Consider the following 72,089-nt stretch of genomic DNA (forward strand, 5'->3'; position numbering starts at 1 on the left):
GTCAGGGGTGTATTTGCCTTTTATGTAGGTGGGAAAACCATTAGGTGTTAGGTAATGCCCCCTTCCAAAAGGGTGGGAATGAAAAGGGGTTTCACAAAAATGGCAGGGTTTAAAAATTTTATGGAATTAATCAAAAGGAGCAACCTGAACCCGATATGGTTTAAAAAAAATTAAAAACTTCATGGATATGTAAATACATATTTTTGGTTTAAAGGGGCTGTTTTGAATTGGGACCCACTAACTTAGTCTAACAGGGGGGACTTTTTCATCTCCCCTACTAAACAGGAAGAAAAGTAAACCCCCAGTATGTAGAAGAGATCCAAACAACAGGGGGATGGGGTGGTGGAGGGGGAGCAGTTTTTAGCAGCAGTGAAGCGGCAAAAAAATCGTAGGCAAAGCAGCACTGGAGGCTGATTGGGGGTTTTAAAAAAATTTGTTGGTGATGTGTGCCTGTGATTGGAAAGAGAAGAGTTTTGGGATGCAATTGGGGGATTGGGAAAGCAAAGAGTATGAGGTTTTGGCCCACCATTGGTCAGCTGAATTTTGGGGGTTTTCCGACAGAACTTGCTTTGATTCCCCGGGGAAGCCTTCTGTTCAAACTGATGTGTTACAAGGAGGAAACCGCAAATGGTTGTTAAAGGAAACAGATTTCTTCTGGATAGGACTCGTGGGGTTTACGGAATAAGTTTGTCTCCCCTGTGCGAGTTAGAGCTGCAGTAAGAGGGATGAGTTTATTTGAATCTGTCTCCAACGTGAGTTAGAGATGCATAAGAGGATGAATTTAATAGCTCTGCTCCATGTTGGTGAGTTAGAGCTACAAGAGAATGCATTTAAAGGAAGCCCTCCTTTTGATGAGAGTAGGCGTAAGAGGGGATGGTTTAACTTTGGGAAATCTGTTCCATTGCTGTGAGGAGCTGCAGTAGGAGGGGTGAATTACCTGGAAGGTCTGTTTCCATGTGGTGTGAGTTGAGCCAGGAAGGGGTGTGTTTTAATGGAAGCTTTTTCTCCATGTTTGGGAGTTAGAGCGCAAAGACTATGAGTTATATGAAGCTCTGTTTCCTTTGCTGTGATTAAGTTTTCAGTAAGAGGAGATTTAATTGAAACTTTCCATGTGATGTGAATTAGAGCCAAAAAGAGGATGAGTTTATCTGGATGCTCTGTCTCCATGTTTGATGAAATTAGAGCTGCAGTGGAGGATGAGTTTAACTGGAAGTCTGTCTCCATGTCTGGGAGAGAGCTGCAGTAAGAGGATGATTTTTAAATGGGGTTTGTCTCTTGGGTTGAGTCAGAGCGCAAAAAGAGATGAGTTTAACTGGCTCTGCCCAAAAGTGCTGTGAGTCAGAGCTGCAGTAAGAGGATGAGTTTAACTGAAGCCTGTTTCCCCCTGAAATCACAGGGTCCAGGAGGAAAACAGGGTCACCTGTACCCAGCTGAAGTCTATGAAGAAATGATCTTTATGGATTATCCAATTCCTTCAAAGGGGAATTCGCGGATTCAAGGTAATTAAAAGGGTTTATACTGACACTACTGTTTAATCTTTATTTTAATCTGGCTTTATCCCTTCACGGTAGGTGGGGTATTATGCCTTTCAGATGTGCACTGAGTTAGAGCTGCAGTAAGAGGATGAGTTTAATAGTTTACATTGGCCTTTCCATGTGCTTTGAGTTAGAGGGCAGTAAGAGGATGAGTTTACATTGAAACTGTCTCCAGGCTGTGAGTTGGCCGCAGTGGGGAGAGTTTAATGAAGCCTTTCTAGGGTGGAGTCAGAGCTGCAGTAAGAGGATGAGTTTAACTGGAAGCTCTTTTCCCATGAGACCAGGTAAGGGAAAAGCAGGGTCACCTTACCCAGCTGTATGTCCATAAATGATCGTTTGGGGATTTCCAACCCACCCAAAGGGAATTCGCTGGATTCAAGGTAATTACACAGGTTCATACTGACACTAATGTTTAATTCCCTTAAAGTGGCTGGTATCGTTCACGTGTAGGTGGGGTGTATTATGGGCACTTTCTTGCAGTGAGTTAGAGCTGCAGTAAGGGATGAGAATTGGGAAGCCTGCCTTATTTGATCCGGGTCCAGGAGGAAAGGGGCAGGGTCACCTGTACCCAGCTGTATGTCTATGAAGTGATCGTTTTATGGATTATCCAATTCACTTCAAAGGGAATTGGGTGATTCAAGGTAACACGGTTCATACTGACACTACTTTCAAATTCTACTTAATTGGGTGGTATCGCCACCTGTAGGTGGGGTATTATGTCACTTCAGATGTGACTGGAAAATTGAGCCAGAAGAGGGAAAGAGTTATATAGTTTACATTGAAGTTTTGTCTCCATTCTTGGAGAGAGTAAAGGATGAGTTTACATTGAAATGGTTTCCCCCTGGGGGGTTGCCGCAGTGAGAGGATGAGTTTAACTAAGCCGTCTCCATGTGCTGTGAGTCGAGCTTCATAAGAGGATGAGTTTAAAAAGGAAAAATCTGTCTCCATTTTGCTGTAGATTAGAGCTGCAGTAAGAGGATTTTTAACTGGGAAATTTTTTCTCCATCTGCAGGAGTTAGAGCTGGGGAAAAAGGGGGTTTTAAATTGGGAAACCTGTCTCCATGTGCCGAGTTAGAGCTGCAGGGGGAAAAAGGGGGAGTTTAACTGGGGGAACTTGGTATCCATTGCTTTAGTTAGGGGTGCAGTAAAAAGGGTTAAATTTAACTGGAAGCTCTGTCTCCATCTGCCATGGGGGTTTGAGGGCAGTAAGAGAATGAGTTTACATTGCTTTCCAAGGGTGAGAAAGCTTGGGAAAAAGTTTCCAACTTTTCCATGTGCTGTGAGGTTTTAGTGAGAGGATGAGTTTTTAATGGAATTTTTTCTCCATTTGGGGATTAGAGCGGTAAGAGGGGGAGTTTAACTGGGGCTTGTTCTTGGCTGTGAGTCAGAGCTGAGAGGATGAGTTTAACTGGGGGAACTCTGCTCCATTGGGGAGGCCAAAAAGGAGGTTTAACTGGAAGCTCTGTCTCTATGTTTATCCGGGCCGGAGGAAAGGGGTACCTGAAACCCCCTGTCTGTCCTAAGAGTGATCGTTATGGATTAAATTCACTTGGGGAATTCCGGGGTTTAAGGGGAAAAATTCACAGGTTCAAAAGACACTACTGTTTAAATTTTGCTTCCCCCTGGCTTTTTCCCTGGGTAAAAAGTCCTTTCGGGGGTGCAGTGAGTTTTAGTTTTTAAAAAAGGGTTATTTTAGTTTAATTAAAAATCTGGCTCCATGTGGGGGTTAGTTGAGCTGCAGGAAGAGGGTGGTTTAACTGGGCCCTTTTCCCTGTGCTGTGAGTTGAGCTGCAGTAAGAGGATGAGTTTAACTGGAACCCGCCCTATGTGTGGGAGAAAAATTTAAGGGGGGTGATTTTTTTAATGGGCTCTGTTTCCCTGTTCTTTTCGGGGTTTAGAGAAAGGCAGGGTCACCACCCCCCCTGTGTGGCTATAAGAAATTTTGATTCAATTTTTGGGGGATACTCAACTGAAAATTTTTTCCTATTCCCCAAAGGGAAAAAAACAGGTTCATATTGACACCACTATTTAATTAAACCTTAATCTGACTGGCTAATTTCTGGTGTAGGTTGGGTGCTTCATGTCATATTCATGTGTATGTGGGTGTGTCATGTCACATTCATGTGTAGATAGTATGGTACACTATGTGCAGGTATACGTGGGTGTATTATGTCACATTCGGGTGCAGGTTTGGTTTATGATGTCATTTTCAGGTGCTGATGGGTGTAATTTGTCATATTCAGGTATTGTTAGTGTATGATATCACTTTCAGGTGTAGTTGGGTGTTTTATGCCACATCCAGGTGTAGATGGGTGTATTATTTCACATTCAGGTGTCGATGGATGTGTTATGTCATATTCAGGTGTAGGTGGGTGTTTTATGCCACATTCAGGTGTCGATGGATGTATTATGTCATTTTCAGGTGTAGATAAGCATATTACGTCACATTCATCTGCAGGTTGGTGTATAATGTCACATTTTGATGTAGGTGGGTGTGTTATGTCATATTCAGGGGTTGATGGTTTATTATATCATATTCAGGTGTAGGTTGGTGTTGTTTGTCATCTTCAGGTGTGGGTGAGTGTATTATGTCACATTCAGTTGTTTATGGTGTGTTATTATATTCCGGTGTCGATGGTTGCTTTACGTTATTATCAGGTGTAGATGGGTATATTGTTCAATTCAGTGTAGGTGGGTGCATTATATCTGTTCAGTTGTAGAAGGTGTTTAGTCATTATCGGTTAGATGGGTTATTGTTCACATTCAAGTGTAGGTGGGTGTTGCTGAGCAGAGTAAATTCTCCCCCTAGAATAACCAGGCACAACGAGGTATATCCATCTAAGAAATAGGATATATTTCTGCAGAACGTGTTTGGCACTTACACACAACAAGATGGAAACGCTCAAACTGAATACAACTGGGGCACTCCCTCCTTTTTAATAGCTCAAAGTGTTTTACCTATGATTTGTACAGTTCTGTTTCTTATTGATGTATGGCTAATACATATGCATATGGTAAGATTGAACAAAGTAAATGATTGGCTGTGTCTAGTAATATAGCAATGAATACTGAATAAGCACATGGTGACCTTTTAGTCTTCAGTGTTACATAAACAAGCTTTAAATCAGATATAATAGTTTGGTATTTTATCGATCGGTTGCTTTCAGAGTCCTGGGCATCATGGCATCACAGCCGGTTCCTCCCTGGCAGGATGGCAGGGGGAGGATAAGGAGGAAAGCCAAGCTCACCAGTTTGGACTTCTAGAAGTGTATAAGACAGAGAGAAAGAAAACACATACACACAGAACACACACACAAACACACGTACATGCATTATTTTTAACTTCAGGTGTAGTGTGGGTGTATTATGTCACAGTCCGATGTAGGTGGGTGTATTATGTCACATTCAGGTGTAGGTGGGTGTATTATGTCACATTCTGGTCTTGGTGGGTGTATTATGGCATGTTCAGAGGTAGGTGAGTGTATTATGTCACATTCAGATGTAGGTGAGTGTATTTTGTCACATTCCGATGTAGGTGGGTGTATTATGTCACATTCAGGTGTCGGCAGGTGCATTATGTCACATTAAGGTGTAGGTGAGTGTATTATGGTGTGTTCAGGTGTAGGTGTGGTTTACCATGTTGGCTCACATCTGTTTAGATGGTCTTTTTTCTTGTTAAATTTCTGCAATAAATGACCCTGGATCCATTTCCTGCAGTATCAGAGTTAAACTTCCCCTCCCTCCATTCCTCACTCTGTCCCTATATTCTAGCTGTTAACACAGCTCAGACAGGAGTGGCTTCATATTTCATGTGAATTAATCATCATGGAGCGAACTGCAACCACATTTTATGCAGTTATGGACAATAGACGTATTAAAATACTTACATGGATATGTAAATACATATTTTTGGTTTGGTGGTGAATGGATCTGCTTTAGATATTAGTGCACGCACTAACTTTGTCTAACAGGGAGTACTATACATCTCCCCTACTAAACAGGAAGAATACCAGTTAACCCCCCAGTATGTAGAAGCAAATCCAAACAACAGGTGATGATGGGGTGGTGGAGGGTGAGTGCAGTTGTGAGCAGCAGCAGTGAAGCAGGCAAAAGCAGCGCAGGCAAGCAGCAGCACTGAGAGGTCTGATTGGTGGTTTAAAAAGGCGCTCCATTGGTGATGTGTGCCTGTGATTGGATGGGTAAGAGAAGAGTGTTGTGTGTATGCAATTGGATGATTGTGGAAACGCGTGAGTATGAGGTTAATGGAGCCGACCGATTGGTCAGCTGCAATTTTTGAGTTTCCTGACAGAACTTGCTTTGCGCATTCTGTGCGCAACGCTCATTCGTTTCTAACTCTGATGTGTGTTCAAGAGAGAAACTGCGCAAATGGTTCAGTACACAATGTGTAAAACAGATTCTTCTGGATAGAGCTGCTGTAAGAGGATGAGTTTAACTGGAAGCCCTGTCTCTATGTGCTGTGAGTTAGAGCTGCAGTAAGAGGATGAGTTTAACTGGAAGCTCTGTCTCCATGTGCTGTGAGTTAGAGCTGCAGTAAGAGGATGAGTTTAACTGGAAGCTCTGTCTCCATGTTCTGTTCACAGGGTTCAGGTAGAAAGAGCAGGGTCACCTGTACCCAGCTGTGTGTCTATGAAGAGTGATCATTCAATGAGGAGGATACTCAACTTCAGAGAAGAGTTTCCAGGTGATTCAAGGTAAATGAACAGGTTCATATTGACACTACTATTTAATTAAACCTAAATCTGACTGGCTAATTTCTGGTGTACGTTGGGTGCTCCATGTCATATTCATGTGTATGTGGGTGTGTCATGTCACATTCAGGTGTAGATAGTATGGTACACTATGTGCATGTGTATGTGGGTGTATTATGTCACATTCAGGTGCAGGTTTGGTTTATGATGTCATTTTCAGGTGCTGGTGGGTGTATTTTGTCTTATTTAGGTATTGTTAGTGTATGATATCACTTTCAGGTGTGGGTGAGTGTATTATGTCACATTCAGTTGTTTATGGTGTGTTGTTATATTCCGGTGTCGGTGGTTGCTTTACGTCATTATCAGGTGTAGATGGGTATATTGTTTCACATTCAAGTGTAGGTGGGTGCCTTATATCGTGTTCAGTTGTAGACAGGTGTGTTATGTCGTTATCAGGTGTAGATGGGTATGTTGTGCCACATTGAAGTGTAGGTGGGTGTTGCTGAGCAGCGTAAATTCTCCGCTTAGAATAACCAGGCACAACGAGGTATATCCATCTAAGAAATAGGATATATTTCTGCAGAACGTGTTTGGCACTTACACACAACAAGATGGAAACGCTCAATCTGAAGAAAACTGGGGCACTCCCTCATTTTTAATAGCGCAAAGTGTTTTACCTATGATTTGTACAGTTCTATTTTTTATTGATGCATGGCTATTTCATAATCATATAGTAAAATTGAACAAAGTAAATTATTGGCTGTGTCTAGTAATATAGCATGAATATTGAATAAGCTCATGGTGACCTTTTAGTCTTCAGTGTTACATAAACAAGCTTTAAATCAGATATAATAGTTTGGTCTTTTATCGATCGGTTGCTTTCAGAGTCCTGGGCATCTTGGCATCACAGCCAGTTCCTCCCTGGCAGGATGGCAGGGGGAGGATAAGGAGGAAAGCCAAGCTCACCAGTTTGGATTTCTAGAAGTGTATAAGACAAAGAGAATGAAAGCACATATACACACAGACACACACAAACACACGTACATGCATTATTTTTAACTTCAGATGTAGGTGGGTGTATTATGTCACATTCCGGTGTAGGTGGGTGTATTATGTCACATTCCGGTGTAGGTGGGTGTATTATGTCACATTCCGATGTAGGTGGGTGTATTATGTCACATTCAGGTGTAGGTAGGTGTATTATGTCACATTCAGGTGTAGGTAGGTGTATTATGTCACATTCAGGTGTAGGTGAGTGTATTATGGTGTGTTCAGGTGTAGGTGTGGTATACCGTGTTGGCTCACTACTGTTTAGATGGTGTTTTTTCTTGTTAAATTTCTGCAATAAATGACCCTGGATCCATTTCCTGCAGTATCAGAGTTAAAACTCCCCTCCCTCCCTCTATTCCTCACTCTGTCCCTATATTCTAGCTGTTAACACTGCTCAGACAGGAGTGGCTTCATATTTTATGTGAATTAATCAACAAGGAGCAAACTGCAACCACATTTTATGCAGTTATGGACAATAGACGTATTAAAATACTTAGATGGATATGTAAATACATATTTTTGGTTTGGTGGTGAATGGATCTGCTTTAGATATTAGTGCACGCACTAACTTTGTCTAACAGGGAGTACTATACATCTCCCCTACTAAACAGGAAGAATACCAGTAAACCCCCCAGTATGTAGAAGCAGATCCAAACAGCAGGTGATGATGGGGTGGTGGAGGGTGAGTGCAGTTCTGAGCAGCAGCAGTGAAGCAGGCAAAAGCAGCGCAGGCAAGCAGCAGCACTGAGAGGTCTGATTGGTGGTTTAAAAAGGCACTCCGTTGTTGATGTGTGCCTGTGATTGGATGGGTAAGAGAAGAGTGTTGTTTGTATGCAATTGGATGATTGCGGAAACGCGTGAGTATGAGGTTAATGGAGCCGACCGATTGGTAAGCTGCAATTTTTGAGTTTCCTGACAGAACGTGCTTTGCGCATTCTGTGCACAACGCTCATTCGTTTCTAACTCTGATGTGTGTACAAGAGAGAAACTGCACAAATGGTTCAGTACACAATGTGTAAAACAGATTCTTCTGGATAGAGCTGCAGTAAGAGGATGAGTTTAACTGGATGCCCTGTCTCTATGTGCTGTGATTTAGAGCTGCAGTAAGAGGATGAGTTTAACTGGAAGTTCTGTTTCCATGCGCTGTGAGTTAGAGCTTCAGTAAGATGATTCGTTTAACTGGAAGCTCTGTCTCCATGTTCTGTTCACAGGGTTCAGGTAGAAAGAGCAGGGTCACCTGTACCCAGCTGTGTGTCTATGAAGAATGATGATTCAATATGGAGGATACTCAACTTCAGAGAAGAGTTTCCAGGTGATTCAAGGTAAATGAACAGGTTCATATTGACACTACTATTTAATTAAACCTTAATCTGACTGGCTAATTTCTGGTGTAGGTTGGGTGCTCCATGTCATATTCATGTGTATGTGGGTGTGTCATGTCTCATTCAGGTGTAGATAGTATGGTACACTATGTGCATGTGTATGTGGGTGTATTATGTCACATTCAGGTGCAGGTTTGGTTTATGATGTCATTTTCAGGTGCTGGTGGGTGTATTATGTCACATTCAGGTGTAGGTAGGTGTATTATGTCACATTCAGGTGTAGGTGGGTGTATTATGTCACATTCAGATCTAGGTGGGTGTATTATGTCACATTCCGATGTAGGTGGGTGTATTATGTCACATTCCGATGTAGGTAGGTGTATTATGTCACATTCAAGTGTCAGTGAGTGTATTATGTCACATTCCGATGTAGGTGGGTGTATTATGTCACATTCATGTGTCAGTGAGTGTATTATGTCACATTGCGATGTAGGTGGGTGTATTATGTCACATTCAGGTGTCGGCAGGTGCATTATGTCACATTAAGGTGTAGGTGAGTGTATTATGGTCTGTTCAGGTGTAGGTGTGGTATACCATGTTGGCTCACAGCTGTTTAGATTGTCTTTTTTCTTGTTAAATTTCTGCAATAAATGACCCTGGATCCATTTCCTGCAGTATCAGAGTTAAACTTCCCCTCCCTCCATTCCTCACTCTGTCCCTATATTCTAGCTGTTAACACAGCTCAGACAGGAGTGGCTTCATATTTCATGTGAATTAATCATCATGGAGCGAACTGCAACCACATTTTGTGCAGTTATGGACAATAGACGTATTAAAATACTTACATGGATATGTAAATACATATTTTTGGTTTGGTGGTGAATGGATCTGCTTTAGATATTAGTGCACGCACTAACTTTGTCTAACAGGGAGTACTATACATCTCCCCTACTAAACAGAAAGAATACCAGTAAACCCCCCAGTATGTAGAAGCAGATCCAAACAGCAGGTGATGATGGGGTGGTGGAGGGTGAGTGCAGTTCTGAGCAGCAGCTTTGAAGCAGGCAATAGCAGCGCAGGCAAGCAGCAGCACTGAGAGGTCTGATTGGTGGTTTAAAAAGGCACTCCATTGGTGATGTGTGCCTGTGATTGGATGTGTAAGAGAAGAGTGTTGTGTGTATGCAATTGGATGATTGTGGAAACGCGTGAGTATGAGGTTAATGGAGCCGACCGATTGGTCAGCTGCAATTTTTGAGTTTCCTTACGGAACTTGCTTTGCGTATTCTGTGCGCAACTCTCATTCGTTTCTAACTCTGATGTGTGTTCAAGAGAGAATCTGCGCAAATGGTTCAGTACACAATGTGTAAACTGGTTCTTCTGGATAGAGCTGCAGTAAGAGGATGAGTTTAACTGGAAGCCCTGTCTCCATGTGCTGTGAGTTAGAGCTGCAGTAAGAGGATGAGTTTAACTGGAAGTTCTGTCTCCATGTGCTGTGAGTTAGAGCTTCAGTAAGAGGATTTGTTTAACTGGAAGCTCTGTCTCCATGTTCTGTTCACAGGGTTCAGGTAGAAAGAGCAGGGTCACCTGTACCCAGCTGTGTGTCTATGAAGAATGATGATTCAATATGGAGGATACTCAACTTCAGAGAAGAGTTTCCAGGTGATTCAAGGTAAATGAACAGGTTCATATTGACACTACTATTTAATTAAACTTAATCTGACTGGCTAATTTCTGGTGTAGGTTGGGTGCTCCATGTCATATTCCTGTGTATGTGGGTGTGTCAAGTCTCATTCAGGTGTAGATAGTATGGTACACTATGTGCATGTGTACGCGGGTGTATTATGTCACATTCAGGTGCAGGTTTGGTTTATGATGTCATTTTCAGGTTCTGGTGGGTGTATTTTGTCATATTCAGGTATTGTTAGTGTATGATATCACTTTCAGGTGTGGGTGAGTGTATTATGTCACATTCAGTTGTTTATGGTGTGTTGTTATATTCCGGTGTCGGTGGTTGCTTTACGTCATTATCAGGTGTAGATGGGTATGTTGAGCCACATTCAAGTGTAGGTGGGTGTTGCTGAGCAGAGTAAATTCTCCCCCTAGAATAACCAGGCACAACGAGGTATATCCATCTAAGAAATAGGATATATTTCTGCAGAACGTGTTTGGCACTTACACACAACAAGATGGAAACGCTCAAACTGAAGACAACTGGGGCACTCCCTCCTTTTTAATAGCTCAAAGTGTTTTACCTATGATTTGTACAGTTCTATTTCTTATTGATGCATGGCTAATAGATAAGCATATAGTAAGACTGAACAAAGTAAATGATTGGCTGTGTTAAGTAATATAGCATGAATATTGAATAAGCACATGGTGACCTTTTAGTCTTCAGTGTTACATAAACAAGCTTTTAATCAGATATAATAGTTTGGTCTTAACTCTGATGTGTGTTTAAGAGAGAATCTGCGCAAATGGTTCAGTACACAATGTGTAAAACGGATTCTTCTGGATGGAGCTGCTGTAATAGGATGAGTTTAACTGGAAGCCCTGTCTCTATGTGCTGTGAGTTAGAGCTGCAGTAAGAGGATGAGTTTAACTGGACGCTCTGTCTCCATGTTTTGTTCACAGGATCCAGCAGTCACTGGAGTACAGCTCTTTTGAAGAGAAGAGCTCGGATAAATTATCTTCCGCAAAACAGGTATGAGATCTTTTTTTCTTCTGATTGTCTTAAGACCTTATGTTTTCCTCCACACTAGACATTTGAACACATTAAATTGCTGATCACCGCTTTCATTGAATTTTGAGTGGTTTAGTCAACTTTGTCACTCCTGAGGTGTTCCAGGTCTAAAATGACCGCTATAGGAAATGAATGGGTAAGACTATATTATGTTCATCCAGCAGATGGAAAACATCCCCATACATACACCCACTCACCCACACATCCACAAACACAACCCCCTCACCCCCCACCCATCCATGTTAACCACTAGTTGAAGACACTGTTTCACAGCTTAAAAAGGTGTTAAACACAATTTGGTGATGATTTATGATTTTTGTGTTAATATAAAAGCAGTTAAAGCAGACCGGCCAAATTTGGCCGCGAACACCATAATAAGGGAGGGGGAGCAACGACCACTGGAGGATGGATAATATAGTGCAAGGGTAATGTTTACAAGTGCCTAACATTGCCCTTAACATTAATAACATATTGCAGCTTTTTTATATTATTCATGACCATCCAAAGTGGAATATCATATGAACACAATAAACCAGCTTTTTACTTAAACATTTAAAAAATGTAATAAATTTTAATGATTTTAATTTCTATTTTAATGATCTTAGTGCATAGTAAAGCACATGGCACACATATATTTAGGTTGTGTCCAAACCCACTTAAGGCTACTCGTTTGACAGTGGATTATTTGAGTGCAATGTAAGGCACAGGGTTCCGATGGGCTGAACTTACTGCCTTAATTTATAGGTGTGTCTTGGGCATAAACATGTTATAAACCAGTCAGCATATCATCTCCCATTCCCTCTAATAGCCACCTGCACTTGCACCTTGGTGGATTGATAATATAATGGTGGATTTAAAAAGACAGATTTACCTCTGTCATTAAAGACCTGTGTCTGCGTGAGTCCATTAAAATTCTGAGATCTAAAAAAACAACCATCATGCACAATGAATCCCGCAGACCATATTTGAAAATAAATCAATAAAGGTGATTTAAAATGTTGAAATAAATGCAGTATTCGCTGGGCAATGTTGTGGATTTTTTCAATCAAATAAACCATTCTGTCTGCTTGGCTGGCTATAGATGAAGCTGCTCTTCTGCCAGCTGATTCCTCCTCGCCCGTGCTGCCGGGGTTTCTCACTTCATTAACATGCATCAGCACATTCAGTTCACCATCACGCCTTCTAAAGTCCTGTAATGTGTCCTTGTTTATGTCTGACATATCCATGACTTTGGCAACGTTATGCAACACGCCACAAAGAATATTCAGGCCTTCTGAGGGCTGTATTGTAATGTTCCACCTGACTTATGCTAACATCTGAAGTGTATTTTCAGCATTCCAAACGTCCTCTCTATTGGGCTACAGTACATGTTTTTGTGAGTTTTCGACTGAATGACTGTTCACATGCTCTATTATATTATCTTCATCTGTGTCTTTATCGGACAGCCATTGCCCCCTAACAGCCACCCCTCCAGGAGGGGGATTCCCCTAGAAGACTGCAGGAGTGACAGAGTTGGCCAATATAAAGGAGTCATGTCTTTATCCAGGATAATTTACGGATGCATTTGTAACCTTACACATAGCATCGTACAAATTCACTGTTATGGTTCATGAATTATGGCCCATTTTATTTTTCGTGTTTATTTATTATTGTGATACAGCACACCTCTTCCTGTGTTTATTTTACACTGATACAGCACACCTCTATGTGTATATTTCACACTGATACAGCACACCTGTTCGTGTTTTTCACACTGATACAGCACACCTCTTCATGTGTTTATTTCACACTGATACAGCACACCTCTTCATTTGTTTATTTCAGTCTCTCCTGCGCACTCTGATGAAGCTGAAGAAGGATGAGAAGTTGAAACTGTTTCAGAGCCATCTGAGTCAGGTTTGCCCAGAATGCTGTCTTGAAGAGCCTACTTGGCTGGCTAAGATTATGAAGTTCATTTATGAATTGTTCATCAGACGTGAAGTTGATGATTACCCAGAATGCATTGAGAGAGAGCAGGAGGATCCTGAGGCTGTGTGCATAGTTGAGAAGATGCTGGAGACCTGTGGCAGTGAGGGGTCTCTGAAGATCACACTCCACATCCTCAGGAAGATGAAGCAGATGGATCTCGCTGATTCACTGGAAAGAGATGAGCACAGTAAGAGCTTTCTCTCATTGCTACTGTGTGTCAACTAGAATTTTGATATGAGTTTAGATAGCAAATCTAACAGTGATCAATGTTCTGATTTACAGCATCTACACTTTCATAATACTGTTTTACATTGACAATATTACATACTCTAAATAAAAGGCCAAAAATAACATTTATTCATTTTACATTTAAATTTATTAACATATTGCCTCAAGCAGTTATTACAGGGACAAGGAAATGGACAAGATTAAATGTCCCTGAGGGGGTTTAAAGGCAGAATCTTGTGCTCAAAAACCAGTAACTAGACCACTGTCCCATCAGACATACTGCCCTGAGTTTGTATCCCAGAATCAATCTCAGCAATCAGTATAAAAGTATCACATTATAAGGGCCTCTTGGTGTCTCATGCTGTAAAGAAGCTCGTTCCAAAAGCAAAAGCATGACCCTGCAACGGGGTGTCCTTGTTGGAGGCAGTTGGTTGGGAACTCGGAATCGAAAAAGCGCTCCTTTTCATCATAATGAAAAAAATACCCATTAGTGTTAATTCGGTCGAAAACGATTATAGCGAGAGTGACAGTGACACTGATGCTGCTGTCAGCAAGAAATTCTATTTCAATGATGGAAGGTATGTAATACTGTGAGAGAGGTGTGTAATGCTGTGTGAGAGGTGTGTAACACACTGTGAGAGAGGTGTGTAATGCTGTGTTAGGTGTGTAACATACTGTTATAAGCATATAACACTGTGTGAAATATTGTGAAGACAGAATGCACTAATACTTTTATTGGCTGTTTTTTCTTGAGTGGGAAATGTTTATCACATTTTTTAAATGATTATTTCTCGTATTTCCTCTCTTCAGATGAGTCCATAAAAAGAGCCCAGCAGGCACTGAAAACTCATCTGAAGAAGAAGTTTGAATGCATATTTGAAGGTTTAGCAAAGCAGAGCCAGCCAACCGTCCTCAATGAGATCTATACAGAGCTCTACATCACAGAGGGGGGAAGTGGGGAGGTCAGTGATGAACACGAAGTCAGACAGATTGAGACAGCATTCAAGAGACAAACCACACAGGAGACTGCAATCCTCTGCAATGACATCTTTATGCCTTTACCTAGACAAGCGAAACCTGTCAGAACTGTGCTTACAAAGGGCATCTCTGGCATTGGGAAAACTGTCTCTGTGCAGAAGTTCATTCTGGACTGGGCAGAAGGAAAAGCCAATCAGGACGTTGATTTCATCTTCACTCTTCCTTTCCGAGATCTGAATCTGCAGGAGAAAAGAGAATTCAGTCTGATGCAGCTTCTGCAGCACTACTTTCCACAGCTGGAAGAGATCAAAAGTGTTGAAGGTGATGAAGTCAAAGTTGTATTTATCTTTGATGGACTGGATGAGTGTCGACTTCCTCTAAATTTCCAAAGTAATAAGTACTGCTCCGATATAACAGAGTCATCATCAGTGGATGTGCTGCTGACAAACCTCATTAAGGGGAATCTGCTTCCCTCTGCTCTCCTCTGGATCACCTCCCGACCAGCTGCAGCCAATCAGATCCCTCCTGAGTGCGTCCACCAGGTGACAGAGGTACGAGGGTTCAATGACCCGCAGAAAGAGGAGTACTTCAGGAAGAAAATCAGAGATGAGAACCAGGCCAGCAGAATTATCTCACACATGAAGTCATCCAGGAGCCTCTACATCATGTGTCACATACCAGTCTTCTGCTGGATTTCTGCTACTGTTCTGGAGACAATGTTGGCTGAAACAGAGAGTGGAGATCTGCCCAAAACTCTGACTGAAATGTACACACACTTTCTGCTCATTCAGACTAATGTGAAGAATCAGAAATATCATGGCACTGATGAGACAGACACAAAGAAGATGTCAGCATCAGATACAGAAATCATCCTGAAACTGGGACAGCTGGCTTTTCTACAGCTGGAAAAGGGCAATCTGATATTCTATGAAGAGGACCTGAAAGAGAGTGGCATTGATGTCAGTGAAGCTTCAGTGTACTCTGGGGTGTGCACAAAGATCTTTAAAGAGGAGTGTGGGTTGCACCAGGAGAAGGTCTACTGCTTTGTGCATCTGAGCATTCAGGAGTATCTGGCTGCCTTGTTTGTGTTTCATTCATGTGTAAATGAGAACAGAAATGTACTCAGAGCAGAAGAATCAAAACCTCACAGTGACAGAGTGCAGCTGTCTGAGTTACACAGGAGTGCAGTGGATCAGGCCTTAGAGAGTAAGAATGGACACCTGGACTTTTTCCTCCGATTCCTTCTTGGCCTCTCACTGGACTCCATTCAGACTCTCTTAGGAGGACTACTGACACTGACAGAAAGCAGATCTGATGAAGGAAGACAAAAAAAAACTCCATGTTTACCTTCTTTCAAAGACTACTGCCACAGACAGAAAGCAGATCAGAGACCATTGAGAAAACAGTCCAGTACATTAAGGAGAGGATCAGAAAGGAGTCTTCAGCAGAGAGGACCATCAATCTGTTCCACTGTCTCAATGAACTGAATAACAACTACCTAATGCAGGAAATCCAGAATTCCCTGAGATCAGGAAAACTTTCTGATAAAGAGCTGGAACCAAAGCCCTTTGCGTTACTGATGTCAGAGGGGGTCCTGGATGAGTTTGATTTGAAGACCTACAACACATCAGCAGCAGGTCATCAGAGACTGGTACCTGTAGTGAGGAACTCCAGGAAGGCCATGTGAGTATTATGTCATTAATAATGTAGATGATTGACCACATATTTTCCCACTTTCAATTTCTAGTAAGAATAAAAGGCAAGTGAAAATTTGGTTTAAAAAAAAAGATTTCTGAATCAAGATGTTTTAACTAGTGCCCTCATTTGATATGTTATATCCAGAACATAAGCATCAAATGCAAAACCTGATCACTTATCATATATTTAATTTAATTTACTATTACTATTTACTAATTTAATACATTTACTAATTATTTGCAAAGATAGCAATTGTGAAATAAATAAGGAGTTTATTGATATCAGAGTAATCTGATAATCAACCTTTATCAGAACATACAATTCAAGCAGATTAAAATGAAGAGATGCTATATTAAGTTACAGAATTAAGAAAAGGTGCCCTATTTTGTGACAGCACAGGCTCAAACACACCTGGAATTGCTTGTGTCATATTTTTCACTTTCACCAGAGTTATTAGTTTTATGGTCTGTGGCTAATTGTTGTACGTCGCTCTGGATAAGAGCGTCTGCTAAATGCCTGTAATGTAATGTAATGTTAATCTGGTTGTGTCAACATGGGTTTTTTTGGCGCAATCGGGGTTGTGCCAATAGAAACATTCGGCACTGTGTTAGTTTGGTGTTGAATAATGCGTTTGCAGTCAAACCAACCCATACCAGGTTTTAACTCGTGCTATTTTGGCTTATAACTGTGCCACACATGTGAGTCCATAAACACATAACACAGATACAAGAAATATTTTGTTTATTTCAGTTGAACTATTTTAAAGGAAAGCTGCATTCAGTTATGCAGTCCAATGCCAGCTATTTGGGCAGTGGAGTTAATTGTGTAAGCTACTTGAATGAGACAGGTGGGAGACTGGCTTTACACCCCTCAGATTGGGATGGCAGGTATGCCATCCCACCAAGTTACGCCTTGGCAGGGGCATGCCCCATACCTATACAGCACCGAGAGTTTGGTACTTTTCAGGGTTCCCCACAGAAATAACCACAACAGCCACAGACACTCAGCCCTTAAAAACATTAAATTCTGTACATTTTGACCCCATTTCAACAGACAGATTTCATAAACAACTTCACATGTCCCCGCAATAAAGCCCCAAACTAAGGGATTTTGCTTTTTCTTCTTCTTCTTCTTCTCTTTCTTCTTCTTTTCTCATTCTTATTTTCCCTGCCGCCTATCCCACTAACAACATGTCTCCCCTTTGGACATTTTACCGACACAAGCCAAATCCTCACCCTCACGACCCAATCAAAACTCGCATACACACGCAAAATACCCATACCTTTTTATTCTGAAACATTTCCAGCTTAAACAACTAATCTGCCTGTGGCCTAGTGGGTAAGGTTACAGTCTTGGGAACATGGGGTAGTAGGTTCAAGCCCAGCTAGAGACACGTTTCTTTAACCTGCTTTTACCCTCACTAATAATTGTCTACTACTTCTCAATTATTGCTTTTGCACCATATCTACCCGCTGTTCACCGAACGTATACACTGCATTATGACGTACCGTCTGCACGTTCAGTTATTAACCGGCTACAATATTGCAAAGCCATATGGATTCAACGGGAGCTCTTCTGTCCTTACTGTGTTCTTCTTTAAAACCACGGACAGGTTTGCTAATGATATTTCACGCATTGCATAGCTATGTCATGGTGCTGCACTAACAAAGTCACAGACTGGTAAACCTCCGGTTGAAGGATTGAATCCCGCCTCGCCCTCAGGCAGATAATTTCCTCTTTTACACTAACGTTTTCTTACGCTTTTATATTTTCTTTCCCAAAACTCACTCACGGCCACCCATATGCATTTCATGACGGCAAATGTATTCATTTTATTAAAAAGTTACACCGGTTCACCACTGTGCCATTTCTACTAACTCTATTTCTTCACTTGGCTACCGTACAAAACCTTATCAGCAAATGCCACGTTTCTACATTCATGTTACCTCGCCCTGTTCTCTATCTAGCCACATACAAACAATTACTACGTATGTACGTTCTGCAACTCCCCATTAAAACATTACATTTAAAATCATGACTCACTCATAAGTATAACTACTACGACTGAACATGAGAAAAGCACATCAGTGCAATAGACTTCATGTTACTTAACCCTCCACATTAATGACTAATGCTTTATACAGACTGTTATATATACGATTTGACAGGGATACTAAGCTCGCTCATGGTCACTTCATTTACTTCGCACTATAGTCTGTGATCATGTCAACCTTCACCTACATGCCCATTCTGCTAAAAACACATTGTTTCAACTACGAAATTTCATCATTTCATCCTAATTTCTCTCACACTCTTGTTATTTTCTCATATGCAAAGCCTGCTGGGACATATGCGTCTGCTCCTATTCTCCACTATCAAGTTTTCCGGTTCTAGCTTAGCAAAACAGCGAACAGGGTTCCCACCTGCAGATAAGCCTATCAAAATGCCTTATAAACCTTACAAACACTAAAAGTGCATCTCCTCGAAATAACAGACAACGGAGTGGGACAGCAGGGTACACAACTTGCGACCTAGGCAGCTCTAATTCTACGGGCTTGCTGATTCTTTTCTCAATCAAAGCTCATTGGATGGCCGTCAAATTCGTGAGTACATACACTGGCCATATTTCACCTGCGTTTCTGTTGCGTTTACACTTACGCCACCGCACCCTTTGTCACAGCCACTGTTTTACATATATAGCAAACTGAAACTGCTAAACAGTACACGCTCATCAGACTGTACAAATTCACACAAGGATAGCCATAATCCACAACCGTTTCTTACAGGGTCACTTCGCATTTCTCATTCTCATAATAAAACGCTTTGCAAAAAGAAATGATATCTCATAAAAAACACGTTTTCAACGTACAAAAATGCCAAGTTACTCAAAAGTATTGATATCAAAATGATGCCAAGTTACGGTACTACAAACAATATAGGCTATCTTGCCTCACCAAAATTACATAAGATGTATTTCAAAGCAATGCTACCCAATATTTCCTCAATTCTTTCAAGTCACTTGGCCCTGTGTTTTGTAATCTTACCATTTTACAATGTCATGCAAACTTTGTGTCAGATCAAAGAGTCAAATATTTCGAATTACCTCATGGAACACATTGAAATTCATGTACAAAACTGCTGCTGAGTAACTACAGGAAGCATATTTCTCCAGAAAACATTTTATACTTATAGTTTATACTTGCTTCTGAACTGAATTTGAGTACATGTACAAGTTATTGTATATTTGCTACGTACAATATTACATTACATTATAGGCATTTAGCAGACGCTCTTATCCAGAGCGACGTACAACAAATGCATAGGTTCATGATGTAGAGGTGCAAAAGAAACACTAGAGTGAAGTAAGGATCGTAGTGCCAGAAGTGACCACATCAATCAGGACTCCAACCCTGTAGAGTAAGCTTGTTCAGCAAGCAAGAATCCTACCAAGTACAAACTAGCACTGGAATCACATCTAATCACACCTAATCAGACAAAAACAATCCTGCCAGATAGGATAATATGATTATGTTAGTGTAACTAGGTACAGTGAGCTAAACTATAGGCTAGGGAGGGGTGGGGAGAGGTGCAGCCTGAAGAGATGAGTCTTCAGTCTGCGTTTGAAGGTGGTGAGATTCTCTGCTGTTCTGACCGTCACGGGGAGGTCATTCCATCAGCGAGGGGCCAGGACAGACAGCAGACGGGAGCGGGAAGTACAGACGCGAAGAGGGGGAGGTGCCAAGCGTCCAGAGGTGGCAGAACGGAGAGGTCTGGCTGGTGTGTAGGGTCTGATGATCCTCTGAATGTACCCTGGTGCTGACCCCTTAGCTGCCTGGTATGCAAGCACCAAGGTCTTAAATTTGATGCGAGCCATAACAGGCAGCCAGTGGAGGTCAGTGAGCAGGGGGGTGACATGGGAATGTCTGGGGAGGTTGTAGACCAGACGTGCTGCAGCATTCTGGATGAGCTGCAGGGGTCTGATGGTGGATGTTGGCAGACCAGCCAGTAGTGAGTTGCAGTAGTCCAGGCGGGACAGGACCATCGCTTGAACCAGGAGCTGGGTTGCGTAGGTGGTGAGGAAGGGGCGGATTCTCCAGATGTTGTACAGGAAGAACCTGCATGTTCGACTCACCGCCGTGATGTTCTGGGAGAGGGACAGTCTGTTGTCCATCACCACTCCAAGGTTTTTTGCAGTGGGTGATGACACCACAGTGTCCCCTAGGGAAATAGAAAAGTCGAGAAGGTTAGAGGATGGAGCAGGGATGAAGATCATCTCCGTCTTACCTGGGTTCAGCTTAAGATGGTGGTTATCCATCCAGCTCTGGATGTCCCTCAGGCAAGCAGAGACCTGAGTGTCAGAGGGCGGGAAGGAGAGAAAGAGTTGGGTGTCATCGGCATAACAATGATAGGACAACCCATGGGCAGAGATTACAGGACCAAGAGATTGGGTGTACAGGGAGAATAGGAGGGGACCAAGGACAGAGCCCTGGGGAACTCCTGTGGCAAGGGGGCGAGGTGCTGATACTGCACCAGCCCAGGTGACTTGGAAGGAGCGACCGGAGAGGTAGGACTCAATCCAGTCTAGTGCTGTGCCACAGATCCCCATAGCTGCCAGGGAGGACAGGAGGATGGGGTGGTTGATGGTGTCAAAGGCAGCAGAAAGGTCTAGGAGGATCAGGACAGATGAATGGGAGGCTGCTTGTGCGGCGTGAAGCGACTCATTGACTGAGAGGAGTGCGGTCTCTGTCGAGTGGCCAGGTCTGAAGCCAGACTGGTAAGGGTCTAGGAGGTTGTTCAGGGAGAGAAAAGTGGAGAGTTGATTAGAAGCAGCTCGTTCAATTGTTTGGGATAGGAAAGGGAGATGGGAGACAGGGCGGTAGTTCTGGATAACAGAGGGATCCAGAGTGGGCTTTTTCAGCAGTGGGGTGATGTGGGCCAGCTTGAAAGAAGAGGGGAAACATCCAGAAGACAAGGAGGAGTTCACGAGGGAGGTGACATATGGGAGGATGTCAGGTGTGATAGTCTGAAGGAGAGAGGAAGGGATGGGGTCAAGAGCACAGGTGGTAGGGCGGTGGGACAGTAGGAGCTGGGAAACAGTCAGTGAGGGGAGAGAAAGTGGAGAAACAAGGGGAGGGAACAGAGATGGGGGAGTGGGGAAGGGTGGTGGTGGACGTGAAGGAGCTGCGGATGTCTGCAATTTTCTCATCGAAGAAAACTGCAAAGTCATCTGCAGCGAGGGAGGACTGAGGTGGGGAAGGAGTGCTGAGGAGAGAGGAGAAAATGGAGAACAGCAGAAAGCTCTAACAGCTGGGTTAGAGGCAGATTTATGAATTTTTGTTTGATAATAATTAATTTTGGCAGAGGTTACAGCGGTAGAAATGTAGCTAGCATAGACTGGTAGGCAGACAGGTCGGATTGAGCCATGGATTTCCTCCACTTCCTCTCCGCTGCACGTAGGCTGGCCCGGTTGGTTCGGAGGGGGTCAGACATCCACGGACTGGGAGGGGACGAGCGTGCCTGCCTGGAGACTAGAGGACAGAGAGAGTCAAGTGCTGAGGAGAGCGAGGAAGACAGAGTGGAGGATGCAGAGTCAGTGGGAAGGTTGGAGAAGGATTCAAGAGTGGGGAGTGAAGCAGTGACACTGGAAGCGAGAGAGGAGGGAGAGAGGGAGCGGAGATTACGGCGGACCATGACAGTAGGAGTGGATGGAGGGGAGGGAGGAGGAAATTAAGTGGTGGTCAGACTGGTGCAGAGGGGTCACTGTGGGATTGGAAGAGGAGCAATTCCTCAGGATGACCAGGTCTAGGAGATTGCCAGCTTTGTGTGTTGGTGGGGAGTGCATTAGGGAGAGATCGAATGAGTGAAGTAGAGGCAGGAAGGCTGCGGAGTGGGAGGCATCAAGGTGGATGTTGAAGTCTCCCAGGAGGATCAGTGGGGTGCCATCCTCTGGGAAGGAGCTCAGCAGGGTGTCGAGCTCATCAAGGAAGCTTCCCAGGGGCCCTGGAGGGCGATAGATAACTACAATATACAAGTTAACAGGATAGGTGATTGAGACAGAGTGGTATTCAAAGGTAGAGATGGAGAGGTGAGAGAGGGGGAGAACAGAGAATTTCCAGGAGGGAGAGATCAGCAAACCTGTGCCCCCACCACGGCCAGATGGGCGGGGGGTGTGAGAGAAGGAGAAGGAGGAGGAGAGGGCTGCAGGGGTTGCAGTGTTGCCTGGTGTGATCCAGGTCTCTGTGAGGGCAAGGAAATGTAAAGAGAGGAGGGACGCGTAGGCTGAAATGAAGTCAGCCTTCCGCGTAGCAGACTGGCAGTTCCATAGCCCTCCTGCGACCGTGAAGTTGTCACAGGGGGTCAATGAGGGATAGCGAAGGTTGGAGAGGTTCCGTCGCCGCGGGGGGCCTCGCCTGCAGAAGCGAGTTCTGTAGGGTAGAGAACAGGTTGGGATGGGATGGACACATAGCATAGCAGTGAGGACAGGGAGTAGAGAGAGGAAGGGTGATGGTAGAAGATAGAGATGCAATGACACAAACTGGGAGGGAGCGATGCTAGTGTCGCTCCAAGCCACACTACAAGCCCTAATTAGCAAATGAAAAGCAGCTGGTGACTAAGCAATTGCCCCACAAACCAGCAGCTAACTAGCTCCACACAATACCTGCTTGATGCAGTCAGTTAGAGCAAATGAGGCTAATAAGATACTACACTTCAAACTACACTTCACAGACAAACACCAAAACTAATGCTGGGCAAACTACAAAACAGGTAGAAGTCTAATCTAGCTACACTAATGGCAAAAAACAGATACTTAGCCCGCTCTAGGAGAACTTCTGCGGGTCCTGCACAGCTGAATCCTAATTGCACTTACAATACATACTGCATGTAAAATACATATTGTACATACATACATAGAGAACTTCTTTATCCCAATGGGGACATTTCCCTCCCAGCATGTTACATTCACATTAACGAACACACACTTATACCAAGAAACATACTATCATTCACACAACAGAAAGCCTGGGCAGCGAAATACATACATACCAATACAAATTGGACATATACACGCCTATTCAATCAATCTTGACTGTGAGAGAGCCATCCACACATATGTTTGGCCTGTCCATGTAGTGCATGCTTATACACACAGGGCCAAGTGACTTGAAAGAATTGAGGAAATATTGGGTAGCATTGCTTTGAAATATGTAAATGAAATATCTTATGTAATTTCGGTGAGGCAAGATAGCCTATATTGTTTGTAGTACCATAACTTGGCGTCATTTTGATATCAATACTTTTGAGTTACTTGGCATTTTTGTATGTTGAAAACGTGTTTTTTATGAGATAGAAAGAACTTCACTGGACTTAAAGGTTTTGTTACATAACTAACACCCAATGAACCCTGCCCATTGATAACCTGGCGTTTAGCCAAGGGGGAGAGCAAGCCAATTTCAGCACAGGCTTTTATTTGTTTTTTCTTTTTTTGTTTTCTGCAATAATCCTTTGAAAGTATTTCTGGGCCATTCGTGAATGTAAAACAGTAATAAAATGACATATCCGCAAAGGATTCACAGATTGTTGTGCAGATAACTAAAAGCAGTGAATTGTTGCAATGGATTATCCAAGACATCCCAAAACCTTTCCAAATTGCACATTTTAGATAACGTTTTGAACAGGTTATCTACACTACAAAAGAAGTGTAGGAGGAGTAGCGTACAGGATGTTGACTTGATGTGGAATAAGAAGAAATAATAAGGAGAAGACTAAATTCACTTCAGTAAACTTACATGCCCACCAGTAGGGCTCTCACATGGTCTAGAGCACACTCTCCAAACCAATCGGAATTTTCTAAATATGGAAATAATGCCTCTAATTGAGATTTGCTTTTTCAAGCTCTTCAATTACTGTTATCACAGGGCAAAAGCCTTTTCTTCAAATCACCATAATTATGAATTCTTTTCATAGTACAATGCTAAGCTGTTTTGAGAGCGAGCTCGGTTCAGTCTGCATGCACTCTCTGCTTGTCAGCACAATCTGCATTACACACAGGGAGTGGAGGCAGAAACGCACTTAGGTTACTAGCAAATGGCAGGACCCACAGACAGCAACGAGGGCTCATTTGACAGGTCAATCACTTCATTTTTATTTGTATAGCGCTTTTAACAATGGAGCTTCGTCACAAATCAGCTTTACAGAGATCCGGCCCCCAAAGAATAAGCCTAGGGCAACAGTGGCAAGGATAAATTCCCTGACTGATAACAGGAAGAAACCTTGAGCAGAACCGGACTCAGAGGGGGAACCCATCTGCCGCCGGCAGGCACCGGTTTGTTATGGGAATGGCTTACATGAAAACAGATAAATTATAACATATATAATTTATCTGTTTTATAATATAATAACAGCCAATCCAGTATTAATTAAGTCCAAGCAAAGGTGACTCCGGTCACATAGAGAGATGGGCAGGAACACCGATGGGTGGCAGGGTCAGACAGGGGGACAGGCTTGGTGCCACAGCTGAATCAACAGTGGCAGGAGGCGGGGGTGCCCAGCTGGTCTAGCTGGTATAGGGCTAGAGCTGCGGGCAGGTGCCCAGAGCCGAGGAAGACGAAAAGAAAATTTTTTAGGGGGTTCAAATGATAGATTTGCAAGCAGAGCAGAAGAGACAGAGGTGCCGTCGTGCGATAAAGAAAACCCCAGCAGAATAAGGCTATGGCAGCATAGCTAAGGGAAACAGTGGCAGGGGCCAACACAGCCATGAGGGCAGGCTTGAGACAGTCCTCACCAGACCATGACCGGTTCAGCTTAACACAGCACTACCAATGATGATCCAGTGACAGCACTAACCGCTCAGTCCACCAGAGACTCTATAGCTATGCCCATCACCCACTCCTGCCCCTCAAATATAGGAGAGACTAAAAAGGTACATTTTGGGCCTAGCTTTAAATAAGGTGATAGTGTCTGCGCCCCGAACATGGGCAGGTGACAGTCTTGTTTAATTCATTCTGTAACTTGACTGACTTATAAGTAAAATCGCTGTTCAGATAACCAAATGCCTGCTGAACAAAATAGTATACGTAAAGACAGCATCGGGTGGTCAGATATGCCGGCCAAGTTTCAGGTGGATGCTTGACAGATTGAGTTGAAAATGGCACCTGAACTGGCTAACAGTCTTAGCTTGAATATGAGCAAGGGCATTTGGGATTACAGAAACTCTTACATTGACAAAAGAGCCATAAAGATGCAAGTATTGGATATACCAAAAGTGACTGCAGTGTAAGTACATTACATATGGAATTTAAAACGTTTTTCTGAATGATTGTTTTGGTGATCTGAGGTGCTGTTCTGACAGCTTAAATGGAATACATTTTTCATGCAAAAATAAGAAAGGCAAAGTAATTATGGAAAGTATAAAAAACATGTTTTATGATGTGGGTTAGTGTGCAATAAGTGATTGGGGGATGGGGAGGCTCCTTTCATTTTACTGACATTTATTGCCATTAGCGCTGATAAGGGAACGAGTGGTGTTGTTGGCCAAAAAGGAGGCTGTTGCAGCCGTTGAGCTTGAATTTGTGACGTGTTTGTAGCCCCTTTTTAATAAATTGCAAATCTTTACTTTATCCTCATTCTGTGGGCGCTGCTGCCCATACCACTAGGGGGCAGGAGGGAAATATACCTTTCAGTGTCACTGTCACCTTTCAGGTGTATGTGGGGTTTATTATGTCATCGCCAGATGTGCAGTGACATAGAGCTGTGGTAAGAAGATGAATTTAACTGGAAGCTCTGTCTCTGTGTTTTGTTCACAGGGTCCAGGTAGAAAGAGCAGGGTCACCTGCACCCAGCTGTCTGTCTATGAAGAGTGATCATTCAATGGATCATCCATGCAATTTCAGAGGAGAGTTCCCCGGTGATCAAAGGTAATTAAATAGGCTTAAATTGACACTACTGTTTAACCCCTTTACCCCAAGCATTTAAAATGGCAATTTCCACCTGGTTTGCTGTGCTCTTAAAGGTCCAGGAAACTAGATTGTTGTTATATTCCCCAGAATTTACGACAGATTTTCTTCTTAATGCTTATTTCACGTTTTTAACCGAATTTTGAACCATTGAATTGTAATAGACACGGTCAGATTATTGCAACCTGTTTAGCTGACATGGGCAGGTTGGGTGTGTATCCTGCGCTCATTAACATTCATACCTGTAAGACACATCATACAGTATGTAAACCGTTTCTCATTGCTAGCTAGGTCAGAGCTGGTTAGAGCAGATTGTCCCATGCAGTACCCAACAAAATGAAAGAAAGCAACATAAACTAGGCGCTCGCATCGTATGATTAAACCTGAAGATTATTCAACTTGTAATAGCATTGTAACACTGAGCTACTGTACACTAACATTACACTCGATAGCGGTCTCAAATTCTGGACATTGCACCCAAATAAAGACAGGCTTTGATTCCACATGTCTTAGCTTGAAAACGTTTTAATTGTCGCTAGCTAATGGTAGGCATCCTTACCGATCCAGCACGTTCTGCAAAAAGTTCTTTTGTTCAGAGAAAATGGGCAATGCAAATACTAACTGCACTGGTTATTGTAATACTGGAGTGTCTGTGGGCTCCAGAATTAAAACCCATTTCTTGTAGGTCGCTTCATTTTTGGCAAAACAAAAGAATGTATTGCTTTCTCCACATCCAGAGGAGGGGCAGCGCTTAGGAATTTTCAATTTAGCTTGCCTAGCGTGCACAAAAGTGGCAAGAGCATTATTTACACATTACATGTAGAAAGAATTTCACTGGACTTAAGGGTTTTGTTACATAACTAACACCCAATGAACCCTGCCCATTGAAAACCTGGCGTGTAACCAAGGGGGAGAGCAAGCCAATTTCGGCACAGGCTTTTATTTGTTTTTTCTTTTTTTGTTTTCTGCAATAATCCTTTGAAAGTATTTCTGGGCCATTCGTGAATGTAAAACAGTAATAAAGTCAGAGTGTCAAAGTCAAAGTGTTTTTATTTGTCAAGTGCACAGTATAACACAGGTCATTCTGAGCAAAGAAATTCTTGTGACATGGCAGGCAGCAACTACGTAGAAGCAAGAGCAAAATATCGAAAATATCTAAAATATATCAAGAAATATCACACATAATAAAAATACACATAATATTAAACATAGTGTTAAATATTAACAGCAAATAAGTACCAGCCTGTACAGATGGGGGATATGGACAGTGGGAATAGGAGTATTTAATATTTAAATATTAACCATATATAAATTGCAGGAGTGCTGATGAATATGTGCATAAGATTGTACATTGAACGTACATAGCATACACAGGAGGACATGTGATCAATGTGATCCCAGAGATTAATGTTGCTGGTTGAGAAGCCTGATGGCCTGAGGGAAAAAACTGTTTGTGAGTCTGGTCGTCCGTGCCCGGATGCTCCGGAAGCGTCTGCCAGACGGCAGCAGTGAGAACAGACCATAGCCTGGGTGGCTGAAGTCTTTTATGATTTTCTGTGCTTTCCTGAGGCATCGTGTGTGGTAGATGCCTTGCACAGATGGGAGGTGGCAGCCAATGATGCGCTCCGCTGTCTTCACCACCCTCTGGAGGGCTTTGTGGTCAGCAGCGGAGCAGCTGCCGTACCAGGCAGTAATGCAGCCAGTGAGGATGCTCTCGATGGTGCACCTGTAGAAATTGATGAGGGTCTTAGCAGACATTCCAAACTTCTTGAGTCTCCTCAGGAAGTATAGGCGCTTTGGGCAGTTTTCACTGCTGCGTCTGATTGCCTGGACCAGGTGAGGTTATCATTTATGACCACACCGAGGAACTTGAAGCAGGAGACTCTCTCCACTTCAGCTCCGTCGATGTGAATGGGGGCGTGACCCCCCCCCTGTCGCTTCCTGAAGTCCACGATCATCTCCTTAGTCTTGCAGACGTTGAGGGAGAGGTTATTGTCCTGGCACCATGTTGCCAAGACACTGACCTCTCTGTAGGCGGTCTCATCGTTGTTGGAGATGAGACCCAGGATGGTGGTGTCGTCTGCAAACTTGAAGATGGCATTGGAGCTGCGTGTGGCCACACAGTCATGCGTGAACAGGGCGTACAGGAGGGACTGAGTACGCAGCCCTGAGGGGCTCCGGTGCTCAGGGTCAGTGCAGAAGAGGTGAGGTTACCCATTCTCACCACCTGGGGTCTGCCCGTCAGGAAGTCCAGGATCCAGTTGCAGAGGGAGGTGTTCAGACCCAGGTTCCTGAGCTTGGGAACGAGCTTAGCAGGCACAATTGTGTTGAATGCTGAGCTGTAGTCTATAAACAGCATCCTCACATAGGTGTCTCCTTTATCCAGGTGGGAGAGGGCGGTGTGCACTGTCAGTGCGATGGCGTCGTTTGTAGATCTGTAGGGGCGGTAAGCGAATTGGAGGGGGTCCAAGGTGTCAGGAAGAAGGGAGCAGATGTGGGTCCTGACTAGCCGCTCGAAGCACTTCATGATGATGGAGGTCAGTGCTACAGGGCGGTAGTCATTCCAGCAGGAGATGGCAGGTTTCTTAGGTACAGGAACAATGATGGTCTGTTTGAAGCAGGTGGGGACTGCAGACTGGTTCAGGGAGAGGTTGAATATAGAGGTGAATACCTCCGCTAGCTGGTCGGCACACGCGCTGAGGACACAATGACAATAATACAATGACACATCAGCAAAGAATTCACAGATTGTTGTGCAGATAACTAAAAGCAGTGAAATGTTGCAATGGATTTTCCAAGACATCCCAAAACCTTTCCAAATTGCACATTTTAGATAACGTTTTGAACAGGTTATCTACACTACAAAAGAAGTTTTCTGCTCTCAAAATCACATATTTTGAATAAATAACTGAGGTGAACATGTTTTTGGGAGTTAATTTCTTACAACAGTTAACATTATGCTGAATGTTGAAATACAAATGTTACAGTAGCTGGCAGGAATTAGCAGAAATTATAACAGAAAACTAATATTAGTTTGAGTTGAACTTGCTTTGCTGCTGCTGCTGCCATTACTCACTTTGCTAGAGATTTCATCCATTAGAAGCTTTGCAAAAGAAAGAGACGTCTGTATCTGTCGCTGCTGCAGCGGCTGATTGCAATGTCAGCTGCAAGTTTGTTGTTTACGTTCCGAACATTCCACTAGTGTTAATTAATGGGAAATGTTCTTGGTAAACATGAATAAAATATAAATAAAAATGGTAAATATCTCAAAAATATTTGCAGTACTGACAAGAAAAGCACAAGCAACTAGGTGAAGCTACGAGATAAAAAAGGTAGGTGTTGCTGAAAAACTGTAGGAGGAGTAGCGTACAGGATGTTGACTTGATGTGAATAAGAAGAAATAATAAGGAGAACACTACATTCACTTCAGTAAACTTACATGCCCACCAGTAGGGCTCTCACATGGTCTAGAGCACACTCTCCAAACCAATCGGAACTTTCTAAATATAGAAATAATGCCTCTAATTGAGAGTTGCTTTTCAAGCTCTTCAATTACTGTTATCATAGTGCAAAACCTTTCTTGATCCACCATAGTTATGAATTAATTTCATAGTACAATGCTAAGCTGTTTTGAGAGCGAGCTCGGTTCAGTCTGCATGCACTCTCTGCTTGTCAGCACAATCTGCATTACACACAGGGAGTGGAGGCAGATACGCACTTAGGTTACTAGCAAATGGCAGGACCCACAGTCAGCAACGAGGGCTCATTTGACAGGTCAATCACTTCATTTTTATTTGTATAGCGCTTTTAACAATGGAGCTTCGTCACAAATCAGCTTTACAGAGATCCGGCCCCCAAAGAATAAGCCTAGGGCAACAGTGGCAAGGATAAACTCCTGACTGATAACAGGAAGAAACCTTGAGCAGAACCGACTCAGAGGGGAACCCATCTGCCGCCGGCAGGCACCAGTTTGTTATGGGAATGGCTTACATGAAAACAGATAAATTATAACATATATAATTTATCTGTTTTATAATATAATAACAGCCAATCCAGTATTAATTAAGTCCAAGCAAAGGTGACTCCGGTCACATAGAGAGATGGGCAGGAACACCGATGGGTGGCAGGGTCAGACAGGGGGACAGGCTTGGTGCTACATCAACAGCTGAATCAACAGTGGCAGGAGGCGGGGGTGCCCAGCTGGTCTAGCTGGTATAGGGCTAGAGCTGCGGGCAGGTGCCCAGAGCCGAGGAAGACAAAAAGAAAAATTGTTAGCGGGTTCAAATGATAGATTTGCAAGCAGAGCAGAAGAGACAGAGGTGCCGTCGTGCGATAAAGAAAACCCCAGCAGAATAAGGCTATGGCAGCATAGCTAAGGAAACAGTGGCAGGGCCAACGCAGCCATGAGGGCAGGCTTGAGACAGTCCTCACCAGACCATGACCGGTTCAGCTTAACACAGCACTACCAATGATGATCCAGTGACAGCACTAACCGCTCAGTCCACCGGAGACTCTATAGCTATGCCCATCACCCACTCCTGCCCCTCAAATATAGGAGACTAAAAAGGTACGTTTTGAGCCTAGCTTTAAATAAGGTGATAGTGTCTGCCCCAAACATGGGCAGGTGACAGTCTTGTTTAATTCATTCTGTAACTTGACTGACTTATAAGTAAAATCGCTGTTCAGATAACCAAATGCCTGCTGAACAAAATAGTATACGTAAAGACAGCATCGGGTGGTCAGATATGCCGCCAAGTTTCAGGTGGATGCTTGACAGATTGAGCTGAAAATGGCACCTGAACTGGCTAACAGTCTTAGCTTGAATATGAGCAGGGCATTTCGGATTACAGAAACTCTTACATTGACAAAGAGCCATAAAGATGCAATTATTGGGTATGCCAAAAGTGACTGCAGAGTAAGTACATTACATATGGAATTTTGTTTTTGCGATCAAATTTTTTATTGATTTTGATATAATCATTAGCATCAGCAATACATCATCAAAATGGTTTATGGTCTAAGTAGAGTCGAAAAAAAATTCTAAAAACTTTTCTGCTACTCCACATAGATCATAAACCCTTGAATATATAAATGAAATCTATGAGAAATGTAAATGCTATAGTCCTTTTTATCCAGAAAAACCGCAGTTCACTTGTAGGCTATTTGTTTTCAGGCCAGTCTTGCCTGGTCCAATATTTTTGCCCCAGATTCCTCTATCGTTTTTATTTTATTTTAGCCTCTATAGCAGAGAGCTTTATTAAAAGAATTATCAGGATCTATTTCCCAATGGACATGGCTAGGCATGGTGTTGCTGGTGGTTACGCAGGAGCTACTGGGATAGATCCTATAGAAACAGAAGTGCCAGAAGGTTAATGCAGTAAGAAGTTTCAGGCGTCATGCAAAGTCGCTGCGAAGGCCCCGAGGGGGCCGCCCACACCAAACTGTGGAGTTTGCCCGCACTGCTATGGCTCCATTCAATATTGATAATACTTGAACTTTTACATCAGGTCCCAGTGATGATGACAGGGCTTGTCCTGATTCTCTGGGAGTGGTGCAAAGCACCCATCCCCTACTGTGGAAAACTGCTCCTGGGGGAAAGCTACCTGTTTATGGCCGTCACTGATGACATACTGAACGCTTGTGTTGTCCTCCTGGCAGAGCCCTATTACCGACAGGGACCCCTCCCGGGCCCTCACCCATGGTGGCATTTTCTGGTTAGCTATGACTGCAGCTCTCACCCAGCCCGGCACCCGGGATGCGAGCCGGTCTCCTATCAGGGTTGCCACGCCCTCTGAACTGCATTCGGCCGATAACACACCTCCCTCTCTGCGGGTGCAAACGTTCTCCCGAGCAGTGCTTTGTCAAACAATTGGATACTTTCTAACACATGATGGAGCATAACAGACACAGCTTCTCCAGTATCCTGTGTAGCAGAAGCTAGATGGCATGTAGTCTGGTTAGAAAGAAGTCCCTGCTTTGCCACCAACACCGTACCATCTGCTACCAAATTTTCAGCCCAGGCCCCATTGTTAGAATTTATAGGCATAGAAATTGCGCTTGCTGCTGACCCTGTGACCCTCCTCATTCAGCAGCATCAGACACCAAGTGCCTGTGTTCTCTGTGTGCTGCAGGATTGTAACAGGCAGATAACTTTGCAACATATCAGACACGTAACATCTGAATTGATTTTTCTACATGATCATATACAGAATCAACAAAGGGAGTGTTGGACTGATACTCCTACCAGGGCTGGGAGGGGTCTCCTTCGGGACCAGACCAAACTTGGGGCCGGCATACAATTTTGGACGAGAGCCTGGCTTCCCTGGAGGAAAACATCTGATGGTCAGCTCTCCTTGTGAGTGGATAGCGAATTTATGAATTGCTTCCACTGAGGGGCAGCCATCTTCCTACCGTCCCGCTTCTGTCTTTACCCAGTTTTCCCCATATATCTCATTGTAACTTAATGCAATCTCCCAGCCCATACCAGTATCAACCCACACCCTTGAATTTTTCCACACTAATACACCAGTAACATTTCTCATAACAACATTGCAACAGGAGTGATGCACCATTTTGTTATGTTTCTAATAACCACATTTATGACAATAAGCAATACCACACATATCCTTGAGACACCAGAAAGATCCCCATCCAATGTGATTGAAGTCGCGGTCCCACGTGCAACTGCACCCGTCGGCACTAACGCATACTCTGATGTCTGGAATCAGTGTGTCTTCAACACAGAGACTCGCAACAACGAACAGGCTCCCTAGGATGCCATAGGGTAGGCGGGGATTATTGTGCCCCATGTTGAGCCTCACCCTTGTATTTTTTCAAACGTGACAAATGAACCCACCCTGGAATCCTAGAGACTCAGGCTGCTGATGGTGTGGTCAACAGAACTGTGTATGGTCCAGTCCAGTTAGGTTCAAGTTAATTTTTCTGGAAAGCTTTTACCAGAACCTGGTCCACCGGATTCATCCGGCACTCTTCACCTTTCTCTTCTGCAGCATCTGGCTCTGCCCTGGGATCCTGTGGAACACACTGTGACAGGAGCCTGCAGTACTCTCTAACTTATCTCCCATAACATGCAACTCCCCCCTGTGAGGCATAAATCCCTGGAGTCCTCATGGGGCGGCCTGTCAGAACCTCAATGGGAGAAAGTTCATTAGGGTTAATTAGTCCTGCTCTCATGGAGAGAAGCACAGCTAGTAGCTGTGTCACCCAATCCTTCCCTCGTAGAATTGTTTAGTTAGTTTATTCTTCAGTGTTCAGTTGGCCCTATATAATCAATTTGCAACTGTGCAAAAAACCTGGTTCAATCTTGGCTGTTTCATTTTAGTCTTAAGGGTGGGCCCTGGATTACATCGTGCACATGTGATACATCTCCAAACATATTTGTGACTGTTTACCCCTAGCTTAGGGTGCCACCAGGTTTGCCCCATCTGGTGTCGCATGCACCTTATCCAATTATGTCCCAAGGAATGATACACTTCTATCATTAATGAATAAGGCAGGATTACTGTGTTCCCTAGAGCCCTCCAAATATTGTTGTGAGGGAGTCCGGCGGCAGTTGGAGCAGCAAAAGAGTGGCAGGAGACAAAAACTTCTGTTCACCCAGGTTTATTTACAGGAGACGTGCTTCAAACCCAGAACCGGTGCCAAATATGTACAGGTGACGACACAACAAAATATATATACAACAAATACCATAAACAAAACAAAAACAAGTAAACAAAACACAGTAGGCTATGCCTAGTAGGCCCTACTTGTTGAAATAAGCTGCGTGTCTAGATGACCATTCAGCACACACAGAAAATAGAAATTCCGCCCTAGGAGGACTTTTCCTCTGGCTTATAGAGCCCAAGCCCCTCCCCCGGCAATCCTATTACAAAAAAAAAAGTTTCTTCCCTTTATCATTATGTCTTATTGGGATGGCAGGTATGCCATCCCGCCTAGTTACGCCTTGGCGGGGCATGCCCCATACCTATACAGCACCGAGAGTTTGGCACTTTTCAGGGTTCCCCACAGAAATAACCACAAAGCCACAGACACTCAGCCCTTAAAAACATTAAATTCTGTACATTCTCACCCCATTTCAACAGACAGAATTCATAAACAATGTCATGTCCACACAATAAAGCCCCAAACTAAGGGGATTTTGTGTTTTCTCCTTCTTCTCATTCTTCTTCTCATTCTTCTTCTCCTTCTTCTTCTTCTTCTTATTTTTCCTGCCGCCTATCCCACTAACAACATGTCTCCCCATTGACATTTTACCGACACCAGCCAAATCTTCACCTACACGATCCAATCAAAACTCGCATACACACACAAAATACCCCTACGCCCGTGGCCTAGTGGGTAAGGTTACAGTCTTGGGAACACAGGGTTTCTCGGTTCAAGCCCAGCTAGGAATGTGTTTCTTTAACCTGCTTTTACCCTCACTGATAATTGTCTACTACTTCTCCATTATTACTTTTGCACCATATCTACCCGCCCGTTCACCGAACGTATACACTGCATTATGACGTACTGTCTGCATGTTCAGTTATTAACCGGCTACAATATTGCAAAGCCATATGGATTCAACGGGAGCTCTTCTGTGCTTACTGGCCTGTGTTCTTCTTTAAAACCACGGACAGGTTTGCTAATGATATTTCACGCATTGCATAGCTATGTCATGGTGCTGCACTAACAAAGTCACAGACTGGTAAACCTCCGGTTGAAAGATTGAATCCCGCCTCGCCCTCGGGCAGATACTTTACTCTTTTACACTAACGTTTTCTTACGCTTATATTTGCTTTACCAAAACTCGCTCACGGCCAACCATATGCATTCCATGACGGCAAATGTATTCCTTTTATTAAAAAGTTACACCAGTTCACCACTGCCATTTCTACTAACTATATTTCTTCACTTGGCTACCGTACAATACCTTCTTCTCTAATCTTGACTGTGAGAAAGCCATCCACACATATGTTTGGCCTGCCCATGTAGTGCATGCTTATACACATAGGGCCAAGTGACTTGAAAGAATTGAGGAAATATTGGGTAGCATTGCTTTGGAATACATCTTATTTAATTTTGGTGAGGCAAGATAGCCTATTTGTTTGTAGTACCGTAACTTGGCTCATTTTGATATCAATACTTTGAATCGCAGGCCTGGATTCTGAATGAATGAGTTGTAGACGGGTATGTCTTGTATGTGTGAGTAATTGCATATTTGTACGTTGAAAACGTGTTTTTATGAGATAAATTTTACTCACGCGAGGAGAAAGTGGCTGTTCGCGAGCGAGAGAAATACTTCGCGAACGAGGAGAATCAGCTGCGCCGCTCACTGTTTTACGCTCGGTGTTGAAATTTGCTGCGAAAGTGGTTTTGTGCTCGCACAGTGAATATCTGCTCGCGTGATTATTGGCATTGAATTGACACCATAAATATTGTCCATTATGTCAAGGGTGGGGGTGTTTTGTAGATGAGACTGCAGGGGGGGGGTGCATGTTAAATGAACGACCAGAGCGATAATGGTGGGCTGCGAAACTCATAGTTGCATAGTTGTCATGTATCGCTACTAATTAAACTAAAACAACGCTGCTTTCGTTTTTAACTCATACTTTGGTTGCAGTAGCACCGAATGTCTGAGTTTCATAATTTCGGCACGCCGGCGTGCCGACCACTAGGGGCTTTGCGCTAAGAGTTTAAATTTTGAGGAGAATTTGCCATGCCTTATGATCATTTTTCAATAGGATTTTATTATTGTATTTGTTTACATAGACAGTTTGGAGTTTTATTTGCGTACAGTGCAGTGATATTTCATCCACACCATTTCACATGTACATTAGTTCCTGTTCTCTTATACATACAGTACATGATGCAATGGTGAGACCATTAGATTTTGAGGAGAAAACAAAATGCATGACACTTATCTGATCTTTCCATATTACAGCATTAAAAAGACATGTGAGAACAGAACATAATTTAAAAAAATAATTTCACATTACCACCATTGTTCAATTTCTCTCAAGCCGTAGCATATTATGACCTTTGCAAACATGTAAGGAAGCCTGTGAAAACATTCAATCATATAACACAACCGATTTACGGTGGGCTGGAATTTTCAAATCGGGAGCTAACTTCAGTGTTGTTTTCTTGTAGTTCTCTTCATTTTTGGGAAAAGAAAAAAGTATATTGCTTTCCCTGCATCCAGAGAAGGGTCAATGCTTAGGCATTTTCAATTTAGCTTGCCTCACCTGCACAACAGTGGCAAGAGCATTATTTACATAGGTCACATGCCGTGATCACCCTGTTAGGGACAGAAGAGCTGGACACAGGGAGATGCGGGAATTTCAGATAACTCCAGAGTTTTATTTTCAATAGTGAGAGAGAGCATATTTAAACACAAACATGAAAGAAGCTTCGATCATCACCCTCACGTGATCTGGACAAAAACAATAAACTAAAATAACAAAGACCAAAATAAATGAAATTATACGAGCGCTTTTCAGCCTTTTCTCTGGTCTGTACGTGCTCTCTCTCACCGTCGTGGGGGATCCCGGTCTCAGACGCCTACTGTGGAAAGAAGCACACTTCTAAATCCTGGATTGATTCGTAACATCATCCAGGTGTGTGTCTGCTTAACCAGTAGGCGTGGTCCTCTAATTGCCCTGAATTCCTCCCGCAAAACGAGCCCTGCCACAACATATTTCATGTAGAAAGACTTTCTTGTTGAAAATGGCACCTGACCTAGCTAGCAGTCTTAGCTTGAATATGAGCCGAGGCATTTTGGATTACAGAAACTCTTACATACAGTTCAGGCCTTAAGGTTTACATACACCTAGGCTAAAGACATTCAAACTCTATTTTTCACAGCTGCACACATTTCATGTTACCATACACTTCCCATGTTAAGTCAGTTAGGGAATCTACTTCATTTCCATCTGAGGTCATTTCAGAATAATAGCTAAGAGACAGATTTATTTCAGCTTTTATGTAGTGTATCAGATTTTCAGTGGGTCAAATGTTTTACGTACACTTTGTTAGTATTTGGTGGCATTGGCTTTTAATTGTTTAACTTGAATCAAACGCTTGGGGTAGCCTACCACAAGCTTCTCACAATACTTTGCCGGAATTTTTGCCCATTCCTCCTGACAGAACTAGTGTAACTCAGTGAGGTTTGTGGGCCTCCTTGCTCAGACACGCTTTTTGAGTTCAGTCCACAAATTTACTATGGGATTCAGGTCAGGGCTTTGTGATGCCCACTCCAATACTTTCACTTTGTTGTTTTTAAGCCATTTTATTACAACTTTGGAGGTATGCTTAGGATCATTGTCCTGCTGGAAGACCCAGTTGCGAAAAAGTTTTAACTTTCTAGCTGATGTCTTGAGGTGTTGCTTCTAGATAATCCTCCTTCCTCGTGATACCATCTATTTTCTGAAGTGCACCAGTCCTTTTTCCAGCAAAACACCCCCACAACATGATGCTGCCCCCATGCTTCACAGTTGGGATGGTGTTCTTCGGATTAAATGCCTCACCCTTTTTCTTCCATACATGATAGATAGCGCTGATAGTTATGGCCAAACAGTTCGATTTTTGTTTCATCTGACCAGGGAACATTCCTCCAAAAGGCTAAGTCTTCATCATGGTGATCACCTGCGAACTTCATTCCGGCTTTTTTATGCCAGTCCTTGAGTAGGGGCTTCTTCCTTGTGCAACAGCCTATCAGGTCGTGCCGATGTAGGATTCTCTTAATGGTGGATGTAGATACTTTTGTACCTCATGCCTCCAACTCCTTCACCAGTTCCTTTGTTGTTGTCTTGTGGTTCAGTTTAATCTTTCGGACCAAAGTTTGTTCAGTCCTGGCAGTTAATTTGTGCCTGTTTCCTGAATGATGCAGTGTCTGTGTGGTCCCAAGATTTTTATATTTGCATACAATTGATTGTACAGATGCTCGTGGTACCTTCAGTTGTTTGGAAATTGCTCCTATCAAGGAACCGGACTTGTGGAGGTCCACAATTTGTCTTCTGAATTCTTACCTGAGTGGCTTGGATTTTCCCATGGTATCAAGGGCAAAAAGGCAGTGGCTCTAAAGGTAGGCCCTTGAATACAGCCTCAGGTGCCAAATAACTCCCAGTTAACTCATAATTATGATAATTGGCTAATCAGAAGCTTCTAAAAAGTCATGACATCAATTTCTGGAATCTTCCAGACTGTTTAAAGTGACAATGAACTTGGTGTATGTAAACTTTTGACCCTCTGGATTTCGGATATAGTGAATTAAAGCTGAAATAAATCTGTCTCTAATCCATTGTTTTAAAATGCCTTCTGATGTGAACAAAGTAGATACCCTAATTGACTTGCCAAAGGAAATGTATGGTAACATGACGTGCAGAGTTGCGAAAAACTGAGTGTGAATACTGTAGATCTCTATATCTTCGTATCTGGCTGTCTGTCTGGCTAGAGCTTCTGTCAGGATTGGCAGGGTTGATGAACTGCCCTCAGGCTGTCCTCTTATGATGACAAGGAAGGAAGCGTCGTTATTTTGATCAAGCAACTCAACGTTTGCTTAACTTTATTCATTATTCAGCTAGCGATTGCAACATTAGCCACTTAGGGCGCTAACTACATAGTTAAGTACCTATTTGTTTAAAGATCTAAATGCTCCATAGCACTTCTGTCAATCTAGCAGCAGTAGACAGCCAGGTGTCATATAAATTGACTATTTTATATGCGTGTTCATACGCAGGGCAGTAAAGTAAACAAACTAAAATAGTGCAGTGTCACTTGTCAGTCTCTTACATTAGTCATGTCTTACAGGTAACCTCTGTACATACAATGATGAATCCCAGTTTGTGTCAATAAATGTTTAATGAAACAAGCATCATCCTCATTCATCCTACAAATACTACAACAGGAAGCCTAGCAACTGCTAATGGGTTGGTTATCGGCTAGCCAGCAAGCGATAGGTTCTTAATCAGATGGGTTCTTAACTAGGCCAGCTAATGTTATCTAGTTCTTGGCGTGCTAAGTGGCTAATGTTGCAATCCCCAGCTGAATAATGAATTAAAATCTAAGCAAATGTTCTAAATGTTTGAGCACTGGATCAAAAATAATGACATGTTCATGTCCCAATGTTAGTTGCTAAGAGTAGCTTTAGGCAGTGCAAAATGGAGCTTTATATCGTGGACGACACGTGTGCACTTCAGCGTGACTACACATTTCTCGCAGGAATCGTAGCCAGTTGACTGTTAACTTCACTGCAGTGGTGATCGGACTTACACGAAGCAAGGGTTAATGTGATGTTAGCCTTTATTAATCGCAATTCTATGAGGCCGTATGATGTAGCTAGCACATCTGTTTACTGTTGCTTGTTAAATGGAATGTTCAAAGTAAAGCTGATCGATTAGTCTAGCCAGCTGACATCTTTATATTTAAAGCCAAGTTCACAGTAAAACACAAGCAGGTCGAATCACAAAACTGATCATTCCAGGAAGCAACTGGTAGTTCAACATCCAAACTCCTCAAAATCCCCATCTTCAACTGACTCCCATACAAATTTCCAGAGGTGGGTAGTAACGCGTTATATTTACTCCGTTTACATTTACTTAGGTAACTTTTTGAATAAATTGTACTTGTAAGAGTAGTTTTAATGCAACATACTTTTCACTTTTACTTGAGTATATTTGCGAAGAAAAAATGTTACTTTTACTCCGTTATATTCGGCTACATTCCGCTCGTTACTTTTATTTTTTACCCATTTTTTATTCAATGCACGTTCTGTTTGTTTCATTCTCTCAGACAGACTTCAGCCAAAGAGGCTGACTGGTCTTTGCTTTGGCTCTGTCACAGCCCCAAATGACTTCGTTTCACCAATCAAACGTAGCCAGTCACAGCACACAGAAGGATGAGTGGCGACAGCAATGGCTGAATCAACGGCGGGTGATTCGTAGGAGGCAGAACACCCTGGCCTCACGTTCGAACTATGTTTTACTTACAGTATGCGCTGCCTTCTTTGTCTGCCTAGAAATGTGGACATTTCAGCCTACAAGAAATCAACTTCGAACTTGAGAATATATGTGGCGGTAAGTTGTAGGTTAGTTTTGGCTGTGGATATCTAACTATTTGACTGAGTGGTCATTTATTGTCTTGGACAATCCGTTTGTGAAATATACGCGCATTTGTGATGCCTCGGTACCTTCCAAAATAGCTGTGCCTAATACCACACGCCTTGTTTAACCCTCTGGGGGTTTCTATTTGGATGATTAACTTCACGTGCTGTTATCATACAGACGCAACAAAAACATTGACAGAAACCTTAGAATCACGACTTTCCAATGCGCCCATTGGCAAATAATATAAATTGTTTTAAATGTTCCAAATTTGATTAATTAGATCATGTATGCTTCGCTAAACTTTACTCATTACTATGTGAATTTCGCTCAGCAGGAAGTCCGCCCAAATCGCATTCACATGTTAACAACATTATAATTACTCTCCATAGAAGGAGACTAAAGGAGGGGCGATGCGAGATCCATGTGAGAAATGTCTGCGAAAGCGGGATAGAATGTCACAGAGTGTCGCCTAATTCACTTCTTTTGAGGTGAACATTTCGTTTAATTTTGGAAAATGGTCCGTCCGGAAGCAGACACTGATGAAGAGCGGTGTCATTTCGAACAGCGAACTGATCCAGCTGAGGATCAACTTCATGTGTAAGTATTTTTCTTATGATCATATTGGTAAATATGTGTACTGTATTGCAACGTATCTGTGTGTTTGTAGGAATATCCAGCAATGTGCGCGTTTGTAAATTCCCACACTACGAACGATTCGAACTATTGCATCTCAAAATTATAGGCTAGGCTCTCTGCGTCTGGTTGTGTTAGAAGTATCAGGTAGACTGTATGTTTTTCGATCATATTCGTAATAAATAGCTCAAGCCTGGCGTGTAGTGGCGTGGCTAGGATTCTAAAACTGATGTCCTTGCACAATCGATATTAGCATACTCTAAGTAAGTTTGGGAAATAGCAATAAAATAACCACTTAGCTAAACAGACCTAGCCTAGTTCAGATTGAGGCATTGTTATTGATGAGTTGCGTGTAGTTTAGTTGGAATATCAGTGTTTATTTAGTTAAGCTAATGTTTTTTCATTGATAGCTTGCTTTATTTGTAAATGTGTGATGTATTACATTCTCTGTGTGTTTGTAGGAATATTCACTAATATGCGCGCTTGTAAATTCCCACACTACGAATGATTCTAACCATTGCTTCTCAAAATTATAGGCTACCTCTCTGCGTCTGGTTGTGTTTGTTTGGTTCTTTGTTTGTATATGATGTCACATTTCATAAATTTTGTTTTCATTAGTTAGTGGTTTGTCCCTTTTTTGTAAAGCACATTTAATTTTCACCTGTTGAAGGAAATGTGCTATATAAATAAAGTTTGATTTGATTTCACATTTCCTAACAATTTTGTTTTTATTATATTTGCAGAGATGTTGATCAGGAAACACGGCCTAGTTCACCACTAGCTAAGAGGCCAGGCAGACGTTGCAAGAGTACACCAGTCTCATCTCATCTTCCATGCAGTTTACTTCAATAAATGTTCTAAAATCAAAAGTTGTCTTTGTTTCTGTCTTCTAAATGGCTCACTGAGTCTTTGTCTTAGTGGTGGGGAGGCATGCGGCCAGGTGTGAATAGCCTACTTAGCTGGCAGGTATTCCTACCCAATGCATATTCATTACAGAAAGGCCATTTGCCCTCCCATTCTCACCTGGTGTTGAAAAATAGTAGTCACAACACTAACTTTTAGCAATTTATTTTATATTTCTCATTGGATTTGCTAAAATGTTTTGTCATCTTTTGATACCCAAGACCTCGAAGAACACATTTCAGTGACCAAAAGTCTTATTCACAATTGTTTAGTGTGTTTTATTACAACATTCCTGTGCATGTTCAAAACTACTGTTTACAGTTTGTATGTTTTTAGAGCAGTTTACAATCCACACATTATTATGACCTACTTACTCCATATTGTTGTAGCTGAGTTTGTGCTGAAAACAAAGATATGAAACACTTTGGAATCACTGTATATAAAGTTGATGAAATTTACACAAATGTCAGAGCATCGCACAATCACCAGTGTGCTTCATTTTACCCTTAGACCCCAGAGAGTTAAGGCGTTGTCGCCCTTTTTAGTACAGTCTGGCTTGATTGACAATTCATTTATTCAGTAGGTGAGAGTATAAGCTTTCTAACGATGTATAACATGTCTAATTTTGCTTTTGGAATAGCGTTTTTTAGGTCAGCGTAACCAAAATTTTTCTTATCATCGCATTCACTTATGCATTCACTCACGAAACGTGGTCAACTATTATTCGTAATTTCTTGGGAAATACTATTATTATTGAGGACATCTGGGCATAGCTAAGCCGCATGTTTGCTGATAGACCTAGCTGACATAGTTTTCTGGAGCAAAACAGAAGTGGATTGAACTGCACTGTTGATTTACTGTCTCTGTCTCCATCTACTGAACACAGATAAGATTTCATCATTGCTATGTAAGTAGGCTATTATTGTTCAGAATACTTCGGTTATATACGTTATTTTTGAAATTGAGTGTGTTTAAATAGGTTACTGGTATTAATGTGGATATTTCACACTGTAATGTAAGCGTTAGTTAGTAGTGTAATAGTTTTTGTGAAGCATGCAACAGTCATGATGTGAGCGCTGGAACATTGCATAGCATTGCATAGCATACATAATGTTTGTTCACGCTAAACCGGAAGTTCTGCACATATTCTGCGCAAGGCATCACGGGACTTTGGAATATTGTGGATAAATGCATCATAAGGTACAATAATGGTGCGACAAAGCCTTATGTTTTCCACATATAAAGTTTCTGTTTGAATTTGAGCAGGCTCCTCTTTGTTGTGATGATGAGTCTATTTTAATGGATAAATCCCCTGTAGCCTCATTGATATTTTTTCTGTCAACGGAGGGTTCACCCCAACAAACTGATGAGGTATACAGACTTAATAGAGTACAACAGAAAGTGAAAATCCTCCTCTTCTGACGAACCTCCTGTGTATTGTTTTATTTAAAGGGATATGATTTAGGCCATATTTGAATTTGCACATGGCTATTTTATATTTTGTTTATTTCTATTGGACAAGCATTTACATTTGTATTTTTACGTTCATCTTGCTCTGCTTATTTCAACATTAAATCAGATTATATGAAGTAACTCAGTACTTGAGTAGTCTTTTTACAAGATACTTTCTTACTCTTACTCAAGTAATTATTTGGATGACTACTTTTACTTCTACTTGAGTCATTATTATTTTAAAGTAACAATACTTTTACTTGAGTACAGTTTTTGGCTACTCTACCCACCTCTGCAAATTTCTCACAATTTCCCCCCATACCTCCTTTTAAAATCCCCCATCTGTCATTGACCCAAACACATTTTTATTGTAATACTTCCCCAAATAATGCTTTTAATCCCCTACATTTAGGGGAATGTTCCCCAGTCTGGTAACCCAGTCATCAACCCTGCTACCCTGACAGCTGCATAGCTATCAATGCTAGGCATATGTATTAATATTTGCTCCTGTGCACAAATTTCTGAGCATAAGATATAGCTAGCAAGGGACAGTTTGTGACAGAGGAATGACTGTGAGTAGGCTATTCACAGTAGTCTAGCTAGCTGTCCCTCTCTAACTAACACACACGTGTAAATAAACACATTATGTGTTTATGTACTGTGTGTGACAGAAGTCTTACTGAGTGTTGCAAGGCTATACATATTCAGAATGGTCTAACTAGCCCTCGCTAACCAATATAAATGCATATTATCTAAGTATTTATAATGTGTGTGTCAGAGGAATGGAGTGTAGGCTATATGTATTCACAATAGTCTAACAGCTAACTTCTTGTATCTTTATTTTAATTTTTTACATTTTTTTTGCGAGGGATCGCAATAATATTTTAAAAAATATTATCACCCACGTCTCTTCAGGGGCTAAGTACGTACTAAAATATTTACCTGGATATGTAAATACATATTTCGGGTTTGGCGGTGAATGGATCTGCTTCAGGTATTAGTGCAGGCACCAGGGTGCATTACCCTATCTAACAGGGAGTACTATACATCTCCCCTAATAAACAGGAGGAATACCAGTAAACCCCCCAGTATCTAGGAGCAGATCCAAACAGTAGGTGATGATGGGGTGGTGGAGGGTGAGTGCAGTTCTGAGCAGCAGCAGTGAAGCAGGCAAAAGCAGCGCAGGCAAGCAGCAGCACTGAGAGTTCTGATTTTTGGGTTAAAAAGGCGCTCCATTGGTGATGTGTGCCTGTGATTGGATGGGTAAGAGAAGAGTGTTGTGTGTATGCGCCAAGAATCTCGGAGTGATGATGGACAACAGGCTGTCCCTCTCCAACAACATTGCAGCAGTAACCCGGGCATGCAGATTTTTCCTATACAACATCCGCAGAATCCGCCCCTTTCTCACCACCTACTCAACCCAGCTCCTGGTCCAAGCAATGGTTCTATCCCGCCTGGACTACTGCAACTCTCTTCTGGCTGGACTACCGGCATCTGCCACCAGACCCCTGCAGCTCATTCAGAATGCTGCGGCTCGTCTGGTCTTCAACCTCCCAGACACTCCCACGTAACTCCCCTGCTCACTACCCTCCACTGGCTGCCTGTTATAGCTCGCATCAAATTCAAAACATTGGTTCTAGCATACCAGGCAGTCAAGGGATCAGCCCCAGCATACCTTCACAAGATATTCAAACCCTACATGCCAGCCAGATCCCTCCGTTCTGCTACCTCAGGACGCCTAGCACCTCCCCCTCTTCGCACCTGCACTTCCAGAACACGTCTCCTGTCTGTTCTGGCCCCACGATGGTGGAATGACCTCCCTGTGGAGGTCAGAACAGCTGAGACTGTGACCCATTTCAAACGACGACTGAAGACCCACCTCTTCAGGCTGCACCTCTCCCCATCCCTCCCTTCCCCCCTGTAAATGACTAAAACTTAGGGTTGTAACTAGGCAGCTGTTTAATAGGTGACTTAGTTGATGCGCCAGTCTTAACGACTACTTGTATTTTTATTTATTTTGATTTTTCCATAGATTGCGTTGTTGCCGTTCTCGTTGTTAGTGTTAATCAGTTTAACCATCAGGGTCCAAGTTGAACTATGCGGTTGTTCCCTGTACTTGGACCGGTACTTCTCTCTAGGGGTTTCGTCATACTTGTTCCTGGTTATGGTTATACACTTTGTTGTACGTCGCTCTGGATAAGAGCGTCTGCCAAATGCCTGTAATGTAATGTAATGTGTATGCAATTGGATGATTGTGGAAACGCGCGAGTATGCGGTTAATGGAGCCAACCGATTGGTCAGCTGCGATTTTTGAGTTTCCTGACAGAACTTGCTTTGTGCATTCTGTGCGTACCACTCAATGTGTGTACAAGAGAGAAACTATGCAAATGGTTCAGTACACATTGTGTAAAACAGATTCTTCTGGATAGAGCTGCAGTAAGAGGATGAGTTTAACTGGAAGCTCTGTCTCCATGTGCTGTGAGTTTGAGCTGCAGTAAGAGGATGAGTTTAACTGGAAGCTCTGTCTCCATGTTTTGGTCACAGGATCCAGCAGTCACTGAAGTCCAGCTCTTTCGAAGAGAAGAGTTCAGATAAATTATCTTCTGCAAAAAAGGTATCTTTTTTGATTGGTTATGTGTTTTCTTTGTGTAGTAAATCCATTTGAGTATATATAATGCCTATATAATTTAGTGCAAGGATAATGTTACAAGGCCTGACATTGCCTTAACATTAATAACATATTGCACCTTTTTATATTATTCATGACCATCTAAAGTGGAATATCATATGAACACAATAAACCAGCTTTTACTTAAACATTTAAAAATGCAATAAAAAATGCTGTATTTTAATGATCTTAGCGCATGGTCTAAAGTGCATGGTACAAGTGCATTTAGATTTTGTCCAAACCCACTTATACTCGTTTAACAGTGGATTATTTGAGCGCAATGTAAGGCACAAGGTTCCAATGGGCTGATCTTAATTTATAGGTGTGTCCTGGGCATAAACATGTGATAAACCAATCAGCATATCATCTCACATTCCTTATAAAAGCCACCTGCACTTGCACCTTGGTGGATTGATAATATAATGGTGGATTTAAAAGGACTTAGAAAACACAGATTCACCTCTGTTATAAAAGACCTGGTTCTGCGCAAGTCCATTAAGATTTGGAGATCTAAAAAAACAACCATCATGCACAGTGAATCCTGCAGACCATATTTGAAAATAAATCATAAAAAGGTCATTTAAAATGTTGAAATAAATGCAGTATTTGCTGAGAAATGTTGTGGATTTTTTCCATCAAATGAACCATTTATATATGAAGCAGCTCTTCTGCCAGCTGATTCCTCCTCGCCCGTGCTGCTGGGGTATCTCGGTTCATTAATATGCATCAGCACATTCAGTTCACCATCACGCCTTCTAAAGTCCTATAATGTGTCCTCATTTATGTCTGAGACATCCATGACTTTGGCAACGTTATGCCACACACCACACACCACAAAGAATATTCTGGCCTTCTGAGGGCTGTATTGTAAAGTTCCACCTGACTTATGCAAACATCTGAAGTGCATTTTTAGCATTCCAAACGTCCTCTCTATTGGGCTACAGTGCATTTTTTTGTGAGTTTTTAATTGAATGACTATTCACACACACTATTATATTATCTTCAGCCTTGTCTTAAACGGATAGCCATTGTCCCCTAACAGCCACCCCTCCAGGCCAATATAAAGTTGGCCAATATAAAGGAGTCATGTTTTAATCCAGGATAATCTGCAAATACATGTGTAACCATACATGTCACGTCACAAAATGTCAATGTTATGGTTCACATGTATTATGACCTATTTATTTGTCATGTGCTCATTTATTATTGTGATGCAGCACACGTCTTCATGTGTTTATTTCACACTCTGATACAGCACACGTCTTCATGTGTTTATTTCACACTGATACAGCACACCTCTTCATGTGTTTATTTCACACTGATACAGCACACATCTTCATCTGTTTATTTCAGTCTCTCCTGAGCACTCTGATGAAGCTGAAGAAGGAGGAGTTGAAACAGTTTCAGAGCCATCTGAGTCAGGATTGCCCAGAATGCCTTAAAATTCTGTCTGAAGATCCTTCTATACTGGATAAGTTTATGAAGATCAATATTGCTGATTACCCAGAATGCATTAAGAGAGAACAAGAAGATTCTGAGGCTGTGTACATAGTTGAGAAGATGCTGGAGACCTGTGGCAGTGAGAGGTCTCTGAAGATCACACTCCACATCCTGAGGAACATGAAGCGAAAGGATCTCACCGACTCACTGGAGAGAGGTGAGCAGCTCAGTAAGAGTTTTCTCTCATTGGTTCTGTGTCTCCATTAGAATGCTGAAATGAATTTAGCGAACAAATCTGACAGTGATTAATGTTCTGATTTATAGCATTCACACTTACGTATAGAAAACCAACATGTGCACAAAGCCATTTAAATAAAAATACAGCCTGGAGCAGTGATTGTGGGGACAGGCATATGAACAAGATGAAATGTGCCTGAAGGGGATTTAACACCAGGAGCTCCAGACCATTTCGCAGGATTGAAATTGCTTAAGGCGCGGCCTGGGTCACATGACACATGAGACTTCAAACGGGAAATGTTTGAATTGTTTGCTAGATGGCGCTTATTAGACACGAGCTGACAAAGGTTGCCAGCCCATTGTCGAAATGAAATATTTATGAAATATAAAAGCTATGTTTTAGTTATGGCTCGACATTCTAGCCAACACATTGTTACAAACTAAATGTGTTTGGAATAAATTGATCGGCTAAACGCCAAATTTGAAGACCTTTTGACGTGAATGATTCATGAAAAGCTAACAATGAACGGATAGTAGGGAGGTCAAACCTGTTTGGCGATCTTTCTTCATGCATAACGTCAAAAATGCTAAGGTATAGTCAAATAACAACATATAAATTGCCAATTTGCCAGAATTTTACTGTTGTTTCCTACAATACAATTTTTAAAATTAGCCGCTTCCCTCTACATGTAATCACTGTGGTTGGAGGGAAACGCATCATCACCTGTACGACTTTTAGGGTCGAGTTTTCTGTTTTATAAAAATATATGTAAAAATATTGTTGTTCAAACCAGTTTTCCCGGTGACCTAGCCACCAGAAAACATGTACACTGGCGATTCGAAATCCAAAGACGGCGCGTGTCTCCTATTCATAATTACAAAAAACCCATTTGTAAAACTAAAATACTTTATACCACACTGTAGATAAGACCTTGGCAAAGAAATACATGTAAGGATCTGGTTGTTCAAATGAGTTTTCTCGGCAACTTAGTTACAAAAACGGGATGTATGAAAAAACAAAACCTTGCTGGTGGTATTTTAACATGGATGTTTTTCACAAATGTTCCGTTCATATTAGTTTGCACATAGCGCACATTCATTCTGTCACATTTCACTCAATGAAATGCACTACATGCAAGTAAAAAATGGGACCGTTTTGGGGGAGGGGGGCCGTGCTTCCAGCGTCTTGAGCAATATGCAAATTATATTGTGACAATGGGTGCGTCTAATCTAATCAGCAGTGCCAATAACAACAGCATTCTCAGTTTCAGGCTGAAGTTCATAATAAAAATCATGCACTAAAAGATGAAGACAGAAAAATATGCTTTTATGCTCCCTACGAAACACAGCAGGAAAAGTGGGATTTAAAAACTGAATACAGTACAATATATTGCTTCCGCGCACACAGAAAGTTACACTGAGAAAGCAACAAAGTAAAAAGACGAGACACGTGTCTTCAGTAATTTGCTTTATTATATCGAAACCACTAGCATACGGCACATTGTTATGAAATTGAAACGATTTTGAAAATATAACGGTAGCTAAATATATAGCTAGCAAGCGGAATTATTTAGAATCGCCCCTCACCCCTCCCTGTGCCCCAGAATACAGAATTGTCTTTGTTCCTCTCCATGACACTAGTGAAGACGATTGGAGACTTCACTTCATTAGGCCTTACTGAAATTTTCAACTGCGTCAGCTTTCAAAGCAGAGCTTGGGTTGGACTTTAGTACATTTGCCACAGACAAGTCATTTACACTTGTCACAGATGTCACAGGTTTTGTTCCCTCCACATCTGGATACCTGGCAGCGCTTTCTTTTCAGTGACCGCTCTCGCTGCGGTGTGTTAGGGGTGCCGTTAGGACGGTACGCGACAGAGATTGGAAGCCTAGAGCCGCCTTTGCTGCCATGTGACTTGCACGCAACTCAAGAATAAATCTTCTAAATTGTTTTGTCCATGCACTGCGTGTACAAAACATGGGCACTTATAGCAGCCAGATCTAAAATGTTGTAAAAAAAAGAATGGCAGCTGGCCAACGACGACTGCCCCCCTTGACCGAATACAGCTGTGCCATCTGGTCTAAAACATTCACTCCAATTTTTGTTGTTATAATGGGCGATTGTTTCTGGCAGTTTTTTGGATCACTGTCGATTGACACTGTTTGGTGCATAGTGCTCAAGATACATACATTTTTCTTGGGCTTGCCCTGATAAACAGTGAGTGCAGCGTGTTCAGCTCTCCAGATTGTGGTGGAAAATCTCTTTATTTTGTGCCTTCGCAGAAGGGGGCACTTCTCTCCTCTTTTTGTTCATGGTACCAACCAATGTAGTTTTTTTTTGCATATAGATTGTTCGCCAGGGCTATTGAGGTGAAGAAATTGTCTGAGGTTATATTTCTTCCTTTCCCAATGAAGGGTTCCACAAGGCGCATGACCACATTGTCAGCTAATTGTTCGCCAACAGGCCTCGTCTCACCTTTCCCAAGGGATGGGAAAGCGTTCAGCATATACTTGGTTTCAATGCCGCCACTGATGCCTCGTAAATACAGCAGTCCCACGAAAGCTTTCAACTCAGTGACCGACAGGTCCCAATTTTCTGCCCCATCTCTGTGGGCCTCTGCCACAGTATACTTGACTCTGCTCCCACATCGGAATGTCAGTCAGACATAGCAGACTGCTCAGCGGACTTTCAGTGTTCTCCTTGGCGCACCGTGTGGGCCCAGCCTTTTCCCGTAGGACATTGCATGATGGTGCCCTGCCCAGAGCATTACCAGCAGTCTGTTCAAACCAAACTGTTCCATCGTTTGCCCTTTCCTCTCTCTCTGAGACAAGCTCCGTCTCAGTCTCAGTCTCAACTTCAGAATCAGAATCAGAACCTGAATCATAATCAGTATCAAGCTCCATCTCCTCATCGTCCGAATGCATTTCATTTGCATTCTGAATCAGGTCTAAAGCTTGCTTGGCAGAGTATCGCTGTGCTCATCTGTACATCTTTGCAACCGATACCAAACTGAACTGGTCGCCGAAAATAATCATGCTTCTCCTTTATAGCCCTGTTTTCATAGCCCAAAAGTAATTTGAATAGAAATTATTATAACAGCCCCGCACGTGCCATTATAGTTTCAGGTGGTGTGGTGCGTGAAAAGCCAATTTTTTGATAGGGTGTAACATCCATAACATGTTACATTAATAATCTTTTTGATTAAAACTTTGATAATTATGTAGCCTATATTGTCTCAAATAGCGTAAATATGAGTACTCTGCGTAAAATAAAATAAAATAAATCAAGTTACACATGATAGCAACATCTGCAAGGTGTAGGATATTTGTTTCCATTGTGTGGTATTTTAACATGGATGCATTTCATTTTAACCCTTATATAAATGTTTCCGCTTGCATAATAACTATGTAGGACAGGACTATGGTTTCAGAACACAAGTGAAATGCATAGGCATAAACAAATGATAACGAAACGATTGCAATATTTAAAATATTTTTAAAAGGAATATAAATAATGATAGAATTTATTCCTGGTTCTTTGACGTGGTTCTTGCTTTGGCTGTCAATCTTATGATAGTGTAAGAAAACTGTTCATCACAATGGTGATGTGCTGAACATTAGAAACATCAGTGGTAGCGACCTGTTTCTCTGATTGGTAACTGTAAAAGTATTGCTGAAATTGGAAGAGTAATTATGTGGACAATTAGTTTCATAAACTCCATAAACTCTATCAATGGTTGCGCGGGCATGGCAAAGCGCACAGACGCCTATATTCCCACAAAACGCATCCTGATGGTTTATGCATGTGTTGTTGCATCTACGTAGACAGCGTGAACAGTCTTCTACCACAGTTCCTAATATGCAAGGCTCTTATTTTTTATATGAAACAAGGTTCGGACCTATTATGACTAGAAATAAAACAAGTAAAACTGTAATTTTGTATCTTTGTTTTGGACATTTATTTTTTACTACTTATGATAATAGCTTCAGCAAAACTACCAGCTATTCACGCACGATCGTTCATGCTCATCCATGGAATCGGCCCTCATCCCTCCCCCCTCCCCCAGCCCCAGAATACAGAATTCTTCAGCTGCCTTTAACGAAACCAGAGCTGATAGTTTTTCTCTATGGCTCTGAGCCAAACTTTCAGCAGGTGTGGATGTTCCACTTCGCAGAGGGGCGTGACTTTGTTCCTATCCACGACACCAGTGAAGGCGATTGGAGACTTCACTTCAATAGGCCTAACTTATATTTTCAAAACCTACATTTTCAATTGTGAAAACAATATTTAGAAATTTCCATTCAATCTATGGGTAAGCAAATTTATTTATTGATATCAAATCAATAAATAAGAAAAATCCATATAAAACAGTAAATGTTAATAGTAAATATGAAACATTAGGAAAAACAAGCGCAAATCCGCAATAAATGCAACCGCGCATGCATCCACAGGAAGACACTTCTGTTGACCGACCAACAGAGAGAGCTGGCCTAAAGAGCTGCTGATCGCCTCAATGCCGTGGAGTTTGTAAGCTTAGAGCTGCCTTTGCCATCATGTAACTTGACATTGCCAGCTTGGTCGATAGCACATTGCTCAAGACGCCGTCTCATCTTTATGCGCGCATGCGTGAATGAATGTGTGCTTTCGTTTCTAAATAAGTGAAAAATTACGCTCAGCATAAGTGAAGAATGCTCTCGTGGAGCATTCACACGTGCCATGCTTCGCTAAAGCAGCTGAAGTTTTCTGTGTTCTCGGGTGGGGGAGGGGTGAGCGCTGAATGTCTTACCCATACAGTTCAGTGGTCTTACCCTTAGATTGACATGTGAATGTCCCACTTGAGAATGGTGCACTTATGCCACGGAGTGTGAATGGTTGATAGTTGATATCTCTCCAGCGAGAGATAAAATGTTCTATTAGTCCAGCACATAATATTATTTTTATTATAATAAATATTATTATCAACTATAAAGTGTAATATTACTTGTTACTTGCTTAAAAAGTAATGAAAGTACTTTACTTAGCCATAATTCGTTACGCTACAAAGTATACCTTGTATTCCTTTTTGTTACGCAGCAATCTCTCTCTCTCTCTCTTGCTTATACTTTTTTAGTTTTTTCCATTTAGCTTATACTGTTTTATCCAGTCTCAACAGAATAATAGCATACACCACACAAACACATCACAAGACACTTCGCATTTGAGAAATCTTTTTTGATTGTATGTAATAGTGGTATTTATTTTTCTCCCAAGTAGCCGAAAAGTTAATACGATGTAAAAAAAAAAATCTCTGAAGTTACACATAATAGCAATATTTGTAATGTGTATGCTGTTTATTCTAAGAAACTGCAAAGCCCAGCCTAACCGGACATCGTGTCACCACTCGCGTGTAACTCAGTCACAGGCTGTGATGGATGTTTTTTTTCCAAAACCTTTAGTCCCTGAAATGAATGTCCCCTCCTTCCTGATCCCTCCAGAGCAAAATGTGTCACAACTTCACATTTTTACCTCACAGAAAATAGGATATGATACAGCTATAATTTTGAGCATAATTTGAAAAGTACGTTCACTATAATCTGTAATTTGTTTAAAAGTCTCTATATGACTGGGCGCAAGCCTCAATAATATCAATGAGCGAGGCATGAAAGTCCACTGATAACAAGTGCACTAAATAAACATAATCCCTCTTAGAAAAATCTGTAGGAAATTTGCAGAGTGAACCCAATGGCGGAAGAAACGTCCGGGTTGTCCTCCAAAAAGACGTCTTCACTGTAACACTCTATGAATAAACAAATTACCAGCCAAAACAACAGCTATTGTGGATTTGCACTTGTTTTACTAATGTTTTAGATTTAGTTTTTGGGTGCACGGTGGTGCAGTGGGTAGCACCGTCGCCTCACAGCAAGAAGGTTGTGGGTTCGAATCTCGGCTTGGGGCCTTTCTTCGTGGAGTTTGCATGTTCTCTCTGTGTCCGCGTGGGTTTCCTCCGGGTACTCCGGTTTCCTCCCACAGTCCAAAGACATACAAGTAGGCCAATTGGAGACTCAAAATTGCCCATAGGTATAAGTGTGTGAGTGAATGGTGTGTGTGCCCTGCGATAAATTGGAAGCCTGTCTAGGGTGTATTCCTGCCTCTCGCCCAATGCACACTGGGATAGGTTCCAGCACCCCCCGCAACCCTGCTCAGGATAAGTGGGTATAGATAATGGATGGATGGAAAATCTTGCATTTGAAGACGGATCAATTTTATTTTAACCCTTATTAAAAAATTTCCAGTTGCATAGTAACTGTAAAAATAAGTAAATAAATAAAATAAAATAAAATGATTTTAGAACATAAGGGAAAGGCATAGGCATAAACAAATGATCACAAAACGAACGCAAAAAATATTTTTAAAGAGAACATAAAAAATGATATAATTTATTCTTCAAAATAAACATAAACTAATATTTCTAATAACAAAATGCAATAAATAAAATATTTGTATAAATAAAAATGAAACAGCGTGTCTGCCGTGATGAAAAGTGAATCATTGCACCTCCTGGTGTGGTGGAGGAGAACTGACTCGTTAGTCTGAAGATGGCCGAAATGTAACAGTGTTAACACACTCGGAGGTGAAGTAAGGTGTTTTTATCATTTTCCAAACGTGACTTTAACATTCCTGCAACGCTGGAATGTAAAGAACAAAAAGTCAGTGAATGCAGATGCTGTAGCTTGTTAGTAACTAAATGAAACAAATCCTAAACACGGATATATCTCAGTATCTCGGCGCTTCAAGTGTTAAAGCAGGAACCCTGTGCTCAAAAGCTGGTGATTAAAATGTCCCATCAGACAGATTGCCCTGAGTTTGTGTCCAGGGCTAAAGAGCACTGAGGATAACAATATTAGATTTTAAAATCACTGTGTGATATTTGAAGTATTTACCACACCGATATATCCACAATGTAAACATGAAAAATTAAATGTAAATAGCAAGTTGTTTATCATCTTTTAAACATAATTATTTCTCATATTTCCTCTCTTCAGATGAATCCATAAAAAGAGCCCAGCAGGAACTGAAAACTCATCTGAAGAGGAAGTTTGAATGCATATTTGAAGGTTTAGCAAAGCAGGGCAACCAAACCCTTTTGAATGATATCTATACAGAGCTCTACATCACAGAGGCGGGAAGTGGGGAGGTCAATAATGAACATGAGATCAGACAGATTGAGACAGCATCCAAGAGACAAACCACACAGGAGACTGCAATCCTCTGCAATGACATTTTTAAGCCTTTACCTGGACAAAAGAAACCCATCAGAACTGTGCTTACAAAGGGCATCGCTGGCATTGGGAAAACCGTCTCTGTGCAGAAGTTCATTCTGGACTGGGCAGAAGGAAAAGCCAATCAGGATGTTGATTTCATCTTCACTCTCCCTTTCCGAGATCTGAATTTGAAGAAGGAAAGAGAATTCAGTCTGATGCAACTTCTGCAGCACTACTTTCCACAACTGAAAGAGATCAAAAGTGTTGAAGGTGATGAAGTAAAAGTGGTGTTTATCTTCGATGGTCTAGAGGAGTGTCGACTTCCTCTAGATTTCCAAAGCAATAAGAACGGCTGTGATATAACAGAGGCATCATCAGTGGATGTGCTGCTGACCAACCTCATTAAGGGGAATCTGCTTCCCTCTGCTCTCCTCTGGATCACCTCCCGACCAGCAGCAGCCAATCAGATCCCTCCTGAGTGTTTCCACCAGGTGACAGAGGTACGAGGGTTCAATGACCCACAGAAGGAGGAGTACTTCAGGAAGAGAATCAGAGATCAGAACCTGGCCAGCAGAATTATCTCACACATAAAGTCCGTCCAGGAGTCTCTACATCATGTGTCACATACCAGTCTTCTGCTGGATTTCTGCTACTGTTCTGGAGACAATGTTGGGTGAAACAGAGAGTGGAGATCTGCCTAAAACTCTGACTGAAATGTACACACACTTCCTGCTCATTCAGACTAATGTGAAGAATAAGAAGTATCATGGCACTGATGAGACAGACCCAAAGGAGATGTCAGCATCAGATACAGAAATCATCCTGAAACTGGGGCAGCTGGCCTTTCTACAGCTGGAAAAGGGCAATCTGATATTCTATGAAGGGGACCTGAGAGAGAGTGGCATTGATGTCAGTGAAGCATCAGTGAACTCTGGGGTGTGCACAGAGATCTTTAAAGAGGAGTGTGGGTTGTATCAGGAGAAGGTCTACTGCTTTGTGCATCTGAGCATTCAGGAGTATCTGGCTGCCTTGTTTGTGTTTCATTCATGTGTAAATGAGAACAGAAATGTACTCAGAGCAGAAGAATCAAAACCTCACAGTGGCAGAGTGCAGTTGTCTGAGTTACACAGGAGTGCAGTGGATCAGGCCTTAGAGAGTAAGAATGGACACCTGGACCTTTTCCTTCGATTCCTTCTTGGCCTCTCTCTGGAGTACATTCAGTCTTTCTTAGGGGGAATAATGACAGGAAGTCGATCTGATGGAGAAAGACACAAAACAAGGCCCAGTTTTACTCTGTTTCTCGGTCTATGGGCAGAAAGCCGATCACAGAGCATTGAGAAAACAGTCCAGTACATTAAGATGAAGATCAGAAAGGAGTCTTCAGCAGAGAGGACCATCAATCTGTTCCACTGTCTCAATGAACTAAAGGACAACTCTCTAGTGAATGAAATCCAGAATTCACTGGAATCAGGAAAACTTTCTGATAAAAAGCTGGAACCAGGCCAGTGTTCAGCTCTGGCCTTTATGTTACTGATGTCAGAGGAGGTCCTGGATGAATTTGACTTGAAGACCTACAACACATCAGCAGCAGGTCAGAGACTGCTACCAGTAATCAAGAACAGCAGGAAGGCCAAGTGAGTATTATGTCATTAATAATGTAGATGATTGACCACATTTTCCCACTTTCTAGTCAGAATAAAGTGCAATAAAATTGCTGGGCAACAGAAAATTTGGTTAAAAAAAGATTTATGAATCAAGATGTTTTAACTTGTGCCCTCATGTAATGTCTTATATCCAGAACATAAGCAGTATCAAATGCAAAACCTCAGCACTTACCATATATTTTATTTTATTTACTTTTACTATTTACTGATTTAATACATTTACTAATTATTTGCAAAGATAGCAAATAAGTGTGAAATAAATAAGGAGTTCATTGATAGGCAGAGTAATGTGATGGATCAACCTTTGTTAGAACATACAATTCAAGCAGATTAAAATGAAGAGATGCTATATTAAGTTACAGTATTATGTAAAGGGGTCCTATTTTGGTGACAGCACAGGCAGAAACACACCTGGGTGCAAGTGGAATCGGTTGTCTCGTGTCTCGCAAATAAAATATATGAATTTTTTCAAATTCACCAGGGTTGTTACTTTTATGGTCTGCAGTTAATCTGGTTGTGTCAACATGGGTTTGTTGGTGCAATCGGGGATGTGTCAATAGAAACATTCAGCACTGTGTTAGTTTGGTGTTGAATAATGCGTTTGCAGTCAAACCAACCCATACCAGGCTTTAACTTGTGCTATTTTGGCATTATAACTGTGCCACAGATGTGAATCCATAAACACAACATAACATATTTCAGTTTAGCTATTTTAAAGGAAAGCTGTATTCAGTTATGCAGTCCAATGCTGGCTATTTAGGCAGTGGAGTTAATTGTGTAAGCTACATGAACGAGACAGGTGGGAGACCGGCTTTACACCCCTCAGATTGGGATGGCAGGTATGCCATCCCGCCAAGTTACGCATTGGCGGGGGCATGCCCCATACCTATACAGCACTGAGAGTTTGGCACTTTTCAGGGTTCCCCACAGAAATAACCACAACAGCCACAGACACTCAGCCCTTGAAAACATTAAATTCTGTACATTCTGATCCCATTTCAACAGACAGATTTCATAAACAACTTCACATGTCCACATTTCTCCTCCTTCTCCTCCTTCTCCTTCTTTTCATTCTTATTTTTCCTGCCGCCTATCCCACTAACAACATGTGTCCCCATTGGACATTTTACCGACACCAGCCAAATCTTCACCTACATGACCCAATCAAAAACACACATACGCACGCAAAATACACATACCGTTTTACTGTGACACATTTAGAGTTTAAACAGCTAGTCCGCCTGCGGCCTAGTGGGCAAGGTCCCAGTCTTGGGAACGTGGAGTTGTAGGTTCAAGCCCAGCTAGGAACATGTTTCTTCAACCTGCTTTTACCCTCACTAATAATTGTCTACTACTTCTCAATTATTGCTTTTGCACCATATCTACCCGCCGTTCACCGAACGTATACACTGCATTATGACGTACCGTCTGCACGTTCAATTATTAACCGGCTACAATATTGCAAAGCCATATGGATTCAACGGCAGCTCTTCTGTGCTTACTGGCCTGTGTTCTTCTTTAAAACCACGGACAGGTTTGCTAATGATATTTCACGCATTGCATAGCTATGTCATGGTGCTGCACTAACAAAGTCACACACTGGTAAACCTCCGGTTGAAGGATTGAATCCCGTCTCGCCCTCAGGCAGATCATTTCCTCTTTTACACTAACGTTTTCTTATTCTTTTATATTTGCTTTACCAAAACTCACTCACGGCCACCTATATGCATTTCATGACGGCAAATGTATTCATTTTATTAAAAGTTACACCAGTTCACCACTGTGCCATATCTACTAACTATATTTCTTCACTTGGCTACCGTACAAAACCTTCTTATCAGCAAACGCCACGTTTCTACATTCATGTTACCTCGCCCTGTTCTCTATCTAGCCACATACAAACAATTACTACGTATGTACGTTCTGCAACTCCCCATTAAAACTTTACAGTTAAAATCATGACTCACTCATAATTATAACTACTAGGACTGAACGTGACAAAAGCACATCAGTGCAATAGATTTTACACGTTCCTTAACCCTCCACTTTAACAGTTGCCTTATACCGACTATTACATATACTGTTCCATAAGGAAACTATGGCTCATGGTCACGTTATTTACTCCGCAGTATAGTCTGTGATCATGTCAACCTTCACCTACATGCCCATTCTGCTAAAAACCTATTGTTTCAACTACGCAATTTCATAATTTCTCCTAATTTCTCTCACACTGTTGTTATTTTCTCATATGCAAAGCCTGCTGGGACATATGCGTCTGCTCCTATTCTCCACTATCAACTTTTCCGGTTCTAGCTTAACAAAACAGCGAAGAGGATTCCTACCTGCAGATAAGCCTATCAAAATGCCTTATAAACCTTACAAACACTAAAAGTGCATCTCCACGAAACAACAGACAACGGAGCAGGACAGAAGGGTACACAAGTTGCGACCTAGGCAACTCTAATTCTGCGGGCTTGCTGATTCTTTTCTCAATCAAGGCTCGTTGGATGGCCGTCAAATCCGTGAGTACATACACTGGCCATATTTCACCTGCGTTTCTGTTGCGTTTACACTTAAGCCGCGTTTCCACCAAAATTACCCGGAACTTTCAGTCCCAGGAACTACTTTACCAGGAACTAAAAGGTTCCTTCAGCCAATGGTTGTCTGCGTTTCCACCGGGGTCTAAAGTCCCGCGAAGATTAGGCAAATTAGCCCACTGACGTATGAAAAAGCAACGTTGTCGTCGGTCCATCTGTCGTATGATTTCTTCTGTAACCCCATACTACCACGAAGTAGCCTACATTATTTTCTAATAACCGGGACAGCCCGGAGGGGTTTATTCCACTTATATACAACGGGTTACCAACAATGACTATATGTGGTTACTTTTGTATTTATTGATTTTTATCGATTTAATCACATGGAATTGAAATATTCTTCTGCAGCCGTTTGGGCATATTTTACCGTTGTCAAGCAAAACTGTCGTTGGTAGTTGAACTTGGACCGTTATGCAACAAATAGGATATAACAGACCAATAGTCAGATTGTAACTGTTTTATATATCCTCTCAAACACATTCATTGTGTTTTTATGCGAACATTCGCTTTCATGTCTTGACATCCGAAGCGACAGAATGCATTCACATTTCCAATATAACTGGCAACAACAGCAGAAAACATGCACACGTTGTAAACAATTTGCTGTTTGATTACTTACTCATCGTCAATTCTATATAGGCTAATCGCAAAATGACAAGAATAGAACGAAAACTCGGACTTGCGTGAAAATTAAATTAGTAGTGGTGCAGCCACCGTTTGTTTTCCTTCGAAGTTACTGCTAGCCGAGCAGCGAAGTGTGCCCTCCAGATGCGAACCATGCACCATAAATTAGTCCATAGTCTTCCTGGTCTTTTTGTGGAATTGAAGAATGGCAGAGTAAAATTACGGCAGTCTGAAAAAGCTAAAGGTACGATTACTAGAATTAACCTGTTATTTTACCATGACAAAAAGTGCGAAGGTGATTTCCGTTGCTTTACTGTATCACAATGTGAATTACGCAGAACTACCGCATACCTCACATAACTGTATCAAAGGTTTTGAGTCAATACAACGGGCTAACAAAGAAAATCCGGGGAAGAAAATATTCAGCAACCGAATAATCCGTTTGAATGTTTTAGTACGTAATATGTTGTCCCAGCACGAATGCTTAGCATTTTATAAAACGAATACTAAAGCAAAAAAAGAACAAAAGGGAGCACACGTTATAATTCCAAGACGTTGGCAGGCTATAACCAAAAGTAGGCTACTGCGCCGCATAACATACAAGTTTGATTTGAAGTTATTATGAAAATAAATAGGTTTGCGCCTGCATATTTTTAAAACATCCCTGAAAATAGACACAAAAAATTCATGAGTAGCCTACTCGACCAATCAGAAATGTTCAGCGCTGAAGCTCCACCCAAAGGTTCCTGTACTTTGGGAAAGTATACCCCTGAGCAGGAACCTTTTGGGGGGTAAACAAAGCCCCGGAACTAAATTTAGACCCTAGTTCTGCGGTGGAAACGCACTGAGTTCCTCAAAGGTTCCTAGTTCCGGGGTAAGTTCCTGCGGTGGAAACGCGGCTTTACGCCACCGCACCTTAGTCACAGCCACTGTTTAATATATAGGAAACTGAAACTGCTAAACAGTACACGCTCACAGACTGTACAAATTCACACAAGGATAGCCATAATCCAAAAACCGTTTCTTACAGGGTCACTTCACATTTCTCACACTCATTATAAAACGCTTTGCAAAAAGAAATGATGTCTCAAAAAACGTTTTCAACGTAAAAAAAATCCCAAGTTACTCAAAACATACAAGACATACACCGTCTATAACTCTTTCATTCATACTGCCAAAATCCAGGCCTGCATTAAAAGTATTGATATCCAAATGACGCCAAGTTACGGTAATACAAACAATATAGGCTATCTTGCCTCACCGAAATGAAATAAGATGTATTCCAAAGCAATGTACCCAATATGGCTATCCTTGTGTGAATTTGTCTGAGGCGGGACGGGATTCAACCCTTCAACCAGAGGTTTACCAGTCTGTGACTTTGTTAGTGCAGCACCATGACATAGCTATGCAATGCGTGAAATATCATTAGCAAAACCTGTCCGTGGTTTTAAGAAGAACACAGGCCAGTAAGCACAGAAGAGCTGCCGTTGAATCCATATGGCTTTTCAATATTGTAGCCGGTTAATAATTGAACGGCAGGACGGACGTCATAATGCAGTGTATATGTTCGGTGAACGGGGGTAGATATGGTGAAAAGCAATAATTGAGAAGTAGTAGACAATTATTAGTGAGGGTAAAAGCAGGTTAAAAAACGTGTTCCCAGCTGGGCTTGAACCTACAAACCGTTCCCAAGACTGTAAACCTTACCACTAGGCCACAGGCAGGCTAGCTGTTCAAATTGGAAATGTTTCAGAGTAAAAGGTATGGGTATTTTGTGTGTGTATGCAAGTTTTTTATTGGGGCGTAGGTGAAGATTTCTGTGTCGGGAAAATGTCCCAAAGGGGAGACATGTTGTTAGTGAGATAAGCGGCAGGAAAATAAGAATGAGAAGAAGAAGAAGAAAGAGAAGAAGGGAAAATGCAAAATCCCTTAGTTTGGGGCTTTATTGTGTGGACATGTGAAGTTGTTTTTGAAATCTGGGCTGTTTAAATGGGGTCAGAATGTACAGAATTTAATGTTTTAAAACTGAGTGTCTGTGGCTGTTGTGGTTTTTTCTGTGGGGAACCCTGAAAAGTGGCAAACGCCGGTGCGGTACAGGTTGGGCATGCCCCGCCAAGGCGTAACTTGGCGGGATGGCAAAACCCCCCATCCCAATAATAAAAAAAACTCAAAAGGGATCATAAACAGGAGTTCCCACAGACCTTTGGAATACCTTGTTTCTCGAAGAATGGACACACAGCTGGTTATATGAACAGATCACTTCCTTGCTTTCTGCTTCTAAAGTGAATCTACTATTAATGTATTTCAGCTTGCAATGCTATGGGTAGTTTGTCACAAAAACCAAAACGAAGAAACAAACTCACGTTCATTATCTTTTGAATCTTTGAAAGATGGCAGCTGCAATTCTGGGATGGGAGGGGTTTAAACCCAGTGAAAAAATCATAAAAAAAGTAGATGAGCTTTTTTCCCCAATTCAGAGAACTTACAGTATAAAAAAGGGGCCATTTGGGTCAAATTACTTCCGTAGAACTGTCAGATTTCAGTCCAGAAGGACATCAAATTTCCCTCAGCTCCAAAGTGCTGCATTTGGGAGGTAGAAAGATATTTCACCAGAACACCGTCAACCTTAAAATCCTCGTTTAGTTTTCCTCGCTGAACACTATAATTTGTATCTTTTGCCACATGTTTTATGTATCCCCAATATAATTATAAATGAGTTTCTTTGCAGACGGGAAAGCTGAACCTCACAGAGAAGTCCTGGGATATTGTCCTCAGTTTTCCCAGTCACAAACTCACATTTGACAGATCTGGACCTCAGCTATAATAACCTGGGAGATTTAGAGGGGAGCTCGGCTGGACTAAGAGTCCAAACTGTAAACTGCAGAGAAGGGGGTGAGTAGTGCTGTGTACTGTGTGACTTTAATGAAAAAGAATTGTGAGTGGGGGTTGTGTATAGCATCCCCAATTTCTCACAAGGAAAAAAACAAATTTACAGTTGCATTTTCAAAGCCTGTAACCTCAATGATTGTGAAAACGAGTTTGCATAAAAAGCGTTTTGGGACGGGGGGATGCTCATACACTACATTTAAAAGTTGTGGACACCTGAACATCACACCCTTGTTCAACATCTCATTCCAAAACCATGGGCAAATGGAGTTGGCCCCCCTTTTTTTTGAATGCCTCCACTCTTCGGGGGAAGGTTTTCCCAGTAGATTTTGGAACAGGGGTGTGGGGATTTGCCCATTCAGCTGCAAGAGCATTAGTGAGGGGGCACTGATGTTTCTTGAAGGCTTTAATTCCCCCAAAAAGGGGTTTGATGGGGTGGAGGGGGGGGCCCTGTGCCAGAACAAACTTTTCCCCCCCAAACTCAGAAAACCATTTCTTTACGTGCCTTGCTTTGTGCACTGGAACAGTGTCATGCTAAAAGGGGGAAAAAAGGCCCCTTTTCCCAAGGTTCCACAAAGTTGAAGCGCAAAACCTCTTGAACGTATTATATGCTGTAGCATTAAAAATTTCCCTTCAGGGGGAAATAAGGGGTCTACCCCAAACCATAAAAAAAAGCCCCCAGACCATGATTCTTCCCCCTTTTGTACTTTACAGTTGGCATTATTCGGGCAGTACAGTTGGCACTATGCTTTCCCCACCAAACCCAGGTTCAAGACTGCTAGATAGAGGGCCGGATTCATCACTCCAGAGAATGCATTTCCCCCTGCTCCAGAGTCCAAGGGTTTGGTCTTTTTTACACCACTCCAGCCGAGGCTTGGCATTACGCATGGTGATCTTGGTTTTGTGTACACCCGGGGTGGGCCAGGGAAACCCCTTTTTCCCATGAAGCTTTTGGGAAAAAAAAGGTCTTGTTCTGACATTTTTTCCCAGAGGTAGTTTGTAACTCTGAGTGAGTGTTAACCATGGAAAGTTTTTTTTTTACATGCTACAAGCCAGCCCCCTTTTTGGAGCTTGTGTGGCCTCGGGGTTTTGCTGCCGAGCTGTTGTTGCTCCCAACCTTTTCCACTTCACATACCAGCTTTTTACAGTTGGGGGGAACAGCTCTAGCAGGAAAGATATTTGATGAACTGACTTGCCTCACCCGGAGTTTTAAAAAGGTGCTGTGCACCATCGTAAGTGAGCTTGAGAGAGGCTGGGTATATTGGAACGCCTGGAGACCGGGGACACAGGTTACTGCCAGCAAAAAAAGAGAAGGCTCTGTGCCGCTGTGCTGTGTAATCACTGAAGTCTGGAAAAAAAATAATGACTATCCGTTTAAAATTCATGGTGATTTCCTGGGCTTATGAAATATGCTGCGATCCTTTTCCCCCGCAGATTAATAATCAATGTTCCCGGCCCGTCTGTTTTTTTTGATCAGCCACCATAGAAAAAGGGAGCCCTCATTACTTCTATAGTCCTGTCAGCCAGAGAGGGGAAACACTCTTTGAGGGAATTGGAGAAAAAACCAAAACCGGGCCCGGGTTCTTTGAATTCCTGGTGCAGCGAGGCAGCGGTTTTGGTTAGTTTAACTTTTTTGGGTTTAAAAAGGGGAAGCCTTGAGCTGCCTCTTTTAAAAAATTGTTCCCCGGTTTTCTAACACAGGCTCTACAATGGCTGCTAGCATGACACATGATTCCTCATCCTGTCCCCTGGGGAACCCTTTCCTGAAAGAGTCTTTGTTTTTGAAGAAATGGACATTTTATACATTGGTCAACAGCACCAAAAAAACTGTACTGGGAGTAACAGTTAAGTTAGCCATTTGTAATGAAAACAGTTAAATGAAGAGGAGAGAGGGCATGGACCAAAATCACTAGGCAGATAAAGAAAAAAAAAACACAAAGAATTTTTGATGTACCACAATACTCAAATGAAATGAATTAGGTACCAAGATAATTAAAGGGATATTTCAAAGAAATTTTTTGGAGCTTTCTTAAAACCCCCTTGTATTTGGGAAACGTGAATACTTAGCAACTAGCTGTCCCCTTTTAACCGAAAAGCACGCCGTTTCCCCCTGGTTTTCCAGCTCCCCAATCCCATTCTTTTTTAGAACCTTTCTAAATAATTTTTTAAAAAAAAACAAACTATGAGGGGTAATAGATCAATAAAGAGTTTACTAATGTCAAACAATCCCCGTCCCCAGGAATAGGGCCCCGGGGGAGAACTGGATACAGACTTTTCTGAAATGGTAAAAAATTGACCGGCGTGGAAAAAATTTTTAGGCCTGTCCATTTACCCCCAACAGAACTTTTAATGAAATCCATACATTTACCCCACTGTCTTTCACACACTGTCACGGTTTGGGGGGGTGGGACGAATTTGGGGCCAGAGGATCTAAAAGTTAACCCGAGGGGGAAAACCACAAAACCGAGCGAATAAAGGGACAGGGGGAAAAACCAAATAAAGAGCTAAATAAACGCCCCCCCCACTCACTGAAACTTTGTCGGTGGACTTGGGGAAAAATAAAAGAATGAAAAACCACCGCAGCGTAGCTATCCAGAAAGAAAAACCCCCCCAGAAAACAGAGGGGGGTAACACAAAAAAAGGGGAACCCAGCCCCGGGTGGAAAACTAAAGGGGGAAAAGAGGCAAAATGTCCCCCCCAGCAAAAGATAATCAGTTTGAGAAGAAAATTAAATGGTGATCAAATCTAGCAGATAGGGTCAATGCAACTTCTGCCATTCTTACACCCCTACACACCAAGAGCATGACAAACAATGAGTCTGGGGGCTGAACCCCCGAAATCAGGGGGTAGATAAAGGCCTCCCACACCTGACCCTCATCAGGGACAATTAACTCAGAGAAATGCCTGTGAGGTGCCATGACCCACCATAGCATCACACACCTGCCTCGTCAGGGGCAATTAACCCCAAAAATCCCGGGGTGAGAGGTGCCACCACCTCCCCACTGACCTTTGTTGAAGGCAAAAATTTTAAACCTTCATCCCCACGGGGTTGTCCAAAAGGGTTGTGGGGTTTTTAAAGGATTGTGAATAAAATGACATTTTATTCGCTGGAGCAGTTGCCTCCAGAAAAAAGGTCCTGGGTTTGAATCCCCGGGCCCCCGGGCCCTTTTTGGGGGTGAAGTTTGCATTAGAGCCCCACCGATGCCAGATTTTTTTGGGGGGGATGCCATCCCGATTTTGGAGAGTCCTAGCCACCGTTTACCAATGTTTTGACGAATTTTGTCAAAAGTGCAACATTTTCAAACAATTTGAAAATTTATATTTTATAAAATTTCTATATTTGAAACTTTTAACTTATAACAAACAAAAAAAAAAAACACAAAAGAACTTTTTGATAAAAAAATTAAAAAAAGTATTTAAATTAAATAATTATTAACACCTTTCAAGTGGGTGAATTCAAAATAACTCCCACGTTGTTTTACTCCTTTCTTTCCAGCCATCTAAAATTTTTTTTTTTTTAAATCATTTTCAGTTTCAAACATTATTTTTTTAAAATTTTTATTGTTTTTTTTTAAATTTTTATTAATTTGTTATTTTTTTTTAGACTATTCTCAAAAAAAAAATTATATTTTCATTTTTTTCCTACTACATGATCTCAAAGAGTAAGACTTTATCTAGCAAGTTCCGTCCAAAGAATTGGTGTGAAAAAAATGCCCTGCCCGTGACTAGATGACAAACTCACTTGCAATAACGCATTGCTTTGACTAGCCCATTATTTCTTATTATTATTCTCATAATTAAATAATTATATTTTCTTATTTTATTCCACTACTGATCTCAAAGAGTAAACTTTATCTACGGGCTAATGGGGAATAAAGGTAACGTTAGATGAAACAAAATTGACGGGATAAATACTAACTTTAGGTTGCCATAAAATTGGGGGTGAAAAAACTACAATGCTTTTTTGTGCAGGTTCCCGCGCTAATTTTGGGTTGATTCATTTTCCAACACAACCCTTTTCTCTTTTATCAAGCAAAAGCTGGATAACATGGTTTTAAAAAGATCCACAAAATTTTTTTACGCTTTTTTCTGGGGTTTGCTTTAGTGACGCCTACTAAATGACACCTCGCTTGCAATAACCTTGGCATTGCCCCAGCATCATATGTATAAATCATTATTCAGATAAAAAAAAAATGTTGATTATTTAATCACCATTTTATTTTGGCTGGTTTTTTATTTAGAAACAGCCCTGGGAAATGACCTACGCTTAGTGCTCACTGCCATTCTAAAAGGCTTGTACCACTAGTTGCAAAAGGGAAACCCAAAATTTTTTAGTCGTTGCTTGATAATGAGGGTTAAAACATGTGGGGGGAAAACGCTTTAATTTAAAAACTTTCCTAAATAACATCCTTAATCAATGTAGACAAGTCTTGCGGGAGAAAAATTTGATGAGGGGAAGTGACAAACTCTTTTCAGAAGTACCGGGGAGCTGCTGGTTCCCCTTGTATTTGAGCTCCCCCTACGAAAAATCCAGTAAAAACAATTTCAACTTTGAACAGAAAAAATACATGTTTTTTTGTTTTTTATCTTATTTAAAATGACAATGGGGCATAACTCCGATCCCGATGTCGTAAAAAAAAATAATGGTATATCGCCAAACCATATATCGGCGGGCTCTAGTGGGGTCTGTATGTGTGTGTGTGTCTGTGTGTGTGTGTGGGTCTGTATGTGTGGTGTGTGTTTTTCTGTGAGGGGGTGGGGTCTGCATTTGTGTGTGTGTTCTGTGTGTGAGTGGGGGTCTGTATGTGTGTGTGTGTCTGTGTGTGAGTAGGGGTTTGTGTGTGTGTGTGTGCTGTGGGGGTGGGTCTGCATGTGTGTGTGTGTGTGTGAGTGTGGGTCTGCATGTGTGTGTGTGTGTGTTTTATGTCAGGGGGGGTGTCCGACCCTCATCCCCCCCCCTCCCACTAGAAAAAAATTTGTGGCTTTTTGTAGTTGGGATTCTAGCATCTGGGGTCTGGTTTTAAAACATGTCATCTCTATTTTAAAAATATTCTGCTGCCTTTTTTTTTTAAATTTTGGTCTTGGCACATCCTTAGATTACTTTGGGACAAACACGCTGTGGTTTGGATTTCTATCATTCCTCTGGAGTGTCCATGTCTAAAACCTTTTGTTAATTGTTTTGGTTTAGTTAAACCCTTTTTGTCTTTAGATTTGATATATTTGTAATAATTACCAAATTAAATCAAATAAATATTTTTTCATGTTGGATAAGTGAGGTGTTTTAGCTGCTGATGCACTGTGTTCGGTATTCAGAGGCCGGACGCCAAACCGGGGTTTGTTAACAGAAAAAACTGCTGGGTTAAAAAATTTAAAAACATAGTTCAGATAATCCTCACCTTGCTAAAAGGGTTTTTACACTCTTTATCTTAGTCAGTACCTATCCTAATTTTATGACCTGTAATTCTACTGAATGCCGTGCCTTGCATAACTGCAGGGGATTGTTGATCTTATTTGCCTCCCCATATTTGGTTTTTGGTTGACTAACTGCTTTTGTGTCAGTTTCCTGCATCAAAACTGTTCATCAAACTAGCTGCACCAATGTCAAAACAATGTTGACCTCTCAAATTACCCAAAAGGTTGTGATGAGTTCTTAAAGCCCTAACATATTATGTTTGAATAAAGGAAATGACGGGTTTCTTTGAGGGAGTTGAGACTGAACCTAGTTACAACCCCCTCCCTTTCAGTGTTGCTAGATGCCGGGAATCAGTTACTCCAAAAAAAAAAAGTCCTCAAAATCTTCAATGAACCCCCATTCAAATTCCTAAAAATGTTCCCCATATTTTTTTTTAAAAAACCCCCTATAGATCATTGACCCCAACCCCTGTAAAACGTCACCCATGAATGTTTAAACCCCTACATACATTTAGAGGAAAGTCTGGCAAGCCCACTCTGCGATGTGTGATTTTTTGGGAAATAAATACTGATGGCCTCCTTCACGCATCATGCAAATAAGAAGTTGGCCCCCTTTGCTTATAGTTTTCCGAAAGGGGGCTGACCAGCTAGTTTAAGAAAATTTTTTTTAATTCTGTAGGTCTATTCATTACTCAGGCAAGTGGGGTTATTGCAAACAAAGTCTTTGGGGAAAAGAGGCCCGAGAGCTGGGGTGACTATTCGAAACTGGGTTCCATTTCCCGGACCCAGACCCGGCCCCGAATCAGAATGTCCACTTGGTCCGGCCCTCAACGACAGGTCCAGTTCCTTCCCAGATTGGGTCCCACCGTTTAAATTTCAAATAATCCCTCTCCGAACTATGTAATTTGGGGAAAAAATTCCAGTACAAAATTTCACTTTTTCAGTTGGCCTCCTTTGGGATTACATAGAAGGTTTAAGTCGATTATTCAAAAATGCTGTGGAAAAATTTCAGAAAGGGGGTAGAAAAATAAGGATCCCTTCTGAAATAAACAAGTGTCAACAGTTTGAGACTTCTAATTCAAATCCAAAAAATTATTTTTTATATTAGCCTGGGTATTTTTGGGGAAAATTTTGGGGAAAATTAGAAGAGAATTATTTTAAATCACCTATTTAAGGGGGCCCGAAATTTTGAATCAGACAACTTCAGGATGGTAATTACCAAAAATACTAATTTCTTGGCTAGAGAGCTGTAAAATGCATATCCTTAAAAAACACGTTTTTAACGTACAAAAAAGCCCCAAATTTTAAAAAAAAAATTTATATCAAAAAGATGCCAAGTTAAAACTACAAACAACATAGGTTTCTTGCCTCACCCAAATGACATAAGATGATTTTCCCCAAAACAATGCTCCCAAAATTTTAGGTTTTTTTAAGTCACTTGGCCCTTTTATAAGCATGCACCAATGGGCAGGCCAAAATTTTGTGGATGGCTCTCTCCAATAAGATTGATTGAATAGGTGTATATGCCCAAATTTGGGATTGGAAAATAAGGGATTTCGCTGCCCAGGCTTTTGTTGTTTAATGATAGATGTTTCCCTTTGGGGTTTTTGAATGTAATGGGGGATGCTGCCAGAAAAGGGCCCATGGGGTAAAAAGTTCTCATGTATGTATGTACAATATGTGTTTTGCATGCAGTTATTTTAGCAAATATACAATAACTTGACATGTACTCAAATTCAGAAGCAAATAAACATGTTTTCTGGGGGAAATATGCCCCAAATTTTCAACAGTTTTCCCTGAATTTCTTGTGTTCCAAGGAAAAATTTGTTTTTTACCTTTGATCTGACACAAAGTTTGAAAGGGCATTGCCCAAAAGGTAAGATTACAAAAAACAGGGGCCAAGTGACGAAAGAATTGAGGAAATATTGGGTAGCCGCTTTGAAATACATCTTATGTAATTTCCGGGGAGGCAAGATAGCCTATATTGTTTGTAGTACCCTAACTTGCGGGCATTTTCATATCAAATTTTATAATTTCATTTTTTAAGTTTAAAAAAATGTTTTTATGAGATATAATAGTTGTAAAGCATCAATTTTAAAATGGAGGGTTAAGAACGAGTGAAACTTTTACTTTTTGGTTTTTTCCGGGTTTAGTACAAAACCCTACTTATTGGGGGAGTCATGATTTTAAATGTAATCTTTTTTAAAGGGGAGTTGCAGAACGATAATACGAAAATAATTGTTTGTATGTGGCTAGATAGAGAACAGGGCAGGTAAGCGAATGTAGAAACGTGCTTGCAATAAGAAGGTTTTGTATGGCCCCCAAGGAAGAAATATAGTTAAAAAAATGGCACAGGGTGAACTGGTGTAACTTTTTAATAAAAGGAATACATTTGCCATCATGAAATGCATAGGGGGCCGGGGGTTTTTTTTGGTAAAGCAAATATAGCGTAAGAGAAGGGAATGTAAAGGAGGAAATTATCTGCCGGGGGACGAGGGGGGATTCAGTCCCAACCGGAGGTTTACCAGTCTGTCACTTTGTTGGGGGAACCGGATTAATATGCAATCGGGGAAATATCTTAGCAAACCTGTCCGGGTTTTAAAGAAGAACACAGGCCAGTAAGCAGAAGATTTCGTTGAATCCATATGGTTTTGGGCAATATTGTGGGGTTAATAATTAACGGGGGGGGCGGTACGCATAATGCAGTGTATATGTTGGGTGAACGGCGGGTAGATATGGAAAAAAAGCAATAATTGAGAAGGTGAAAAAGTGAGGGAAAAAGCAGGTTAAAAAACGTTTTCCCTAGCTGGGCTTAAAAATTTACAACCCCATGTTCCCAAGACTGTAACCTTACCCACTAGGCCGGGGACTAGTTTTTAAAATTTGGGAAATGTTTCAGAGAAAAAAGGTAGGGGGTATTTTGCGTGTGTATACAAGTTTTTTGGGGTCGTGTAGGTGAAGATTTGGGGGGGGTTTTGTAAAATGTCCAATGGGGAGACTTTTAAGGGGGAGGGGGCAGGAAAAAAAAAAAATGAGAAGAAAAAGGGAAGAAAGAGAAGAAGAAGGAGAAAACAAAAAACCCCTTTGGTTTGGGGCTTTTTGTGTGGACATGGGGAATTTTTTATGAAATCTGTCTGTTGGGGGTAAAAGAATGACAGAATTTTGTTTTTAAGGGCTGAGGTCTGGGGCTGTTGTGGTTATTTCTGGGGGGGAACCCAAAAGTGCTAAACCCCTCGGGGTATAGGTATAAATCCCCCCGCAGGGTAATTGGGGGATGGTATACCTGCCATCCCAATTATGTAGCCTATTCAGGATTCACCAAGTAGCTAACGTTAAAAAAGCAGTTATGGGGTTTAGCTAATATTTTTTATGTTTTTTGTGGTCGATTTTTTTTTAAAGGGACCTTTTTATGTCTATACATTTCAAAAGGGAAAAGGTTTTTTTTTGTAATGAAGGGAACCACCGCTTCTTTTTTTGCACAGATGGGGAAAAGGGGGAAATGGTGGGGGGGGGGGCAGCGCATGGTTGCATACGTGGATCCCTTTTTTGTTTACTTTTCCAATTCAAAATTCTTACATGATAGGGGTTTTTTGATGTATCTCCATCTACTCCCTTTTTGTAAAAAACCCGAAAAGGGATTACTTTTAAATGTTCGGGACACATTGACAATGGCTAATATTACAGTTTTACCCCTTTAAAATTCATAGGGCTGAACTCACAAACGGCCCCCCCGGTCCTGGAACTTTACATAGGAAGCGGTAGATGTAGAATTGCTACAAGAAACACATCTACGCCAAATGATGTTATTAGGATTACAAAGTGCCGTTATAAACTAATCTCCAAATCCAGCCGATGGCTCTAAAAACAAAGGGGGGGAAAATTGGTTAAGCACAACATAACCTTTCCATAGAGAAAGGGCCCGGGTCAAAACCGGATGTTTTTTTTGTGCCTCTGTACAGGGCAGAAAGGGGGGGGATTGGGGGGTATTTATGCACCCACTATATTCAACCCTCAGTTCTTCCCCCCGGGTAACTAAGGAATTA

At 41.8% G+C, this 72,089-nt stretch overlaps 1 protein-coding gene across 2 annotated transcripts; it reads left to right on the forward strand.

The window, feature by feature from the left end:
• The first annotated feature begins 5,168 nt into the window (after window positions 1–5,168).
• On the forward strand, window positions 5,169–55,550 carry LOC135246848 (protein NLRC3-like). 2 transcript variants are annotated; one of them, XM_064320125.1, is made up of 7 exons: window positions 5,169–6,247; window positions 8,506–8,616; window positions 10,175–10,285; window positions 26,032–26,142; window positions 45,822–45,891; window positions 47,299–47,614; window positions 54,645–55,550. In XM_064320125.1, exons 1-7 carry the CDS (start codon window positions 6,183–6,185, stop codon window positions 55,538–55,540), a joined length of 1,680 nt encoding a protein of 559 aa, XP_064176195.1. In that variant the 5' UTR covers window positions 5,169–6,182; the 3' UTR covers window positions 55,541–55,550. The 2 variants fall into 2 exon arrangements, with proteins under 2 accessions (XP_064176195.1, XP_064176194.1); XM_064320124.1 differs by lacking the exons at window positions 26,032–26,142; window positions 45,822–45,891; window positions 47,299–47,614; window positions 54,645–55,550 and adding exons at window positions 11,248–11,317; window positions 13,181–13,511; window positions 14,363–16,059 and having other exon boundaries at window positions 5,177–6,247.
• The last annotated feature ends 16,539 nt before the right edge of the window (window positions 55,551–72,089 follow it).

Source organism: Anguilla rostrata, unplaced genomic scaffold (genome assembly GCF_018555375.3).
Source record: "Anguilla rostrata isolate EN2019 unplaced genomic scaffold, ASM1855537v3 scaf0948, whole genome shotgun sequence".
Taxonomy (NCBI): Eukaryota; Metazoa; Chordata; class Actinopteri; order Anguilliformes; family Anguillidae; genus Anguilla; species Anguilla rostrata.

Excerpts from the sequence above, each read along its gene's own strand:
- LOC135246848 (XM_064320124.1), top strand. The coding sequence starts at position 6,183 with ATGAAGAGTGATCATTCAATGAGGAGGATACTCAACTTCAGAGAAGAG. Across the intron at positions 11,318-13,180 it reads AATTATCTTCCGCAAAACAG|TCTCTCCTGCGCACTCTGAT; the intron begins GTATGAGATCTT and ends TGTTTATTTCAG. Across the intron at positions 13,512-14,362 it reads ACTGGAAAGAGATGAGCACA|ATGAGTCCATAAAAAGAGCC; the intron begins GTAAGAGCTTTC and ends TCCTCTCTTCAG.